The 66,853-nt window shown below is 35.1% G+C and overlaps 3 protein-coding genes across 4 annotated transcripts; all 3 read right to left on the bottom strand.

The window, feature by feature from the left end:
* Positions 1 to 6,181: 6,181 nt before the first annotated feature.
* On the bottom strand, positions 6,182 to 19,821 carry LOC129260573 (uncharacterized). Of its 2 annotated transcripts, XM_064096502.1 has the most exons (10): positions 19,286 to 19,821; positions 18,450 to 18,494; positions 17,414 to 17,527; positions 14,620 to 14,853; positions 13,590 to 13,925; positions 12,711 to 12,831; positions 11,830 to 12,181; positions 10,863 to 11,498; positions 9,850 to 10,099; positions 6,182 to 9,379 (listed from the first exon to the last, which is right to left on the bottom strand). In XM_064096502.1, the coding sequence occupies exons 1-10, from the start codon at positions 19,296 to 19,298 to the stop codon at positions 9,093 to 9,095; spliced, it is 2,388 nt and encodes a 795-aa protein (XP_063952572.1). In that variant the 5' UTR covers positions 19,299 to 19,821; the 3' UTR covers positions 6,182 to 9,092. The 2 variants fall into 2 exon arrangements, with proteins under 2 accessions (XP_063952572.1, XP_054754546.2); XM_054898571.2 differs by lacking the exon at positions 19,286 to 19,821 and having other exon boundaries at positions 18,450 to 18,684.
* A 517-nt stretch (positions 19,822 to 20,338) lies between these two features.
* Positions 20,339 to 44,756, bottom strand: LOC129257764 (uncharacterized). Its single transcript, XM_054896164.2, has 8 exons — positions 44,295 to 44,756; positions 36,612 to 36,851; positions 27,206 to 27,292; positions 25,243 to 25,533; positions 24,615 to 24,803; positions 23,424 to 23,510; positions 22,902 to 22,998; positions 20,339 to 22,536 (listed from the first exon to the last, which is right to left on the bottom strand). Exons 1-8 carry the CDS (start codon positions 44,386 to 44,388, stop codon positions 22,020 to 22,022), a joined length of 1,602 nt encoding a protein of 533 aa, XP_054752139.2. The 5' UTR covers positions 44,389 to 44,756; the 3' UTR covers positions 20,339 to 22,019.
* A 9,598-nt stretch (positions 44,757 to 54,354) lies between these two features.
* LOC135155551 (lysozyme-like) lies at positions 54,355 to 59,790 on the bottom strand. Its single transcript, XM_064105022.1, has 3 exons — positions 59,653 to 59,790; positions 58,768 to 58,944; positions 54,355 to 54,653 (listed from the first exon to the last, which is right to left on the bottom strand). Exons 1-3 carry the CDS (start codon positions 59,711 to 59,713, stop codon positions 54,454 to 54,456), a joined length of 438 nt encoding a protein of 145 aa, XP_063961092.1. The 5' UTR covers positions 59,714 to 59,790; the 3' UTR covers positions 54,355 to 54,453.
* Between the last annotated feature and the right edge of the window lie 7,063 nt (positions 59,791 to 66,853).

Here is a 66,853-nt window from a genome sequence, read left to right as displayed (position 1 = left end):
AGGGGATGCTAAATGTTATGTTGACCTTTATCCCATCAACGTACTTCACCTACCTAAGTCATATTACCCCCTCTTCTCCTGACTTTCATAAATACATTGTTGAGATCCACATGATAAAGACAAAATGCTGCACTAAAAATTGCAATTCACGATCACTCATGCATTAAATTTCAATGTAATAAATTCAATTTAATAACGCATTAAATTTTCACAAACAACAAACTGATCACAACTGATCTTTAATTCACCAAATAACCCTCAACTTTGCAAGTACCAAACAAAAAACTTGAAAGAAATTGGAAGGCTAATTCCGGCCCACCCTAATTTTCATACCCTTTGTTTCAGTGGGCAGTGCTCGCTCAAGCATGAATAGTTTTCCAACTTTTTGGTTTCACTTAAAAGTTGACTTTATTGGCTTTCCATATCTATAAGTTATTTCCCCCAAAGTGTTATATTTTTATTTGGCAGCCATTTCAAAAGTGTATAGTTTTTTTTGGGACGCACTGTAGAGGACTTTTTGTCTACTGAAATAGGAAGAACCAAATAAATAATTCTTGACGATATTTAAAATGTCTCCACTATAGGGACTCGAAACTTTATGGAACGGACTTATATGGGAATGGCGAAAGAAAACAACAGAGTGTCATGTAATAGAAATAAACAAGGGTATCTCTGTCTAGTTTCTAGAGAATAACTGGTAAATTGACTCATTTCAATGAAGGGACTCTAAACCACGCTGATCTTCCACATGTTCAAGAAGAAAAATTATACAACCATACCTGAACCGAGCGAGTAAGCTATCTTTCGACCTTATCTTGTCTTCCCGGAGATCGCCTACCTCCACATAGTCATATCCCTCATTCATTTCAAAACTGGAGAAGTTCAGTCTCAATCTGTGATCTTCATCTTTGGCAAATGCGTTGTAACAGATAGGCGTGTTTAAGGTGAATTGAAAGCTTTTACCTTTCGTGTCAAATGGGATATCGATTTCCTCTAACCTGCCTGAAGGAGATACATGTAAAAACTTTATTGTCATAACGAGTTATCACATTTTTTTTCATTTCTCGTGCGTAGTGTCGGTATGTAACATATATAAAATCGTCGTTTTTTGCTTTCCCAATGACCTAAAACATTATTTTCCATTGAAGTCTTTAGAGAGGATAAGCCGAAAAATTTTACAAATTATGACTAAAGCATGAAACTTTTCACAAATATTAGTATATGCCGTAAGATTTACTTCAAAGACGGGAGGTAAATTTACAAATGCCATATTCGGCCGTTAATGGCATTTATAAATTTACCTCCCATCTATAAAATAAACCTTACAGCATAAACTAATACTTGTGAAAGTTTCATGCTTTAGTCAAAATTTGCACAATTGTTGTGATTTTTAGAGCTTATACGCTCTACTATTACACAATTAAGCTTATTCAAACCATTAATGACGGAATTAAAGTCTAGTCCAATTTTCGAGACGCGCTTGTGTCACTTTTTCTACACACCGCCTGCCAATAGGCCTATCCGCGTTCATAAAAAGAAACATCTATATGGGTCCCGTTTGAGGCACCCAGGCGTCGTCGACGTCTTTTGGGAAAGGACTTGGACTCTTCAACGGCAATCACCAGCCTTTTTCTCATTATTTCTCACTCGTCACGCCATCAGAGTTCCAAATTTGGCAATGCGGATTAAGCCACTTTGGGGTTTAATTAAGTTTCTCAGAATGTAACAAATTCAACGGCTAGATTTCCAAATAGACATATCTATATTATCGTATCAGATGGTAAGGTTCAAGTGCATTCGTGAATCAAGTTTACATTTATTTTTTCGGATCCAATTAATTAACAAAAAGAAGCATTTCCATTATTGATTTTTGTGAACTTTGGGTTTGTCATCTAGTTTCCTAGATGTATCTGATCGCTGTCACTCTACAGTCTACAAACATGCGTTATTCACGTTTTGAATAATCCTACAAGTAATAATTGTAAGAACTATAGGCATTTTTTACGGTGAGCATTCTATCCTAATGGCCTGAACTCTTAGGGTAAAGTGAATCGGTAGTCCTGTGACGTTGATACCTCGAAATTGATCAGATAGTTTTCCTATGTACTCATTCCGAAGTAGATATGTCAAATATACATTTGTTATACTGATATAGATTCATTTTCGATTGTCTTATCGAAATGAATATGAAGTGGCTTTTTAATAATAAAAACCATTAACTTTTATGATTTTTCTTTGGTCTCGTCTGTTTACTAGAAGTCCGACATAGGCGCCACTATTCCTACGGAGGCGTCGACATCAGAATCTCAACAAAGGTTAAACCTTTTGAAATGTGATCATAACTATAAAAATGTAAGGACCAATAATGTTCCTTCATTATAATTATTATCATTTATATTTAAAAAGTATAATGCATTTATACATGTATGTATGTATGTATGAAACTATTTGAATACATACTTTAATATTGGGCCTAATAGTTTTCCGATTATTTCCGAGGATTTCAAATCTTCACTTAAAACTCATCTTTTCTCAAGGCTAGCATTTTTTAATGGATTCATTTTTTACCTTAGTCACACCACCTGTGTGCTTGAAACACCCGTATAAAGCGCCCTATAAATGTTAGCATTATTATCATTATTGTTGTTATCATTATCAGCTATTTCAAAATCCGTGTACAAAATGCTTCGAGTTCTGCCACATTATAAATGGTACATCAAACATGTTTACGTGCCTATAGTGAATCATGTAAACATCTTGATAACTTATCCAATCAACAACACAAATTTACTTTATTGTACAAGAAAGAATGAATAAAAGATAAACTTGTATTTACCATAACAGTCATCTGCAAAACTAAGAGGAATCAGTTCGGAGAAAATCACAACACCTAATAAAAAGATATGAGGTCGGCGTCGTCCCATAGTCACAGACTCTAAACTCTCTTCTTCTGATACAGTATTAGAAAAGCTGAGCATAATATAACTATAACGTCTGTCGGCTACGGCTTTTTTCATCGATCAGTCTAAACCTGCAAAATCTCTTATTCTTCTCCACCTGTTTGTAGCGACTTTGTGGAGAAGTAAGTTAAAATAAGAATTTCAACGCATATTCATCCTTTAATTGCATCGCAATTTACACATCTTTGAAAATGTAGGTCGGAATGTCATTCGATGATATCTAAACAGCTTATCCACGATGTATATAGGGTTGTACTGGCAGTTCTACCTAAATGATACTCCCTTGTATTAGCTGTAAATGTAATTTGAATATGGTTGTAAAGTGAAGTGGTCTCGTCAGCTCCGGTTATGCTAAAAACAAATGGTTTCGATATCTTCTTGAATGCACTACAAAGACTTACGAACAGTAATTTATCGTTATTTTTCTTGTCGTCGTCTTCAACTTTCAATTGATCGCCGATAGGATCATTAATCAGTCGTCATATTGTCGTTTGGAAGTGATCAGGTGAATTTCAGGAGTTTCTTTCCCAAATCAGGAGATTCTTTCCCAAATCACCAATGTAGTCTCGCACAAGAAACTCTGAGCGATAGACACTACTGTTGAAATGTCAGAGTAATCCGAAAGTGATCACTCGGTTTCTTATGATATAATCTTGAATGCATATAGTAGGATTACGTGCCAGACTATCTTAAGGGAAGGGGGAGGTATTAAAACCTAAGAATGGCCGCATTTTGTCTGAATTAAAATGATAGGGGCAGAAGTCACCCAATCCTCTATTCATTAATCTTATTCCTCCATTCTGCAATTTCTTGGGTTTTTTTAATTACTTCAATTCGAAAATAAAGACAGTGACCGCCAAATCGCCACCCCAACGGTGCCGGCCCTGCCAAGCGTTTCTAAATATAATTTGATATGATATTGCGTGGGAAGACTTGAATCATTGTGTTTATATTAGTCGGCTGTGAAACTAGCTCTAGTATCCAGGCTGTCAATCCTCATAAGAGTAGACAATAGATCAGTTTTGTTCAACGACATCTATCCACTTGAATATCAAAACTCCCTTGTCGATCGATGCATCATACGGTCATTCGATGCTTTATTAATGACATCCTTTTCGGAAACCGAAAGTTATTCTGTTTGATACGTATTAATGAATAAGAAAACCATATTATTCTTAAAGATAAGATTTGTTTTTTACTTTCATGATTGGTTAAATGAATTATTCTGTCTTTACAAATCGCTTACTATTGAAAAATAGAAAACAATAGAAAATTGGAAAAGCATCACCACCATTCTAACTACAATTAATCAATTGTATGATAACAATATAATACATTCTATGATGATATGATTATAATTAATATCATTATTTTTGTCATCATTATTTTCATCATAATTATTATCACCATCAATTTCTTCATTATTTTTATTATGAATGGTGTTGATTTTATTCAGTGCACACTCCGTCCAAAGACGCTAATGGCGCTATCCCAGCAACAGTTGTTTTTTATAATACAGAAACAAACTACAAATATAAACATATTCTGTAAATAAATCAGTTACACAAATTATACAAACATTGGTGAGTATATAATTTGGCAACAGTCGCTGGAAATCCTTGCTAAATCCTGAATGGACCCGGTACCCTCCTTTCTGTTCCGTTCACCCACAATTTGAGGGACAAGCGTTGGCAGCCGAATACTCACAGAAGGGCTATAGCAAATAAGGACACAGCACCCCCCCCCCCCCCAACAGGATACCAATAAGACCAGAGAAAGATAACAAAACAAGATTTAGATGTATATAGAATTCAAAGCATTTAAATCTTGGTATAGTTTTGAAGGTATAGATTAAAGGTGTCATGCGCTCTAATACTGCGAAGTGACTGGGGAAGTTGATTCCACGACTTGGCCGCATCATGCGAGAAAGGACCCCCCCCCCCCCCCGAATGTCCAGAACGGGAAATTTGCAGCAAATTGTCACTTCCGGATCTAAAAGTGTGAGTCTGATTGTAGTATCATGTTTTGAAACGGGAATGTTACCCTGAAAATAAATTGCTTTCAATAAAAGCAGAAAAACTTGGAGTTATGACATTTTAAATGTTTTGCGTTATACATGTTATATGTGAGCTGTTCATGATATTTCTCCTCGTTTTGATTTTCAACCCGCTTATTCTTGCTATTTTCTATTATAATTGTTGTTATAATTACTTATCATTTGTGTTTATGTTAATTTGGTATCATTATTAATCACACAATTTTTTTTTGGTAGTATCAGGTCATAAATAACACAAACATCGTTTCCAACCCCATTAAAATCACCATCATAATCGTCTATGTGGTATTCATCATTCTATAATTTTCGTCATCCTAATCATTGCTGTCATCATCATTGATTATCAATATCATCATCATTTTCATCATTATCACTTTTATCGTCATTATCCTCTCATAAATCATTATAATATTTACCATACGTCGTAAAACTTCTCTTCGAATAATGTCTCATAATCTCTCATTTCTTCTTGTCACAGTCATCGCCACACACACCCACACACCCATACACCCCACACACACACCCTCACCCACACACATCCATACCAAATGGTTTATTTCCAATTGGTATAATGCCAATTCGTCCAATTACCAACTCGTCTACTATCCTTTGGTCTAAAATAAATTCGTCCACCATCCACATATTCTAATTTTCATTTCATCCACTCATAATTTCGTCTAATAGCCATTTGGTCCATATACCATTTAGTCTAATTGGACGAAATGACTTGAAAGAAAATGAGTATTAGACAAACTGGTTAGGAGACGAAATGGTCATAAACGCACTGGTGATTAGACGAAGTGATTATCGGACCAAAATAGGTTGTTAGACGAAATGTGGATGGACGGAATGGCATTAGACTCAATGAAGGTAGACCATGTGATAGACGAATCAGAAGTTTACATACCAAATAGTAGATTTGTATAATACATGTATATGAATGTAAACACAAGCAATTATACAATCCATTCGTCACACAAACTGAAATACTGCAGGCTTCGTCAACTTTCCTTTCTAATCTTTTAGTTGTATAAATGAGTGCATAACTGATATTATATCAATTCTTGACAAATTAATAGAAAAGAAAACCCAAAGAGTGCACGCAAACTATAGCACCAAAATCTTATTGAGAAAAAACTAATAAAGCAAATGGAAGAGCTGCATTTAAATTTCAAAAGTTTGTATTTTTAATTCAAAGTTACAAAACAAAAATAATATTTTCAAAGTAAAGAGATTTCTCCAAGCAATATTTACACTTCATGGGAGCTCAATATTTATTTTAAGATTTATCAATACAAAAATGGAATATGATTTGATCTTCAGAATCATCACATATACACATAATTAGTACTTAAAATATAAACCCATAATAATAATATAATATCTGTAATTTCAATATACAAATGTATTCAATTCAATACCAGCTGTTGGAGACATTACAATAAAAACAAGGATGCATTATACTACAAAGTTTGTAATCTATTTTTTACAAAAAGAAGACCATCTATGGTAATGCAATTTGATCTATTATGTGCACTTTTCCTTTATAATACGCGTTACTAATAGGGATTTAAGAATGTAATCTTTCAAATTGTTGTGAGCTATGATTTACTATTTGCATCAAATGTAAAGTAGACATAGACTGATCAAAATAAGAATTAAAATCATTGATCAAACTTGGTTTAAAATTCTTGACAAGTTAAATTTCGGTAACTTGCGTTACAAAAATAAAAGGATATTTCATTTAATTTATTGGTTTTAGCAGCATAAAATTTGACATAAAGATAATGAACACATATTTTTGCATATTAATCATCATATATCATAAATACGTATACAATTTAAGATAGCAGTATGCAAGGGTTGTCACAAAAGCAGAGCTTGAAAGCGTGACAGCCCTGGAAAATAGGCAAAATAATTATATCTACTGTAAAGGAAAGGTCTCGGAATGGGTAGTGCAAAATGACATTGCAAGGTCCTACGAGACAACATCCAAAGTATCACGACATGGTAATTTCTTTAATGCAATGTTGACAAACCTTTTTATTCCTCGAATGTATATTAGTATATTTTTTGTCTACACCAAAGTGAAGGAACAGTGCACTGGTAAAACACACCAACATTAACGTCGCTTACATAGGTTACATGTTTGTCTGCCACTGTTCCATACTCGAAGGACACAATGTCCTTCAGTGTGGAACACAATGTGAAATCACATTTTCACATATTTCGCTCAGTACATTGTAAACACCATTGACGTAATGAGCCAAACAAAATTTGAAGGGGACAAATATGGCGTAGCGGGCAAAACTTGTTAAAAAAAAAGTTGCGAGCGAGCGAAAATTTCAACATTTTTATTACAAAAATCCAATTTTGTGATAGATTTTGACGTAACATTCAGAAAATAATATTATATTTTACCCTTCTCTCTTTCTTTTCTTTTCTATTTTTTTTCTCTTGCTCTTGAAAATTTTGGAGGGAAAGCGCCACAACCCCCCTCCTCATCTGTACGCCACTGGTAAACACTCGCACTGTCGAGGTATCCACAGAGTGAAATTACTTTCAGTGCTGTTTGTGTGAACCACATCTGCAAATAGTCCACAATGTGAACATACTGTATGGCAGATATCATCTTGTTTTGTATCTTTTTGTGATAATTTCAGTTTGAATTGTATTGTTTATACACATACTACACGTGTAACTTTATATACATACACATGTCAGAGTCTTTTTTTATTTGCGTGAACACGAATTAAGTCCCGTATGTTTCAATCAATGTTTTGTTCCGATCTCCCCAGCATGCACCGATAATTCAGGTTGAATTTGGTGTCCAAAACATAATCTGCATGAATGTGTTACAAAGCGAAAAAAATAAAAAGGATTATATAAATCTCTTCAAGTTGCCAAATTGCCATCCATTATCTTGAAATTACACAAGAGTAAAGAAATATTCTTCTCTGCTACTGAGGCATTACTGTTTTGTGATTGATGACATTCGAATGCTTAGTGTGATGAGTGTGATGATACAAGAAAACGTTTTTTTAAAACACAATCCATTGATTAATATACATTCGAAGCTGTATCTACATCAGACTGACCTACATATAGGTGCAGCTTACACAACAAGATTCTCCTTTAAATCGTGAAAAATAATACCTTATCAAGTTATCATATTCAATTTTCGTAGAGAAGTTTAATATTCGCTTTGTTTCGAACACAGCGAGTTCATCAAGATTAAGATAAGTAGTAACACATGCGGTTAAAACGTAATTGATAAATTAAAAATTAGAAAGAGAATTCTTTGAAACTGTACACGTATTCAGCACCATGTTATGTTTATCAAGAAGCTAATAACTCCCGTATTTTATATGTAATATTTATAGTAATTGCCCAGGCCGGCTTTACAATCCTTGTAACCAATAGGTCTAACAAAATGTTACATAGAAGTCTATGACAAATATGCCATGCCCATGGGAAATCATATTTCAGTATAAGTATAGCAGTCGCCTCTGGCTGTTTTTTATATGTAAAAAAAATGAAACACTTCCCATAATGTATCTACAAAAAGCTATAAGAAATTCTATAATAAATAAGATCAATGTTTTCCCTAGCTGTTGCTATTACAATTGAGATAAACAGTTGAGATTACGTGACGTTCAAACTATTAATGTTCTCACATAAAACAAATCACCGGCAATGACTTAAAAAGGTTAGACAAATGTAAGACTCTTCAGTTAAATAACTCAGAGAGGTAGTCTTGAAATAATTTTAATATATGAAATACGCAAGAAAAATATAAGAATTGAAATAATTTTTTCCAAATGTTAATTTTGAAGCCTGCATCCTGTATGGGGTGGTAATTATTTTTTGTGAAAAACTGATGAATCACCTACCAAGCAGGGCCTACAGAGCGAAAGGAAATGGTGTTGAAAATACAGGTACCTTAATTTATAGATCGTATTTTTAGTTTTACTTACTATAAATAAGTTTATCCTATTAGGAAATAGTACCATTCTTCCAAATAAATAAAATTAATGGTATTTCAATATAAATTTTGTTTCAATTCCTGATAAATCCTATTTACTATGAAGTCGAATCTGTGTGAGATTATATCCTTGATGATCAATTTGACTTCCTGCAGACTCCATCCCAGTGCCTGGATCAATGTCATCGATTTCACAGTAGCTCCTGTATGCAGATCCAGCACGGTCACTGCTGCTTCTGCCCTGATCGTCTGTAGGTGCATTTACCCTAACCTCGATCGAGTTTCTCAGACGCGGGTGCAACAGGTTGGATTTGGTTGGCGCCCTTGGGGTGTTGTTTGAAAAGATTGGACTGCGCATAGTTTGAGTTTTCGAAGCATCTATTACAAAAAAAAACGAAGAAAAGTAGAGATTAATCAACAGAACCACCAATTTCATTGAATGGAACTTTTTTTACCCAATTTTGCTCCAATCTCAAGTAAGAAATGAAAGTATTCCAATATGTAATGAAATAATACATTTAGATACAAGTGAACATTGCAACCTTTTCTTGGTGGTGGGATGGATAGCTCCAAATCTCATAAGAACGTCAGCGCTTATAAAATGAAATGAAACAAACTTTAATAACCAATCAAAAAATATTATTGCATAGCTGCATTTACAAGACGTTCCGGTGATGATTGGCTGAATATCACGACTATACTGAGATATTAATTGCTTCATTATAGTATACTGTATGCAGTTTTTTTTATTCCAGGATTTGTAATTCATCTGCTCTTATGATTTTCAATAAACATTAATATAAAGCACGTTTTAAGGACTGAATCGAATAGATGAATTACCCACTCACCACTTATGTTAGTAGAACTGGATGAAACTGCAAGGTCGTAAGCGGAAGTAGAGAGAGCTCGAACAACCTTCGAAGGTTTCAAGTACCCTGGGTTCGATATTACAGGCCTCTTAGTGGCAGCATAGCACTTCCGGTTCGTGGGTGGAAGATTGACATATTCGACCACATTTGGGCTTTGTCGATTTGCGTTTGTTTCGAAACTGTTGCACAAGACATCAAACTTGGCCAACGCTGTAGAATAGCGATCCTCCTTACGAACAAGGAAATAAAAAGCGAGGAAATCATTTACATTGATATAAAGCACAAAACTGACATCATTGACGCCCTATAAATAAATTGGGTATTATTCGTTCATAAATGTGATAGATATTTCTTGTTTAAGGAAATGGTAAGATTGCTGGTGTTGCTCAAGGTCACCTCATAACCAGTACCAACCGGTTTATGTAGTTTCACCTTTCTTTGGCACACAACACATATTTCAATCGAAAATATTGGCTCACTTCATCACACATTCATGTATACGTAATGTCACCAATGATATACTTTATTACTCTGAATGGGAAAAGGAAAATACAAATTAATAGAGAAAATACAATATAGTCATGTTTTACCTTGTGATGCCCTTACATCCATACATCAATCGGTCAACAACATAACATCCATTGGTGTGTCTAAGAAGTAGGGTCTTATCACGTCTAAACGTACTTAATAATCAAGTCCTGGTTAACACCTTTAGCACTGGTCATAACCCTGGGGTCATGACACTTGAATAAAATATCTCTAGAGGTTAATTCATAGTGGTATTATCATAATAATTAAGCTAAGCAATATGGAAAAACCGAACTGCTTTTCAGAATGGCACGCAACACCTACCCTGTCTCCCCCTTATATTGCAGTCACAGTCACATCAACCAATCAGTGCCACTATCATGGCTATGTTGGAATATCATACCATCGATTGATTCTGAGTTCGTTCTGTTGTGGTCCCAGATATTGCATGTGAATATATTTACCTGTTCAATTGGTGAGTAGCACCGACCTCTATCATTGCAATCTAATGGTAAAGAGTCGGTGGATGAACTTCTGGAGTGTTCCCTGTGGTTAACGGGCGGAGGATCCGTCCTTGGACTGTAGCTCTCTGGCTCCACTACTTGTTGAAACTCAGGAGGCATCTGTGGACATGGTGGATGGAAGCCAACCTCGAAGCCTAGGTCATTATCGGTGAGGTTAAACATGGAAACACTTGCTCTTCTGTTTAATGAAGCCTTCCGGCTGACGGGCTTGTCCCTTAGTTTAACCTGTGAAGCTGATGGATGCTGGAAAACAATTGGAGTAGGATCTACATAAGATCCTGGACTGCCAGGATCAAAGGATTGCCCCACGATGTAAGTATCACCATCCAAGAGAGATCGCTGTGATTTCCTAACCTGTGAAGGTTTATACTTCTTGTATACTCGTGGTGGGATGAAATCCTGGGAGTGTTGATGAGCGCCATCAGAGGGGCTGGCAACCTCAGAGCCATCCCTCAACCTCACTAATCCTCTGTCTACTCCATGTCTGCTTAATCCGGGTATGGTCCACCCCTTTGATTGATTGATATCGGACTGTGGACTCCTTTGAGGAGGGACCCTTGATATAGTATTCACTTTCTATTAAAGAAATAAAATAAAGGCCCGTTCTAGTTACAACACAACAAGAAAATGTTTCATCAGTCGGTCAAGTTGTCAGATTTGACAGCTATTCTCGATTTTGATTGGCTGAGAAGCAACGTTGCTATGTTATCTGTCGGTTAAACGGGATAATACGTCAGACAAGTCATTTCATGTAACGCTCTCCAGAAAGCTCTAAAGACACCATGAAGCCTATAGAAACCATAAAAGTTTTTTGTCAAACTTTTCCTTGCTTCTAAGGCACTCGGTATTGAGAAATTTAACAATCTTATTTACCGATTCCCTTGACAAAAAGAATCACAGGACTTACCCTCATCGTAATGTAGTCCGCATCATCGTCCGTACGTCCAAAACCGCTATCACTTTTTCCAGATCCGTCCAACTTGTCTTTGCTGCCGCTTCCCACCTGGTTCACAACGTACTTCGAACTGCGACTCGTTAATGATGGACGCCATCCTGACTTTCTGGTGGGACTCTTTTCTTGAATGGATGCGTCTGGCATGGTAGCGATCTGCGTCTTACAGCATTGATCCATAGTACACCTCAAGAGTTGATTGAAAAATACAGCGATGATCGCAACTGCAAGGAGGACACCACCTAGGTGCAAGATGGAATATTGATACCATGGCGGTGTTGTCGTTTGTGTAGTTCTGTTTTCATTTCTAGCATTTGGAGGAAAACAGTAAAGGAGAACAGAAACACACGGGTAATCAAAACAGCCATGGATTTTTACAAAGAACGAAAGAACTAATTGAAACACCAGGACATAATAATAATAATTTGCATGTATATAGCGCTTTATCAATCTACGACTGTTCAAAGCGCTTCACAATTATTATTACCCGGTCACTGGATTCATAGCATTTCAAGCAGCCTGTTAGGTGCAAACTTGCTAAACCAACCACAATGACGGTTTTTTCCTACTGGTACCCAATTAGCACCTGGGTGAGAGTAGCAAAGTGTGGATTGACTCCTTGCCAAAGGACGCTAGACCATGGTGGGATTCGAACACACGACCCTCTGATTACAACATGTACAAGGCGAGAGTCAGAACCGCTACACCACGGCGCTTCCACGTATCGAGGATTCGAGACATGTCCTAATCATAATAAAAAAAATCATACACACATGATTTGTTTTTAATTCAAACTATTGTTTGAGTTGCTAAAATCGTTTAGATTTCCTATTTACCGAGGTGTGGTTTCGTAGATCGCTGCTCGTCTTTCCCTGGTTTGTTTGCTAGCTGTATTTGATCTCTGGTTAGGTGGTGCTGGTGAAAGACTCCGGTCATGCTTGATACAGGGTGTGTCATCTGAAAATGTTATAAGCAAGCAAGGGAAAAGAGAAGCCTTATATCTTCCCGTTAATTGCAACAATTATCTAGCTAGTTCTATCTTTTGCCTCTCAGTACTTCTTGCAGCTTTCGTCCACAAGACAATATCTATCTCATCATTACCTTCCCATTCCTTTTAATCCACATTTTGAAAGACGCATTATTCACCTTCCTATCTGAGAAAGTCTTTACTGCTAGAAACGTATTCTGAACTATTGTTTTTCTTTCTGCTTTATAACCATGTTACCTCTGGACCTATTTATATTGGCTAATTATTGACCTGCTAAATGATCAGTCCTAATTTCAGGCAGGTTTTGGTCTCATTTTCTATTTTACTTAGTTAATCGGCTCACTTTATCAATGCATCGACCAATTTCCTCACCTTCTTACAACACATGATATACTTGCATCGATACACTAATCGGGGAATGTTTCAGACACCGAATGTGCCTAATTTCCTTCATTGTAAATATATTGCGGCAATTCCAGTATAAGTGTTTCCAGATCATTGTGATCTACATGCATGTGTATACTTCAATTTAAGTTTTAAATGTTATGAATAATCGAAACCTGCATATGGAAAGTTTAAGTAGAGCTTTGCGTAACCGCTCTTGTATGAATACATAAAATACCAAGTGGATAAAGATTCCCTATCTTATTTATTAACATTATAATATACTAAGAAATCAAGATGAGAGTATGACTTAAAGAGAACTAATAAGTCATTATTCACCAACCTGTCTCTCCCACAGAAGTGAACGAAACAACAAAGCCCTTCTTCCATGTCTGCTGTAAACCAGAGCTGAACCAGATAGATGCTATGTTTCCTGACACCGTTCTTTCTGCCCCACGACTTATGACGTCACAACCTTCGGTATTCAAAGCTATCTGCTTCTCGCTGATGCACATCGTGTCCTCTGGTGCGACGACATAATCTAATACTCTGTATGTCAACCTACAACCGATTGGCGCATATATGGTTTGGAAGGAGAAGGCAAGACGGGGGTAGTTGTTCGGGTAGGATGGTGATGTCAGGTTGTACGTCTCTTCAGGGCCGAGCTGTGTGACAATAGCTGTTGGTTCCAGGTTATGAAAATAAAAGGTTTAAACAGACAAAAGGTACATCTACTATAAGGTGATCTTACATTTTGTCATGCGATAATTGTTTTCTCGGGGGAAAAAACAGTGGACGACGGTTAGGGTTGTGATAAGCATTTTGGCTCAGTATGATGTAAGGAACAAGTGGGTTTAGACATTTGGCTAAATGTCTAACTTTTCCATCGAACAAATTGTTGCCGAGGAAAATAGCATAGATTTACTACCGCTACCCTTCATTGTGCTCATTGTGTTTTTTAAGGGTTTTCTTAATTTTGATATTTTTCATTTTGAAGAAAATTGATTAGGTTTCGAATGTATGTGCAATTATTACCATGTGTTATGTTCTGTTTATTGTTGCTACGATCACCTCGGAATTAATGTTCTACACGACCAACGAACTTAAAGCCAATATGTGGGATACGGAAAGAAAGGTGGTGATGACACGTCCAACCCTTAAAATAAGGGAATTATATGATTTTTAAATTAGGTAATCATCAGCAGAAGCTAATATTCAACGATGGAAAAACGACACAACTGCAATCGAAATAATTTAAGAATGAGTCGTACAAAAGTCACCGATTTCCACCACATGGCCAATATATAACATGTATAATGCGTAACAAACATCAAATGTCAGTTATAATCACAACCACATCAAGCCTATCCTACCTTTCTTGTCCACCAAAGTCGCGTTCAGAATAAACGAGCCATTATCGATCTGGAGGGATCCACGGGAAAATGTGATGAGAAGTTTTTCTCCAGGTGATATTAGGTTAGGAGGTGGGGGGCTGATCCTCCTGGATAGAGTGAGGAGGCGCTCGGAGATGTACATGTCTCCGAACAGATTACAAAAGGTAAGCTTTTCTCCTTTTTGCAGACGGACCAGAAGAAACTTCAAAAGAACTGTGGAATGAAACAAAAAATTGAGACTCGATAATAGATAAGAATGGCCAGTAATGATACTGACGTCGTGATCACAAGAAATACAAACTTAGATTTTGTATTTAGTATTAGATTTTGCACTTAAAGGGATGGTCCAGGTCGGATATATTTTTATTTCAATAAATAGAGTAAAATTCACAAAGCAAAATGCTGAAAATTTGATCAAATAACGAAGTTATTGAATTTTAAAAATTTTCATTATTCCGGTGAAACAGTTCTAGGCATGTCTTTATGAATATTCATTAGGTGTGCTGATGATGTCATATCCCCACTTGTTATTTTATATTTCATTATATGAAAATAGGTTCATTCAAATTTGTTCTATTCAGAACTAAAACAATTTGATTGAAAACTGATTAAAAGCATTAGTTATTTATTGCCGCAACTTATAATGAAGACACATCATCTATACAGGTATTTAAAAAATGAAACATTTTGTATTTCATGTAATAACATAAGAAGAGGAAAAGTGGGGATGTGACACCATCAGCATACCTAATGAATATTCATGACGATGCGCATATGACTGTTTTCACAAAATATTGTTAAATTTTAAATTCAATAACTTCATTATTTGTTATCCGATTTTGATGAAATTTTCAGCTTTTTGCTCTGTGAATTTTACTCTATTTATTTAGATATTAATATTTTCAGCCCGTACCATCCCTTTAATATTCCACTATGGTCGGGCTCCAATCGCTACGGATAGCCCCTCCCTCCCTTACTGGACGAATGTGCCCCGTCTATCACGTTTATGGCTAATATGAGCAATTTCGTACGTCGAACGCTCAAGTAAACTGAAAAGTTCACCTTAGAAGTTTCAAGTTTTAAAATAGAGCTGTGGCAATACCAATTCGGTAGCAAATCGATTTTGCTTTGCTGGTGATGTGACGCTGTACGTAGGCCTACCTTTTATATCAAAATATCACAAATGAGTTTTATAATCATTCAATTCTCAGCTAAGCTCCAAAGCCATTTGAGTTATGTATTTGTTTGTATTGATTGTCATCATACTTATTATTCAATATTTGTATTCTTGTTCATGACAAATTTGGAGTTTCATTTATTGACAATAGAACCCAAATATAAAAAATCGAAAGAATGGCAAACAAGGGCTGAATCTACAAAATTTGCAATGTTTTTAGTCCATTTTCCAATAATCTTATCATGCAACGCATATTTACATGGAAACGTGGAAGTGAAAGCGATGCGTAGAAAATGAATTATATAGATTACAGATATTCGTTTTAATAGGATTTCTCAGTAATTCTTCCTTTTGATTTTACTGACCTTATATTTCTTATTCGAATTACTGGGAAATCTCGTCTACCGAAACATGCCACAACCAAAGTCCCGACTTATTCTTATTGATACGTATTCAAATTATAATCCGAAGGAATTTCAGTCACTTTTTTCACAAGAAGTAACTTGGGAAAATAGGAAATTAATTTCATATTATTGGACTCAATAAACTAATGTATTTCTATCAAGGGAGACATTCATGCTTATGTGCTTTATCATGTTTGAACGATTATATGAAATGACAAAGACTATGCATACTGAACTCTCTAATTTCCCTTTTATTCCATGAATAGATATGCCATTAGCTTCACTTCTCGTCCAATTTCGTAATTATCTTACATGCGTTTTGGTCACTTGTGTATATGTTGGTGCAGGCGTGTGTGGGGTTGTGCTTGTGCGTGTGTTTCTGTCCGTGGGCTTGTGTCTAATCTGCTATGGAATTTCGAGATTCATAGGAATTCCATTCTGACCATGCTGACCTCTGATGGCAGCATTCGTATTAATTCATTTCAAACAGAAAACAGGGCATTATGTCATTCAATCGTAGCATGGATTATCCTCACAATGCTTAGTGTAGTATAATCATTATCTTGATAATATTCTTTGTCATTGTGTATGTGTGTGTGTGTTTTTTGACAACAAGTACACACACAGTAAGAAAGTATGCAGCACTTCCATTTATTTAAATGGTTATGGTGTACCAACGATTGCGCGTGTGTTATGTGCATGCTCTGGTGGATGCATAAGGAATTAAAATCCATATTTATTCATTTTAAAAAGAAAACATAAGGCGTTATTTTGGGGGGAGAATGTTGTTATTACCTTTAATATTATAATATAATCATTATTGTTATCATTAAGATTGTTACTATCATCGGCAATCATTACCAGCATTGTCCTTGAGTATCAAAAACGTTAATAAAACTAAAAATGGCAGATTACAAATACTGCACTCAAGCAATACCAATCAAATTTAAATATAACATTTACACAATAACCAAATGACAAATAAAGATAAAAATACCTACTAAATTAAGTAAATTGCAAATGTTCATTTATTCAATCCTTTATTTCATTTCCATTCAATCTTATATAAAGCATAAAAGTATGAGAATGCCTCTTTGGTATGTTATTCCTATGAAAAACATATCAGCATGGATATGATCAAGATCGCAGAAAGAACAACAGAGAGGGGTGAAGTAATAAGGTTGGTGATTACCTCTGTAGTTCGATGGTGCCTTAACAGTGATTGCTGATGAAGTTCTGTCGTTTGGAAAGTTAATAGGCGTTATTGTTACATCATCAGTAGATTCCTGGAGAACTATTTCATTTCCTGTGGATAAATAAACGTGATTATTTTGCATGAATTTCTAGAAGCATCTAAACAGTTCGTTCAGACATGATGAGCTTTGACGAGATAATGGATGGGTGCCTAAATGTGAGGTTAATATTTCAACATACTTTAAAATGATAACATGTTTTTTATTATGACTCCATGGAAGTGGGGTGTTCGAAATGTGGGCGTAAGTTCAACAATTAAAATCTTTTAAAAATTATCGAAAATATTAAAATGTAAACGAAGTGGTTTCCAAACATTGTACTTGTTATATTCTTTTAGTACAATATTTGCCAGCCTTAGCATTATTAGAAATACAAAAACAAAATTTGCTAAAAATAAATTATCAAAATGCAATTTGCTGTGACACCAAACGTTAGTCAAATACAATTGTAACGATAGTAAGGTAGATGAAACAGTATATACGTATGATAGAATAGTCAAGCAGCAAAGTATTCATAAATTACATGGATATATTTTTAATAATTGTAAATGTCACATTGTCGCCATCCCTACCTCTAAATGGATAAGATAGGAAATAAGTCTTATTTTGCATAAAGACTCAGTGCTTTCGATCGTAAACACGAGTCCAACAATCAATTGCTTAGAGTTGTGCCACGGGCCAACTTCTCCTTACATTATCATCGATTCCATTTATATCAATTCCTTTAATCATCACATCGGTCTACTTCAAGATTATCAGACTCAGCGAGAAATTAATTCAACTGTCTCGATAAAAACCCATTCAATTTTGTGTGTGTGGTGAGGGTGTGGGTCGACAGAGGGTAAATTTCTGTTACGAATAATGAATAGCAAGTTCTCAATCAAAAGAGCATGTGTCTCTGCGTCACTGAATTGCATTTTTAAAATTCAGTATTTCCTGCTTAAAACACAATACAATAAAATGATTCGACTTTACCTGACGACGTGTACAGTAGACAGCATCCGATCATACAGATGACACCTTGAACAGCAAGAAGGTTCTTGTTAATCATCCTGACAAACGTTTTATCAAAACGTTCATATCATAGCACTATTTTTTAATGAAATCTCTGAAAGAGCCGTTTGATGCATTAATCCTCCCTATCATGTCAACGAATTTCCAATGACTAAACTTCGAGAAGGCCTATCTACGTGCTAACTCATTTTTTTGTAACTCATTAGCTTCCTACTTTTATTAACTTTGTTTCGGTTTTCATTGCTGATCGAAAGTTTCTGAACATGTGAACGAGGGAGAGTGCAGAGATTAATTCGTGACAATGAATTGTTTGTAATATCTTCCTTGATTTAATGAATACCTGGATATTTTCAACAAAGGAAAATTAATCTCTAAGCTGTAAATAAAATTCAAGTTAATGTTTAAGACCATTATCACTGACACTTTACTTTACTTATCATTGACACTTTACTTTACTATAATGGCACTTTACTTTACTATCGATGGTTCTTCATGTGATCTCATTTTCCTAATGTATTAAGTTTGAAAGCAATGTATTAAATTTGAGCTTCCATCACATTCCATTTTAAACAGGCATTTTCGAAATATGTTATATCATAAATATTACAGTGTGTCATACAGATTTCTACTCAATCATGGTTTAAAAAAAACATGTACACCTATCTCTATCCACTTTGCAATATAATTTCACCGTTCCTACCTTCTAGAAATTCCATGTCTATTGATTATTATTTTATTTCATTTTGGAGGGGTTGTATTTCTAAATACTGTGTGAAGAGATCCACACTTACACTTACATTTTGTGAACATGTTTCCAATTAGTTTCCTCTGTAGTAACAGTCCTTAAAATTCAGTAAAATTTTATGTCACAATCCTAATTAATTTTGCAAGGACGTCCTTCGGCATCCCCACTTTATTCATTCTTCAAACACACGCACACCTGCCCACCCTCTCACGCACAGGAGCAAGATTGTTCGCGAACACTCACTGCATCACAAACAAACAGAACACATCACAAAACCTTCTTTCATACACATACACACACTCACCCTCGCGACCAGGCATGCACGCACCTACCATTTTATCAAGCTGTTCGTTAGATACGAATTAATGACTTTACGACTGGTGATCCTTTCTTCTGCAATTTGTATCCATTTGTAACTGAGCCTAAGATCATGTTCCAGTTGTGAGTAAAGACGTGCGTAACTTCACTAAAAGCTTTATGAAACACCCACCAGATCACATACACACCCACACCCACCCACACAGACTATATACAAACACCCTCATCTACAAATACATCCGCAGGCGGTCGCACATCCTTCTCGTTAACATGCTCCATACACACGCGCGCACACCCTCACTAACCCACACTGTAAAAACTGTGGTGTTAAAACTGTCACCAGTTGGTGTTAATAGTGGACCACACCCTGAGGTGTTAGAATTACACCCTAGAGATTGAATATAACACCAAAGAATATAAATTTAACAACCAAATGTGTTGTAATGACACTTATAGGTGTTAAACTAACACTGTCAATTTAACACCGGAATAAAATGGTGTGGTCCTCTATGTACACCGGTTAATACCACAGTTTTACTCTCTCCTTTCCTCTTCTCTTCTCTCATCTGCCCTTTCACTCTCAATCTCATCTCCTTTTTTCTCTTGGCCATCTATTGAGATATCATGATGTGATATTATTCATCTTCTTGCCTTTCTGAAGTCACTATTTTGATTTTATCAATTGGAGTATGTATATCTCGACTACTTTATAGGTCTTTCCACATAAACACAAACATGTGCGCATTATACAAACACATCCATACAGAAATATATATCATTTTATTAATTTTTCTTTGCTGCATTATATGATGCAATTTATAGCAAGATTTTCAAAATAAAATCTCATTTACATTCAAATTCAAATAACAAACGCATCAAATTAAAGATCTGCGGTTAACAATATTATTTATAAATTGGTATATTTACACTTAAACGTAATAATTTCATTCATGTTTATGCAATCATTTTACTTATATTTACATTACATAAAAAATTGGCAAAGTTCTTAAAAATAATCGTATTTTGCAATTTAAACATAATACCCGATCAGTCACTTTTAATGCAACTATTCCCTATTATAACTCTACATGTACATGAGTGTTTATTTTGTATGTATACTCAATATATCATATTTTCTGTGGTCTCAAATACCGCTCTCCCTGAAAGATGGAATACTAACTATTTATTTTTCATGTTAGGAAACCTATTATCAAATGCATTATATCTTACCTTGTTCATTTATTGAAACATAAGTAATGATAATCTGTTCAATACCTCAAAGTCATCATATGAAGGTATCATCTAATAACCTTTAAAAAGTTTTTTTTAATAGGAAACAAGTGTTCGTGTTTGATCGTTGGTAATGGAAACAATCACTTTCCAAAGTAATGACGAATGTCCTCCATGGCGATTTTGTATTCAGAGTTATATATTATTTTGCTAACGACTGGAATATGACATACCTGATTTTTGAAAGCTCAAAAGAGAAAGAGAGAGAAAAAAAGGCTGATATAGATGTTCATTATGTTTATTAACGAGCGAGCAAGTATATTTTATTCCATGCATACTTTTTATCGATTTTTGTTTAATATTATTGAAAATGATAATTATAGTTCTACTTTTATAAACGAAATTCATTCAGGAAATTTAAAGATATTCCATATTATACTGAAGTTAGTCCTAAACACATATGTAATTTTATAAATATTGATAACTATGATTTCATGTGCGTTAATAACAGACTTGATTTGATCAGGAAAGGAAGAATCGATATGCCCCTTTAATCGCCTTTCGTTTTGAGTAATTCTGTTTCAATGCCTTGATAAGCTCCTCTTTAGATTATATCATTTAAGAATGTTATAGATTTACAATACAGGTGAAAAATTAGAATATTGCACATTCCAATTCTTTCATCAATTATCAACTCTCAGCATAAAACACAGCATTTTCTATCATAAAAATCATTTCATGCAATGATTATTGCTCTTTGCAATAAAACACAGTCGGCCTAGTACAAATATAATAAGCCATTGGTCTTCAGAAGGACCGATACAGGCATACAAATGCTTGAATGGATGGTGATAATACTTACGTAGGTCTACTTCTTCTTTAAAATCGCTCTTATTGACTGTAGATCTTACAATCTCCTATTTTTTTAAAGTACAAAGTCGAAATAATACAATTTCAGCGAAATCTTTTAATCATTAAACATTTTCTTAACAGAATTTAGTTCGTACCAATTTTTTCCCGACCGATAACAAAGTCTTGTAATTATTTGTAACTTTCTACTCACGAGTACCATGAAGGAGTAGAACTGTAGAGTGTTTGGAAACAACAATTATTTCATGGCTAATTGTTTCAATGGAATACGTCAGGAAAACCAGTTTGCTTATTATAATAGCCCAACCTATTTTATTAAGAAACTTAAAATTTGTTATCCTTACTTTGAATGTTTATCGAAGAGCATCCTAAGGATCTTTGAGCAAAATATCTGAAGCATTGTCCCCGTTTCCTTTCACAAACAAAACATTTTTCATCAAACCACCTCGACTTCTCTTTGAGTTCTTTCTTTGATCTGTTTCGATGAAGTTGAATTTCGCCGGTTTGCTACTCGACGTTGGCCGTCCCTGTCCACGAGCCGATGGAAGCGGTTTATTCTTGTTTTTACCGCTTTGGTCCTGTTCGGTCTGGTAATAGCTCAGATCGGCTGTCGCGATAGGACCCACATCTAGTTTTGCATTGGCTTTATTTTCGTTTGATGTTGCTTCTTCCTCATCATACTCGTCCTTTTCTAACTCGTCTTCCTTGTCGACGTCGTCTTCTGTGTCGAATTCGAGTTCGAGCTCGTCTTTATCCTTTTCATCAATATCTTGTTCTCTATTCTTTTTCTTAACTTTCTTTGTTTTCTTTGATTTCTTCCTTTTCTTCTTCTTCAGTCGACCGACCTGTGCCTCTTCGTCATCCTCGTTGATTAGCGTCTTCGCACTGGAAAAAAACATAAAGTTATGATTTAGTTCTATCCATTTCAATAATACTGTCGAAATTCAGTTTTATAACAACCCTATACGAATAGCACTCGTAATCCATGGCATGAGTTGTCAAATTAGACTTTTTTGTGATGATTTTTTTTCAACATTATGATTTCAAGAAGGACAGAAATTGTTTCCAAGTTGACACCCTTCCAAAGATGAGAACAAACTTTCAATCTAAAAGTTGTGATTTTAAAGTGATTCAGAGCGCTTTTTTTTTCATTCACATTTAATGATATCAAAAGCTTAAAATATGTGAAGATATTTTGTTTCTTTGTCTTGACTTTTTGAGTGAATGTGATGAGTAAAGGTAAAACTTACGTTTTCTTTCTCGACTTGCAGCAGGCGACGGCAAAAGCGATGACAACGATCAGAAGCAAGAGACCAACACCTCCACCAACAACACCAACGTATAGGACTGAAAAGATAAGGGTTTACTCTTTAGAAGCACATTGTATCATCATTCATAACAAGCATTTGCCCCCCCCCCCCCCCGTCATGATAAGTTACAAAAATAACATCAGCTACTGAAAATACCCTTAAAAATCACATGATTAAATTATTTACAATGTGTGTATATACATATATATAGAGAGAGAGAGAGGGGGGAGAGGGAGAGATAGAGGAGGGGAGAGGGGAAGGGATATAGAGACTTTAACCGACAAAAACAAGGACAAGAAAAACTATTCTTTGATAACTTTTAAGAGAGTAATCATAACTTAGAATCTATTTCAAGTATTCAAATATTGAGTATATACGTATTTATGTTTACATAAAAGTCACAAAGTATCGTAGGTAATTAATTAAATGATGTTCAAATGATGGGTGTAAAAATGAACTTACCTTCTAATTTCTGTTCTCCATTGAGATCAGTGAGAATGCCGCCGCTTTCTGTTTCAAAAGTAGGTGGCTGTGTTGTGATAATAATTCCTATCGGTGAAAAGAAAAGAGAGTTATACTATTGAATAGGCAGCTCACATAATTATAGTCCATCTATACCTTCAATGATTAGTATCGAATAGCAGTGATAGATTTTGAGTACATAGATGGCTCTGACGTAGTGACAAACGAAATAATTTTGTATTTTAATTTTCTCTCATTGATTCGCCTTATCAATATTAATATAGGCACTTTGTGATACAAATTATCCAAAGTTCCAACTCAAAAAGTATTAGACTTCGAATGCCAGTTTTATATACTACTTTGATATCATTTTTTATCAACCTAGATAAGAGGGTAATTCATCAATAAGGCTTACACGAAGATGGTACTCACTGTATTTTGCATGTACTATCGAGACTGCACAAGATAAACAAGATCATGGGTTTATAATCCTGATTTATAGATAATCATAAAAACGCATACTTAATAATGATTGATCATAGCCATGATAACAATGTCCTATCTTAGTATTCTGCTGTACTCTAGTGCCCTGCACGCGGAAACAATGATTTCTTTTACTCTTTACAGACATCGGATTCTGGCTTGCCTATACTAATAGTATCCACTTTCTCCACTCCATTTGAGGCATTCCAGCGAGAGCTTTTAAGTTCAAATTCTATAAGCAAAATACATTTGCTTTTTCATCCTGTTACCCATTTAATAATGTATTTTTTCAAGCAAACGACCAGGGGACTTGCGGTTTTAGATCTCTTGTTGAGACCTGGTAATGAGTGATAGAGCCTTTCCAGAGGTCACTCACTAGCCCATCGACTTGGATAGAAAACCGGGTCCTCGATTCGACTATGGACCTACTAGTCATGCTAGTAGGTCCACATGACTCGACTAACTTCCCATGCTAAATAAGTACCTGCTCAACTTCTCAATAGAAATAATTATTATGCAATTACGGGCCCACTTAATACGACACACATGTCACTTATCTTCTACATGATAGAGTTGCTCTACTACAATTGAGCTACAGCGCCCTCTTATGAATCCCGGCCGACACCTCTTGAAATTGGACGATGTTGTTAATTCTTGTGTCCTATTTATTTTCACGATTAACTCTTTGCGCGGGGATGGTAGACTTACTGGTACAAATCGGTGAGGCATCGTTCCAGTCGTACCCAGGACCTGACTCGATACATGTAAGGTTCTCGCTACCCTGTATCTCGTAACCCTCATCACACTGGAAGTTCACCGTGGCACCAAACTGAAACCAGTCGCTGTCACGATATCCATTCATGATGTCCCCAGGATCGTTGCAGAATCCAACGTATGCTGTCAGAAGAGAGTACGAAAGAAAGTAATATTAGGAACATAATTGGAGTAGGTATATTCAGGTTCTCGATGCGGTTGATCTTACCTGTTGCCCAGCTACATATCAAAGACAAAAAGCCTATTAATCACTGGTTAAAGATAGGTTTGTAATATGTTTTTAATGGCTACGTGCATGGTAAGGCATAAGTTGATTATGAATCAAAATGGTAATCATTAATTTGCCCCGAAGACTTCTTAAAGTCATTGGTCTATGGCCGGGTAAGACCTGCAGTCAGTAAAGAAGAATAGGCAGGACCAAGAACATCAGAGAGATATAATCGCTGTGAATAGGGGACTAATTTACCATTTGTGTATCTTTGCTTAATATTTCTTATTAATTTACTACCATACATTTTCAAGGTGTTATGACAGAATTATATGGGGAAAAATGTCCACATACTGTCGTAGATGACAAAGGTCTTCATGATGCCACTGACCCCACCACAGACCTGCAGAGGGTTCGCTGGACAGTGCTGGAGGCAGTGATGAGGTTCAACAGAAAACAGTTCTGTCGTGGTGTTTGGCATGAAGTTCCAGCAGCTACAGTGGTCCACCGAGACACCACTGAATCGCATTGTCCTGTTCATACAGTATGCCATACAGGTATCAACTGTCATGTTCCTGTTTATCATGACGGCATCGCTTTGGATGGTACTTTCCACCGTCTTGAAACACCCTTGGAAACTCGGCGCTGGAAGGGAAGGAAAAAGATAAAAGACCACAATGACCCATTGTGAACAAACGTTTTATCGGGGGTCTATAGCCTCAGTTTTCATGAAAGTATTCGAAATTAATTTCCAGATGTTGTCCATCACGGAAATTTAAATCCGGTTTAATGACCAACAGACATTAAGTTACTTGTGCCTATTTTTACCACTTGCCTCATACATGTCATATCAGTTCACTTTTCACAATCCGAAAACGCCCGAAGTAGGCACAGGAACTTGTGTGGTTTCAAGTTATAATTTGCTGAGCTCTAAATATGTAGCTATATACTTGAATCTCAATTGCCTTTCGAGGAGTCTTAGTGAATTACACTCAACACCCTATGAAATTTTTAGGAGAAAGTTTCAGAGAGAATGCAAATTTTTAAATCACTTATTTGACTATGGACAGCCGCACGAAACAGATTTCAAACAGTTTGTGTCGGTAAACTACCTCCTTGGGGCACAATAAATTTCAAAGTTCTACTGATTTCTTAACCAGTCAAGCATGATAATATAAATTCGGTAAACAAGGGATAGAAAAACAGAATTGTACACTTTTGGCTAATCCATAGTCAATTCAAATAGTATTGTGCTTCCCATTGTAGGTGACTTCCCTTTCAGAGAAATCAGTTATGTTTTTTAATTATTTTGTTTCTTTTTGTTTTTCATAAAATTCTGCCGAAATCGATCCACTTTCTAGCTCAGTCGAATATGTAATCCTGGATCTTATACCAACTGAACAATTTGTAGAATGTTTTTTTTTTTTATTATTAATGTATTTAAAGGAAATTTAAAATAAATCCTTTAAATTGAAACTGTGATGGAGGTCAAGTATTTTAATAGAAAATGACAGCATGATCATGCACACAGTTCTTTTTATCAACAATACTTTTATCATAGCTATTACATAGTTACTTAAGCAACTGTTCACAATTAAGTGGTAACTATTTTAATGTCTTATATATATTACAATATTGATATAGACTGAGATAATGTGTATGAATTCATCACATGATAATCATTTAACTGCAATCTGCCTTAGAAAAGAGGTTATTCAAACTGGGTTGCTATTACCAATTAATCCCAACCAATGGTCTCCATTAACATCTTAACGGCATCCTCCCAGAATGATTATCTAAGAGGACGATTAATAAAGAAAATGTGTCCACGATATCATTATCATTAAAACGTTCTGCCAGATTTGACAAGATTTAGCGCAGACAATCCATTCAAAACGTACAAAGATCATTAATACTACAATGTTCCCAATTTTCTGCAAGGTAATCTCTATGGTTTCTTGACATTTACTATTTGCCTCACTTATTAATCTATTGAAAAAAAGCAAGATACATAGCGTAATCTCGCACTAAAGTTATCTCATCTTATTCAGTTATTTACTTTATTCCTGGGCCCCGTCTTACAAAGACCTACGATTGATACGATCAACCTCAATAAATTCATCATTAATAGTTTCCTCAGGAAATTAGCACAATATCTTTTTTAAACAAAAAAGCACATTTAATTTTCAAGAAATTTATGAATTTATGAATGGATATCATATCGAGAAAATATGTTGAACAAAGATGCTTTTTTTAGAAGATTACGTTGTATCGCTTTGTAAGATGGGGCACAGATAAATAATAATAATAATCTTACGTTGACAAATAGCTCCAGCTTCTCGACCTGTCCTGCAGGGTCTGACGTCTGCCGTGGTATTCCGACAATGCATCAGATTTGGAGCTTCTGTATAGGGTGAAGACAAAAATATAAAGATAGGTTTAATATATTTTATGAGTGTTCAATATCATGAAAAGGTTACATGGACATCTATTAACAAGCATAGGTGTTGTGGCTCATTCGATAAGTCTCCAGACTATGAACCGCAAGGTCCGGGTTAAAATCCTACCGCAGCACTCGGCCACTCGCGTCCTTTGGCAAGGCATTTATCTACATTTGCCACTCTCCACCCAGGTGTAGTAAATGGGTACCCGGTAGGAAGCAAATCTTTGAATGCTCGAGCGTCTGATCAGCGGGTAATAGTATGCAGCCCTTAAAAAAATTGCATCATAAAGCGCTACACAAATGCTGCATATTATTATTATCATTATTATTTCATTATTATTATTATCATTATTATTATTATCATCATCATTTTTAGTAGTATAGTAGTATAGTAGTAGTAGTAGTAGTAGTAGTAGTAGTAGTAGTAGTAGTAATAGTAGTAGTAGTATATCAGTATATATAGCCATTATCTTCCACCTGTGCATATTGACATCCAATTGATAGAGTACACAGAAATTGGGTCGATTTGTTATGTATTGATACTTCCTCTTTTTTCTTATCAGGAAGAAGTCTTAATCTCTGGACACCTTGTATTCATGTTTCTCTTCAGGCAGAAATGTGTTTAAATATATTAATATCCGATTTAATTTCCATTTAAAGAGGATGTCTGCTTTCAAAACCTCATTATAAACTCTTTTGATTTCATATACGCCCTGTTCATTAGACGCCCAAGCATCCATTGTCTTATGAAGAGTTAGGAAATGTTGACTGGTCAGGAATTTACAGTATTCAAAATGCCAAGGATGCATTTGACGCTTTTACGAATAAAATGAATCCATTAATGAATAGCTCTTTTCCTGTAGTGCGATTCAAACGCTCTAATTACAAAAAGGTTCAAAGGTCCCCATGGATCACACCTACCATTTTGCGCTCAATAAACAGAAAGAACAACCTTTACTTAAAAACTATTTCAAAACCTTGCGACAGAAATAGAAAAAAGTACACTGACTACAAAAATATTCTGACAGGTATACTAAGAAGATGTAAAAAGAATTATTTTCATAATCAATTTGACCTCTATAGAAACGATGTTAAAAATACATGGAAAGTTATAAAAAACGTTATACAAGGTAACTTCAAAATGTCTACGCCCGCGGAAATAAATGTTGATGGTGAATTGGTAGAGGATCCCCTTGCCTTGGCAAATGTTTTTAATGACTATTTTGCATCCGTAGGCCAAAATCTTGCCAGCACCACCTCTGCCTCTTCTAAACACTTCACATCATTTCTTAATGACCCTAATCCAAATTTGATATATTTCACACCAACAGACGTAAAAGAACTAGCTGATATAATTTCTGGACTGAAGAATACAATGAGTTCAGGATGTGACGATATAAGTAACATTCTCCTGAAAAGAAATCTAATACACATTATTAAACCTTTGACTTATATCTTTAATTTGTCTCATTCTACAGGAGTTGTACCTTCATCATTAAAGCAAGCCCGAGTAATCCCTGTTTTTTAAAAAGGCGACAACACCGTGTTGGGAAATTATCGCCCCATATCATTATTGACATGCATTTCGAAGGTTTTGGAAAAAGTAATTTTTGTACGCACGACAAAGTTTCTTAATATACATAAATTGTTTGATCCCCTGCAGTTTGGTTTTCGCGAAAAACATAGTACTACTCATGCCCTGTTGGCATTGATTAATAAGATTGCCAATGGAATTGACAAGTATGAGCATACTGTTGGGGTGTTCCTGGACTTCTCCAAGGCTTTCGACACAATCAATCATGATATCCTTTTATTCCAGCTTAATTATTATGGAATCAGAGGGATAGCCTTGGAGTGGTTCAGGAACTACCTCAGCAGAAGGCAGCAATATGTTTCCATAGCAAATGTAAATTCCGCTCCCAAATCTATCTCATGTGGAGTCCCTCAAGGCTCAATCTTGGGTCCGCTTCTTTTTTTGGTCTACATTAATGATTTTTATAAATCTTCAAGTACTTTATCATTCATTCTTTTTGCCGACGGCTCAAATATATTTTTTCCCATAAGGACCCCAAACATTTACTTGACACATTCAATAAAGAATTAAAACTAGTCTCGGAGTGGATCAAAGCCAACAAATTATCGCTTAATCTCACTAAAACAAATTACATGCTCTTCAGCAATATCATTCATGAACTCCCAGGTAACATTATTTTTTATAATATTAATATTCAAAGAGTATTAAATACGAAATTTCTAGGAGTAACTATCGACGACAGACTGTCATGGAAAGAACATATAGATAACACATGCAAAATAATTTCACGGAATATTGGAATTATAAATAAAGTTAAATTCTACTTCCCGACTCGTATATTATTAAACTTATACTCTACGCTGATACTCCCGCATTTGAACTTTTGTATTATTGCATGGGGGGTTTGTGCTGATTTTCATTTGAATAGACTTTTTCTACTCCAGAAAAAAGCTTTGCGCGTTATTTGCCATTCTCATTATCGGGCACATACGAATGTTCTTTTTAAAACTCATGGTATTCTTAAGATACATTATCTTTACCATTATAATCTTGGATCTTTTATGTACAACCTTAGTAGAGATGAACTACCAGACGTATCTTATTCTATGTTTACAAGAAATATCAATGTTCATCACTACCCTACAAGATCTGCTGGACTTTTCCATTTACCTAGAACGAGGACATTATTAACAAACAAACTGTCCATATCTTCTGGCATCAAACTTTGGAATTCACTTCCGCAAACTTTACGAAATAAGCCAACTATTCATAGCTTCAATAGAGCACTTAAAAAAATCTAACCAATAACTATAACACTCACATCATTCATCCTACTTAGGATATCTTGTGGATCTTCTGTTCTTCCTGACCCCCCCCCCCGCCTTTATTTCATTTCTTTTCCCGTCTCTTTTTATTCGCTCTACCTGTGCAGATTTGTTTTTTGTCTGTTTTCTTTTACTGGTCTTTTGTCCTTTGTTTTGTTGGTTTTTTTTTTTTCAATTTGTCTGTTCATATACTATTTCGTATGTCTTGTTTTTGTATAACTTTTTGTCATGCCTTGTTCTTGTACCGTTCTGTCCCGTCCTGTTTTTGTAACGTTTTGTTTTGTGTGTCCTTTTCACTTCTTCTTCATATCTTGTAATATAATCCAGCCTTGTTTATCTTTTACTTGTGAGAATATGTAAAAAAAAAAATTTAACAAGGATTTACATATAATTTCTACAAGAAAGATATGATGATTTGTGTATTATAGTGCGTCCCACAAAAAACGAAACCGAGATTTACCGATGATTTATCATAACTTAATTACAAATAAAATAGACAACTGACCTACCATTGTAAAGTTTAGAATCTCCTCAATTATCTGATATTACTTAGATTATTTCTCATTCACGCATGAGTGAGCAAAAACAATTTGAAGAGGGGATACCAAAAACTCATTTGGCGGGCTGTATCTGGGTTTAAAAAAGAAAACCACATTTTTAAAAAGTTCAATATTTGCTCTTTAATTTGATACCTCAATTACAGAAAATGGCCAAGAAATGACAAAGTTCTGGTTATTTGAAATAATACTTGAATTTCAATAATTTCATAAAATGAAGAGGTTCTACAGGCTAGCGTTCAAACTCACTTGACACTCCGTTTTGTTGACGATCAGCCATGCATTAAGTCTTTTGTTAACCATGTGATAGCTTCTGTGAGAAACCGGTGAAAACACGTTTATTTAATGAAATTATGGAAATACAAGCATTGTTTCGAGGGAACATAACTTTTTTACTTCTTGACCATTTTTTGTGATTAAGGTATCAAAGAAAAGAGAAGATATTGAACTTTTTAGGCATGTGATTTTCTTTTTGAAATTCAGATACCCCCCGCCAAATGAGTTTTTGGTATCCTTTCTTCAAATTGTTTTTGCTCAATCATGCGTGAATGAGGAATAATCTAGTAATACCAGATGAAAGAGGAGATTCTAAGCTTTACATTGGTAGGTCATTTGTCTATTTTATTTATGATTAAGTTATGATAAATTATCGCTAAATCTCGGTTTCGTTTTTTCTGGGACGTACTGTATATCTTCTGATATTAGGATTATCTATGTGACTTTCGTTTCTATCCACACTCTACATGTACAGTATATTATCTGATTTCACTTTTCTGTTTTTAGACACCCTTTACTTGTGGAGACGGATACCCAATGATAATCAACGTGTATGCACGATTATGATCTACAAGAATTTACACACCATCTGCTAATAGTGGGTTTTCGCCCAGCGTCGTACGACGCTATCTACGACGTAGAACGATCTCTTTGTTCGTGCGTCCGTCGCGCTCAACTCTCGCTTGTAAGCAGTTTCGCAAATCGCTGAACGCGGCCGGATCGACCGGCTGGCATGGTTGGCATGTAATGTTGACACGCCAACATGTGCATTGTATATGTTCCTACTATGTGCACACAACTGGCAGTGCCATGTGTCTTGCAGTCGCGTCGTCGACCGAGCCATGCAACGGCTTTTCAATCATATTTCAATAATCATACTCGTTTAAACTTCTACTGTAACATTTTGAAATTATACTTAGCTTGATTTTAGTATAATTGAAATGGTACTCACCGAAAAACTCGCATTCGAGTCCATGTTTTGAAGCTTTCAGCTATCAGTGTAGTCAGAGTAGAGTACAACATGTGCATGCACGCGATGGGCGAATGTGTTTACATCGATCGGCTCAGCTTGCTCGCTCTACAAGCGATCTGATTGGCTGTTGACGGCTGTTGACAAATCCTACGTTCTAATGCGGACGCCCGCTAATTTGCGGAAGAACCGTCCGTGATTTGAGCTCAAGAACGCTCGGGCCTCTGTTTCCATGAAAGTTGGCGATTTTTGCACACGTACGTTCTACGTCGTACGACGCTGGGCGAAAACCCACTATTATGCTTTAATGACGGATACGATCTGCACAATAAACCCGTTCTATATGGCATGTATGGATTCTTCTTCATTTTAAACCCCTGCTACAATGGAGAGTCATGTAATGTATCCTTCGTAATGTCAGCAAGGTTATGTACCTTGATATTGTATGCAACAGAGTTATTAGTACTGATGTAATTATCAATTCATACTGTTCTGTCTATCTAGGGCATATCATTTTGTTTTCCTCTTCTTTTCTAGACACCCTGTACCTATAGCACTGTTAATGACACTGTGGCATCGTTTCTGGTATCCACGTGTGCATCTATTAATATCCGTTCCCTCCATACTCCAGGAAGACGTCTGTTATTACCCTCTACCGCTATTCTATTTATTGCTCAACTATGACTGTACTGCATAATATTTCAAGCATGATATTGTCAGTACAATCCAGTGTACAAAGACAATGTAAAACAATGCAAGGGGAAGTCTAGCTTGATGACATCTTGACTTGGATGTAATCAGAGGAATTACAAAAACATTTTAAAGGTGACGTTGTTTTTCGAAAAACAAAATCTTCAAAAAATTGCAGAGCTATGGTTTTTGAAAGATTTAAATTTGTGACGCCATACCCCAGTCGAGCGGGTAAATGTCATGATATTTTACTATATATTATTTTGTCCATCAAAAGTTGAAAATATTTCTTATTGTACATTTAGTATTACATTATATTGTATATATTTTATATACGCTTTTATTAGAATATAGCCATTTGGAGTCGATCGTAATAAACTATTAACAGAACTTTGTGGGATTTATATTCAATAGGCCTAAAGTGATCGTAGTGTGTGACAATATTCCTAGGAGGTTATGCATACTACTTGAAGCTGAAAGAGAAGACTGACTTATAGATATGGATGTTTCTTACCAGAACATGTATTCCTTTCATTATGTTATTCCTTAGTATTTTTAACCCTGTTTGCATCAACTGTTAAAGTAGCGTAATGAACCAAAAATGTTAAAATGGTGAGACATGGCATGTGGGAAAAAAATTAAAAGTTGCGAGAGAGCAAAGCGATCAAACCAAAGGTTTGAGCTTTTATATTTAAAAAAATCTAATTTTGCAATAGATTTTGATATAACTATTAAAAAAACACATTACATTTCATCCTTCTCATTTCCTTTTATTTTTCTCCCTTTATGCTTTGTCGTTAAAATTTTGAGGGTCCGTGATGGCCCCAAGCCCATATCTGAGTTGTTTTTATCTCTAGAAAGCCTCTGCCAAGTTGTAATATAATGTGAAGAATGCTTCTATTTCAATTTGTAACAATTTTTTAAACATAGGGCCCCAAGTCTCTTCTGAGATTAAGAGGGAAATTAAATTTGCGTTCGAATTGATATCCCTCCCTCTCTCTCTCTCTCTTTATACATATTCCAACAGAGGTGTACAGGCTCTCATAATAACAGAGTACAGTATTTCAACTTCAAGTCAGTTATCATGCGAGCAAGAAATGAAAGCGATACAGCATTCAAGGAAATAAACTTGAGAATTTCCTACTTAAGCTTTCAAATCGGAAATTTGACAGCGTACTTGTGTCTAGATAAGTGCCCAGATCAAGAAGAGTAGTCGCTAGTTGTAGAATATATTTATTCATCAATGCCAATATGAGTCATAGCATAATGGACTTGTAGGCTTGTAAGGAGGTACTATAAGAGACGACATGATTTCAAATTGAATGAAAATTTAAAATTATCCTGGTCATCGTATTCGTCCTGTTGTTTGTGTGCTACTACCGGAGTCCTTTTCTTTCAGATTGCTTCGATTTCATAATAAAATCCTTTTAAAAAGTACTTTTCACAATTTTCTTAAAAGTGCGTTTTAAGTATGTATGATAGAGTATAACAATTCATTATCTATAAAAGATGGACAAAAAAGTGTTTTGTTTAAGAATCAATGTGATTTTATTATCTACATCTTATTTAATGTCTACCAACATGTCCTTGTTTTATTGACTGATTTGTAATCCTTTACTCTTAACTTGTGACAAATATATATTTTAAATCGTATAAAATATTGCTCTGTTTTAAGAGAAAACGTTAGAAGTATAATTTGATCGGTTGGTGCATGATGGCCTATAGGTATTCTCTGACTTTGTTGTTGATCAGTTACGTTTGTATAAAGTAACTTATCGAGAATTGCTCTCAGTACCTAGAGTTTGATGATATTTAATTTTACAGTTTACCTAATTCAAGCATATATTTCTAAATCGCAATAATGCAGTAAATGGAATATAAAGTGTATCAGGACATTCGCCATTATTTTACAGGACTGTATAGGTATTCCAGCTCAATTACACATTTCAATCATTTAATTTAATGTTACGACCATTTAATACCTGTATATTTCATCAGAATCGGAACTGAAACAATCAAGTTGTAACTTTTAGAAGACAAAAAAAAAAGGTTGTTTAACTTCACAAGACATACGACAACGGTTACTCATTTTTCTCTGTTAATATCATTATCATATCCCGATTGGTGTAGATTTCATGATAAAGAAGTTGTTGATTGAATCATAATGACTTTGAATAATGACTATACTTCATGTTCATACGAGAAAAACCTTGATATATTTCATTTCTATCATCATAACAAAGTACAAAAGAAATAGGAATTGTGTGATGTCGTCAGTTCCCATATTGTGTGAAAATAATTTTAAACTTTGAAATGCTATTATTTTCCTATTGTTCATCTGAATTTGATAACATTAACACGATTAAGCTTGTTTGTTTTTTCTCAACCATCTTAAAATGCTTTGTAAAAATTAGTGAACTTTAAAATTAAAATTAGTGAACTTTGAAATTAAAATGTATTATTTTGCATCCGAGTTCAGTAATGTTTTCAACATTAAATTATGTGCAATTCTCCTCCATCTATTAAACAATATTTTTATGAGGTGGACTTAAGTAGCATTTTGATTAAAACCGAAGGAGTTGCTGTAACCCTTCTTTTGGAATCTGTTTAAATTTTGACATAAGAAGATTGAAAATTTGGGGGAGGTGGGGGACACTCTATACTGCCAACAATGGGACCATTATTATGTTTAATTTCTCTGTACAGTTTCCTGACGATATTTGGTGAATTTATATCTGGATTTGTGGTTTTACATCGCTTTAAAACTTTTCAGAAGAGTTAGAGCACTTCATATCGGATTTTTTAAAAGTCTACTTGTGTCTTGTTAATTATACAGTTTAAACGAAAGTATAGTCATTGACTGATCAAGGGTGTCTGCTTACAGTATATAATATGACAGATGCTTGTCACGCCTGTTAAATTTGATATCAATTTTATCAATTCGATGACCGCTGGTAATTGAATATCCAGGTTCAATTTCTAACAAATTACAATATTAAAGTAATGAATGGATTTAACATTTTCTTATGTTCTATACAAAGTTCGACGCCGTCCAGTCGCAGCTACAGTGATACAATATTTCGCTACTGCGATAACAGTATTTTACGAAATGTGATATTGTTCGTAAAATAGTTTGCCAGATAGTATATTGTTGTTTTTGCGAGGCTTGTTGTTGTTAACTTGCGTAGTATTATGTGTCCTGGATACATTTGGGGAAAAGGGGGAAATGTTAACTGGTTACTCATTTATTCATTCATTTCATTTATTTCTACAATAACAGCAAAGTAAATACAGTTTGTACATCTCAACATCATTATGGAAGAAATACAAATTAAATTTCATTGAAATATATTGATGAAATACATTCGTGAAAGCAGTTAAATATGTGTTAATGAGCAAGAATAACGTAACAGCTGTCATGTGGAAGCAAAGCTTGTGAAACATGTTCCCTATAGCATACATAATGGTATTATTGTTCATGAAAATATAAAATATTGAAGTATTAGAGAGCAAAAACAACATTTAGTTTTGTTCCAGATAACTAAGTTTATGTGTTTATGATAACTGCAATGATTGTTGATGCTACCTAAAATGATCATTTCAACTCATGCATTAAGTGTTAATACTAGAGTGGTTCCATAATGCACCAGGGCCACCAAGAAGAGTACAATATGTACAAATGTAACTAGTTTGACATATGATCATTTTTTAATAAAATTATTTTTAAAAGAAAAAATGAGGCTTTACTGTAGCGAGATTTGTATAATAGGGGTTTTACAGACATGTTTCAATGGATATACGTTTGGGGTCGACTTTTAATGTCACCATCCGAAAGGAAAGGGGTTCAGCTCTTAAAGGGGCAATTTGTTTATCAAAGGATGAGCATTATTATTAGTAGAAAATGATTGAAGTGGCTGGATAAACAAACCTGGTTTACAGTCGACATTTGTCAGCATGATATTTAGGTAACTCTCTCCATATCTCTCCCGGGCATGCCTGACAGCCACTGCAGGGCCAGGGAACCCTGCTTCGTTACAGGCAACTATGGCATCCTCGTTGGTCCAGCCGTCCCCGCAAACAGAGGCCCATTTGCCCGGTTGGATGTTATTCTCGTAGGCAACTTCAAGCCTGCCCTCTCGTGGCGTGCGACCACCACCAAGCCGAAGTTCTGTGGAAACAATTTCATACTTGATATTTTCATTGCTGTTTCAGTGGGAACAAACAAGTACCGTAAGGACAATTTGAATAATAACAATTAAAACTGGCGATATGAGTAACAACATGAATACAAAATTAAGTGTCAGTATGACAGTAAATTCATGAACGTGGAAAAAAGAAGAAAGCGAATCAAATGTATTCACACGGCTTCTACTTTCAAAATGAATTTACATAAGATGCATGAAAATTATGGGAATTTCTACACATATCCTATAAGTATGTAATTATTCAAATGGGCTAAGATTATTCTATCTGTTTATGATTTGTAAGAGGTGGAAATTGTGTTTTTAATCGTTGCATCATTATTCAAGTCATGAAAAATACAAAAAACCCAGTTAGGACTTCCACCGTATAAAATTAACAATCATAAACATATGTTGTTATTTGTTCTCATACCAAATCCTATTATGTCACGCAAATATGAATATTAACGATAAAAAAAAACGTGTGTGAATATTAAAGACTAGTATAATCACTTCTCCATATTTTCTGGATTTCCACGAGTTTTTCAGTATGATTCAAAATACCGAAAAACAGGGAATTTAAATAAAGGCTTTATTAATAGAGTCTAAATTGATCAAACTGTACCTCTATGCTTGCTGGCTCCACTCGTCAGCAAAAAGAAGTAAGGGGTGCGCAACACATAAAGACTTACAATTATCGTAACTGTATGGTAAAAAAACCAAGCAGCCAATCAAAATCGAGGTTTTTAATCACGTATCTTATGGTTCAGGTCGACTCTATAACTTAATTTTGTGAGCGAGCATAGTCAGGACGCTAAGAAAAGCACATACAGGTGTAGATCTACTGTGATAAAACAAATTACATTTTAGTGTATATTTTTGGGTCCGTTCATGAACTCCTTGAAGTTCTTTATTTAATCCTCAAAAACTCGTAGTCAGGCGTTTCATCATCATTTGCCGTCAAATGAAAGATGTCAGATCTAACAACTTTCCTTGGCTTTGATTGGCTGAAAATAACAGGTGGTTGATTGTTACTATGGTAACGTGTTAGTGCTGACAACATTCACGTAAAGGTTACCGGGGAAACTCCTGAAAATCAGGAGAAGGGGAGAACTGGGTGTTCATTAATTTATCAATATGTCCCAAGAGTGCATGGCCTTCATTCGAGGTAATATGCCTTAACAATGTCACATGCTTGAATTATTCATAGATTCTTACAACAAAAATAAAAGCAAAACATTTTTCAAACTGTATCGGGCAAGACAGGTTTGCCTTTAATAAGACCACCATTAATTGAAATGTTACTGGAGAGCGCTTACGGACTTTGAAGCGTTAATCTTTGAGCTATAAACATTAAAAACGCTTGATGATCTGGGCCCCGTTGCATAAACGTTACTGGTAACTTTGCCATCTAATGGTAACTACCATGGTAACGCTGATAATTAACCAATCAAATTCAAGGATTCGATACAAGTTACCATAAATGTAACTTTTATGCAACGGGTTCCTGATCCGGTATCGCTCAAATTAAAAACATGCTTTTGATTTTAAACACCAACCATTATTATTGTTATTATTATTATTATCATCATTATATTATTATTATTATCATTATTATCATTATTATCACTATCATTATTACTATTATTATTATTACTAATATCATCATCATCATCATCTTTATAATTATCATTATTATCATCATTATAACAACAAATCTCATGTATGAGTATGTTATGGCGGTCAGCTTAATCGAGGGTATGAGAACATTATTATTCATGGTTTATTTCATATTGTATCTCGCAGCCATTTGCTGAATTGTACACAATTTACAATTTAAAGGGACACAAATATGGTCATGATAATGCGCACAACATCAAAATCCACAAAAATTTAACAAAGATAATCCAGAATCAAAACAATTAGAAACTAAAATCAATCCCTTAAAATATACCTTATTATTCCTAAAATGGATTTAGGAATAGTAAATTCACTAGATGTCAATTTTTTTTAAATATAGATACCAAGTATGCCATAAGCCCGAGGCTTGAACAATGCATGAAAAGAAAATAAACAGCAATTTTTAGAACGTTGGTGTTTAATAATAATAATGGTATTATGATGATTATCATCTATCAGTTAATTATCATTATTGTTTTTGTTATCATTATCATTATTATCGTTATTTTTGTTGTTATCATCATCATTGTCATCATCATCATCATCTTCATCATCACATAATTATCTCAGATAAAGCCACCTAGATGTCCGACAATCGAATTCCCATTTACCCCCCCCCCCCCCCTGTACACACACACACACACCTCTCCCACGCATGATCTTTCCGTTTCCTCTCATTACCACCCTGTGTTTCTCCAAGGTACCTCTCATCATTTTTCATATCCTGACTTTAATTCCTACCGAACGCGCTGCCCTCCCACGTGACAGTGAATCATCGCTTTGTATTTTTTTGTTCCACCACTTGAATTACTTACCTATAAGTTAAAGCTTGTTTTAAAAGAACCTAAAGATTTTTCAATTTCAAAATTTCAATTCATTATGAGATCAGGTAAATACCGTACAATGTTTTTAAAATTCTTTAGGGTATGGTTAACAAATGTCTCCAAAATAGTCGGTACTACTGTCCTGCGTAAAGTCTTTTTTTAATGAAACACTTCTCGACAAGCAAAGCATAGACGGTGATCCTGAGGTACTTTACCCCCCCCCCCCCCACACGCACACAAACACACATATTCGAATTTCTAATTTTGTATAGAAGCCTATGGGAGATAGTAACCCCCCCCCCCCCCTTAGAGGGGGAAAGACTCCCTTACGAAATTCTCTTTGCATATACACAAACCAAACGTATAGTAAATTATATCTTATCAGCATTCCACGAGCTTCAATTATGAAAAACGATTCCACTGGCGAGAGAGGGCGCCGAGTCTAATTTAGTGGGAAATTGATATATACACTCTTAAAATAGTTGGGCACAAAATGCCCAACTTTTAACCAACCCTGGGCAACATACTGTCCATACAACTATTGGTTAAAATCTGCCCAAATTGGGTAATAAAAACTAATAATTGGGAAATGAATTAGCTCAATTGGATAATTGCCTAGAATATATATATATATATTTACCAACATACATTAACCAACACAGCGGACAGTATGTTGCCCAACATTTTAAGTGTGTACCATTAAGGTCATGATTATTGTTTTTTTTCCTTCGAGTCCTCTACCGCATCCCGCCCCTTTCCCACCACCATATCCGATTTATGGGTCAATTGAAAGGTAAATTAAAAGATCAGCAAATTGCCTTATATATTTACATGTAAAATGTTGGTTGGGAAAAAGCCGAAAGAATATTTTTTTCGCAACATCGAAATTGTTAAGACTGGCATAAATTAATTCAGCTTATAATACAAAGTAGTAAACGCTGGATAGAGAGGCGGTGCAATACGAGTGATTGCGAATGTCACCCCCCCCCCCATCCCTACTTCGATTAAAAAGATGATCAAAAGAAAGGATAAGAATACATGTGCTGTATAAGATAATAAATTGCTTCTTCATTCCGCTGGAGATATTTTCTTTATATTTCTGAACACTTAAGGATATAATCTTGCATAATGAAATACGCCCCCCCCCAAAAAAAAAAAAAAATAGAGAGAGGGGGGGAGGGTTGAGATCGGGGTAGGATGAAGGTGAAAGACTGAGACATTTAGAAATTGAGGATGTCGGTTTGCAAAAAAAAATCATCATTGAAACTACTGAAATAAACACGATAAACAAAATTCGTTTCCTGTACAAACAATGAGGATCTTTATCGGAAGGATAAGTTTCGAATCTGGTTTATAAGCAGTTTAATTCTTAAGTCAATAATCTTAGCTAAAGATTTGCCTTATGATGTGACAATGACATATATTAATCATTAAACATGTTTAAATTAATGATGTTTATTCGCTAATAAACAATGTACCACCGTTGATAATTATTCTTGCATGTGTCATATCGAAAAAGTCAAGGACAGGAATCGGGGGTGGCGTAGGGGGAACTATCATCAACTTGGTTTCTCAAGCAGACTAAAGAATCGAGGAGAAAAGAAGAAAAAGGGAAAAAAAGAAGTCAAAAGAAAGGATCTGACTCATTCGTACCCAATACCGTACCCCTACTTTTTATTCAAAAGAAAAGTGAAAATCATATTTGACTTACACCCCCCCCCCTATGGAATACCTTCGCTGTTGGAAAGAATACAGTGTCTAGTATGAATCACATTTTCACATACGGAAACACCGGAACACACTGTGAACATTCACACTGGCATATACGTCGAGATGTCCACAATATGAAACAATACCCTCACACTGCTTGAATCGCATTTTCACGTAGTCCATCATTAGAACACATTTTAACATTTACACTGTCGATGAATTCACAGTGTGAAACTATCGTCACACTATGTGCTATGTGTGAATAACATCTTCACACTGTCCACACTGTGAACAATATGTGAACACAATGTAAACACATTTTGGAAACTCTGTTAATACACTGTGAATGGACTGTGCACATACTTTGAACACACTGTGAACAATCTGGGAACACTCTGTCAACACACTGTGAACACACTTTGAACACTGTGTGAAACTATATTCTTTCCAGCAGGGATGTGTGCCTCTCCTGGTCAAGGTAACTTGGCAATGTGGAAATCTAAGGGAGATTTTCTTCCTAACAATTGCTCACAATACATCTTGAAATGCCAAATCCATTCTTCGATTGTTTACTGATCAGGCATTGCATTAATTGAAGATAATTCGAAGCCAAGTCCACTCTGTATTGAGTAGACGCATATCCGTGAAGGGTTTCGTTTTTCTTTGCTATCCAGCTAAGTAAATTAAATAAATTTCAATAACGTGAGCATGATCGAAAAGTAATTGACTGAAAATAAGTTTTCTTGGCAAAAATCATGAAATATGACAGAAAGAATGTTCACCATGGACGTCATTCATTTGATATTTATTGTTTGCAAGTACGGAAGAAAACGATTTCAAATAGTTTCAGAGATTCAAACCAAGTCTTGTTTTTTAAGTTATCAAATGCAATTGGCATTTCACATCACGTAAATATCATTTATTGATAACAGTTACATGACTTATGATTAGGGTAGGGTCTAGCATACTTTCTTGTGGGACTCCACAGTTAAAGCGTATATACAGTGCGTATCAAAAAAAAGTTTACACTTAGAAAAAATCCTGTAAAATTATACATTTGTAATATCCTGAAGATTTTTCCACATTTTAACATTGGTACAGATCCATTTAATCAAATGACGATATAACTGTCGAAAAATATTTCCGCTTGAGTGAGCACCACTTACTTTTGAAAAGTTAGTGAAAAATGATTTGCGCAGAACTTTGAAATAGTTATGCAAATAAAAGTAGACCTTAATCATGAAGAACACGTGAAATTTAGCTAGTAAAATTGATTTGAAGATCTCTTTAACCTTTTTTAACTTGTTTCCTTTCCCAAAACACTTAGAAGAGTGCTTTGCGCCCCACCCCACTCCCCCACACACCGAGGCCATCGTGACGACATTTGCTTTACACTGAGCTGTGAATTACATGAAATAACTTAGGCTTGATTTTCATTGTGTTAATCATTTTCAAGCTTGGGAAAAGTGTGGAAAAACAAGTATTAAATGAAAAATGAAATGTAAACCCACTTTAAATGATAAAAACTTAGTGAAAAAATGCTGGAGATGTCTGATATAAACTTTTGTTCAGATTCAGTTATGTCCTCAGATCCAGCTGGCACAAAAATTGTAAAGGTTGTGCTTACTAAGTGTTGAAATTTCAATTTGGGTGGAAAATTGTTACAAAATGGTTGAATGTATCCGTTTTATTTCAATTGACTGAAAGTGCAAGGGAAATGTATGAGAAATGTTTCACAATGTAAGTTTGATTTCGCCCATTCCCCTTGACACAGCGTGAAAACGAGCGTTTCTGCGCAAACAGATTTCTGCGAGCTTTACAAAAATGGACAGTGCTCACTCAAGTGTAACATTCTGTCAAAACTTTTACTTTCATTTGATAGATGAGACCCAAACCCAAGATTATATGTCAAAAAATTACCCACATGTTGTATATTTTTTAATTCCCAGAGCTTTTTCAAAGTGTAATTTTTTTTTGATACGCACTGTAGAAGAATAGTCCGAAGCATTTAATTTACACTCTGCATGTCTAAATTTCTGCAAAGCTTTCTCCCCCCATACCATTGTTCTCGAGTTTATTTTGAATTAAATAGTCATGCAGTAGTATGCCGTATTACATAAGTGTCAAAAGTGTTATTGTTATAATTATCATCATCATAATAATATAGTAGTAGTAGTATAGTAGTAGTAGTAGTAGTAGTAGTAGTAGTAGTAGTAGTAGTAGTAGTAGAAAGAAGAAGAAGAAAATGATGGTGATGATGATCATCATGATCATGAAGAGGAAGAAGAAGGAGAAGAAGAAGAAAAGGAAGAAGAAGAAGAAGAAGTAGTAGCAGTAGTAGTAGTAGTAGTAGTAGTAGTAGAAGTAGTAGTAGTAGTAGTAGTGGTAGTAGCAGAAGTAGGATATAGTGACAGTATTGTAGTACTAGAAGTAGTAGTAGTAGTAGTAGTAGTAGTAGTAGTAGTAGTAGTAGTAGTAGTAGTAGTAGTAGTAGTACTAGTAGTAGTAGTAGTAGTAGTAGTAGTAGTAGAGTAGTAGTAGTAGTAGTAATATAGTAGTAAATCTAAAAGTATTAGCAGGTATAGTGGTTGCTTAGCTGGACCCAAATTAACTTTAAATTGTAAAGTAATAATCATTAAACAAAGATTGTGTTGTTATTGTTGTTGCTGTTGTTGTTGTTGTTTTTATTGTATAATGTTCATATATATATGTTTCATTGCATGTTACGAACTGGGAAGTGCCCTTCCCCCTTTAATTCAACTAACCTTTTCCTCTTTTCCCCTCTCAGTCCGCGCAAAGCTGATGATCCTTTGTCACGTGTATTATTAACACGTCACGTATGATAATATGAAATACAATATATTCCCGGACAGAGTTACAAAATATAGGTTGTAAGTATATGATATAATTTCATCTGACGGATAATCTTCGAAAGTAAGGATATTTGTCATCTATCATTTATCCGTCACCATAGAGCTATTGTATTGTATTTTCACCCGAATTGTGTATTAAGAATATCATTGTAATATCAAATCTCATGTACTGAAGAAGTCAATTAGAGAACGGTGAGCAAACAGAAATCGTTTTCTTTTGTTCATATGAACAACGTTCATACTAACTGTTGCAGGTTTACTTTATCGTTCAGGGAAAGTATGTAAATGTTTTTAATGACCCTACGAACAAACATAAAAATACATAAATATTGTCGATCCTTACCTCCGAAAGAACATTCAATTTGAAGTACAACAATAACGGCTGAGAATAAATTCCACCAAATTTTCCAACGCACAGAGGCAATTCGTAATTCCATTGTTGAGCAAAAGTTTGGGTACCCCTCCGTCCCCTCTATAACTCACGCCAGACTGAAAAATCCTGTACTATTATCAGTGCAGCGAATACAGTATATTCTGTAAGTGATATAATCCAAGTGATTATTTAACGCTGCTACGTTGCTTCCATCGGCCGTGGTAAGGGATTCGAGCCTTCTTCCTCCCCCTGCACGATAATAGCATAACGAATTAAAGGCAAGGGGTTGCCGTTGTCGGCAAAGAAGTTCTGCTTTCTAAAGTTTGTTAGTCACTCGGCTTCGACGAAAGAATGATACTAAAATATCCTGGCATGACACTCCTAAGCCCCCTTGACAAGACTCAGCGCTGACCTGTGTTCCTTTATGTGTCTGATTACTTTGTTTAATATGTTTAAGGCTTTTTGTTTTGGAAAAGTTGCATCCCTTCAAGTTATTATTTTTTTCGAAATGCTTTCCTATAATTCATCTCGCCGAAGTGTCGCCACTGTTGTCTTAAGTTGCAGACTGTTACACTGCTTATATTCAGACATTCACTTTCGTTGATTTCGTTATTTATCATTTGCATTATTAATCAGTTACAATAAAAACAATAATTGCAAATAGCTGTCGAGGACAATTTCCCTCCAATAGTCTATTAAATTCTAGTCATAAAGTATAAACATTTTCATTGTCGCTGTCCGATTTAACAGCATCTTTAACATTTTTAGTTTGCTAACCATCTCAAATTGCATCAACTTGATCAAAGATGGCCATCATGTTTCCCATTGTATATCAGATTTGGGACCAGACAATTACTTTGATAGTGGAATCAGTTTCAAGCACAGGAGATATGATGATCACGCTAAGCTGTAGCTCTCAGACCTGGTAATGATTAAAGTGATAAATGGAATAACTGGTTAAGGGAGATTCAGTGATGATGACAGATCCTATCTTAGACCATCTATTTCCAACGATCATCAATATCGCCCAGTGATGACGACGAAGACGCATGGTGACGGCAATAATGATAATGTAATGGTAATGATAATGATGTTGCAATGATAAATATGAGAAGATGATGGTGATGATAATGATGATGGTCGTCGTGGTTGTGATGGTGATGATTAAACTTTGTGGTGGTGACGATGATATCGATGATGACTTAAAATGTCATCTTATTAAAACTAAACCATAATGATAAACAAAAATAATCAGTCCTACATTATATTTATACTCAGAATCCCAATTACCACACATTTGTTGTTTCAACGGAATAATACATAATAGTTATCAAACTTTTATGATACCCAAAGCGCTTCATAAAGGATTTCCAATATTTTGACATAAAGTTAAGTCGTTTCTTATTTTCGTTGGCTGGAGACATGAGGAATGTGACGAGTCGACTGTCCTCAGAAAAGATCCAAGATCTCTGATAATGTAGCTATGGTGTTGGTGCCTATACTCTAAACATAAATTTTAATTACTATCTCACTATATTTGCTTTAATTTAAGTGAAGATTCAAGATTCCTACTACATGTATAACTATTTATTGCCAACTTAAAAAAAGACTGATGGACCTATGTTGCTAACAGTGCTGTAAGGAATACAAACTGTTTTCTCGTTGGGTCGTTGATGTCTAGTGGTTGGTGATCTGTAAGACCATGTCTCCTGTACCCGTTTCCTGCCCAAAGCCCCCTTCCTAACAACGGAGACCCATCCTGGTGAGGATGCGTCATAATGACCTCATCTCTCGGGGTTTTTTAATCCATGTCCCTTGTGTGTCATATGCAGGTCATTCCTGGAGAGTGAGCATTAACGTGTCTTGGGCAGTAAACACACAACCATTTTAAGTTTGGGTGACAGAATATGAATATTTTCTGTTTCAAGCTCTTGTTTTTATATGATTTTCATTTTTTTTTATAATTTCAAAACACTCCCTTGGGGAACTTTGTTCCTATTTCTTATTCAAAATTTTAAAGTAAAAGATCATTCGACATTTTCCGAAAGGTTTGGAAATGGATAGTCTTCTAGTCAAATTACTTGCACTGTCACTGATCTTCAATTGCAAAAACTTACAATGACCAACAGTTATCATTGGTGCATGCGTATATTGTCCAAAATACTGTTATGTAATCACAACTTGCATGGATATTTTGTCAAATCAATGAAAGAATATTTATCTTTAGCCACTCTAAACATATCTTTTATTTTGTATATAGCTCATGAATTATTGCTACCTTATTCTCTTTATTTATTATATTTAATTAGTGATGTTGATTATAATGAAAATAGTGATAATAATAATGATGATGATGATAATGATGATGATTATGATAAATGATGATAATGATATAATAATAATAATAATGATAATCATAATAATAATAATGATGATAATGATAATAATGAAATAAAATGTAAAAAGTGTGATGATAACGATAATAACAGCAATTAATGATAATAAACAATACTGATGACGATGATGATGATAATATGACTGCCTTGTACTCAAAATGGAAATGCTGTCAACCATTATTTTGTTCATTACAGTTTGTCAAAATTAATTGAAGTGAAAATACTCAAGTAGCAGGTTACGCTATCTACCATAAGAATTGATAGAGAGGGGGAGCGAGTGGGAGACAGACAAAGGTAGGAAAAGAAAAATAAAAGGAGGGAGGGTAGGGGCAGTGGCAATTAAGGGCAGGGGCGTGTGTGCTACAGCATTATATTTGCTAGACAAATTGTGGCACTTCGCCAGAGACATCCCCATACATTATACTCTGTGAAGAGGCCCAAAGAAGTTAGATAATCCCATAAGACAATTGAGTAACAGATGTTAGAAACAATCATCTTGGGAAGTTTTTAGAGGCCAAAATAAGGCATAACACACTGAAATAACCGCGTAGATCGAAATAAATTGGAATCAAAATCCTCTTCAGCAGTTTTCACAAACACGACAGAAGCAAAGTCTTGTGTAAGCCGAGTCGAGGTTACAGATCAAATCATTCCGTTACAACGCCATGACTAAAGTGTTATCTCATCTAGCTTTTGTTTAACTAATTGCAGCTGCCCATATAACATTTTCAATTGAATGATTATCATAATACTTAAATATACTATTATATTCCGTATAAAATCAACAAAAAATACAAAATGGTGGATAGCCCATATTCAGTTTTATCAATATGACAGTATTGTTCTTCCATGCATGGGGTCCATAGTGGGCAGCTGTCGAAGTTTCGGGACATTCTTATCTCACATGTAGCAGTTTGACTACTTTTCTCATTGCCCTTGAACGAATACTCTTGCTCACTGTTGATATCTCCTTTTATCATATAATTATCTGATAATATGGTACATCCTCATACACTCACTCCAATGGATAGGTCAAAATAACGAATCTGTAATAGTGTGTCCGAAGGATTGACATGACCAAAATTCACAAAAAATTGGGCAGATTCTAGCCACAAATTTTGTTATTTTTCAAATACTTTACTCAAATGTTGACCTTTTTTTTAAGTCCGGGCCTTTTGCACTTCCATTTCATAGAATCGAAATGAAATTTCCTTTATGAATATACAAGATGATACAAGCGAAAAGAATTACGCAGTATGCCTTAAAAAAGGGGGATCATGTACGTCTGGTAAGCACTTAGCGAGTAAATTTACCCATTATATGAATGTCCTCGAAAATTAAATGTCAAATTCGCCCAGCGTTGTATACAAGGGTCGTGTGGTCCAGTGGTTAGAGCATTGGACTCATAATCGCAAGGTTGTGAGTTCGAATCCCAACTCTGCCATTGGATCCACTTTGATAAAAAGGCCCAATAGTGATATCTGTCGTCTATTACGTCAGCCACTATGACTGATTAACCTAGACGTAAAATGTTTCCAAGGTAATTGGTTATATACCAGCTTGGCGTTTACCAGCAAAAATGCTGTCCTGCCGAGTTCCTACGGGAGTTACCACAAACAGAAACAGAAACAAACAGAAACAATTGACCAAACATCTATTCATCAGCAAACATGAATGTTCCCTCTTTGACCATTGATTATTAAATTATTACTCTTCTCCATTCTCAAAAGTTGAGAACCTGACAAGAAGGCAGAAGGTCCCATTTTTAAAAAAGTCTTTGGTATGACTCGGCCGGAGATCGAACCTAAGACCCCCGTTCATGAAGCGGGCTCTCTACCACTAAGCCATCATGCCCAGTTATATCAACTTTTTCTTTCTTTCTTTTACAAAACAATTTTCTTCTAAGTTTTCATTTTCCACAAATTTTCACTCAACATTAATATGTGTGATGCAAAATGACTATTATCGTCCATATTAGAATTAATCTATATTGCACATGGGAAACTACAGTAGTTCTGCCCGCAAATCAGCCGATAAACAAATCTCGTCACATTTGGGTCGATTGCCTGATTACAATACGATGTTGACCAACTTTATTCTAGTTCAAACTGGAGCAAATTCTGGTCAATGTGACCAGAGTTTTAATGATCATACGACCATCGGATCTTAATACAAAGGCACCCGTATTGTTCTCGTCGAATAAGACTCGTTTCTTCCTAGAGGATTATAGATATTACGATAAAGATGACAGTAAATTATAATTTGTCACCTAAAATTAAGTCACAAGAAGATTCGAGTCACATGATAGTGTAGGCATCCATTACGCAATTCTGCTACACATTTGATTAGAATCATTGTCATTTTAATTATAAATTTGAAATAATAAAAATTCAGATCTCCAAATATATAAATTCGTATATCATATTGGGCAAGAACTCGATAATGGGGGAAATACAACTGTTATGATTCATGATGAATAATTTTTGTATTTTTCATGTTTGTGTCATAGACCAAAAAATTCAGTGTGAGAGTCTAAAACAAGTTGCCAGGTAATAAATGGCATAGGTAAAAATGACAGAGGCAATATGGCAGAGGTAAGGCTTATGGAGGTTGGAATATGAAATTGTCACAAAGATGTCTATGGTTGGCTACATAGTTCCATTAAAAATAAACTGCTGCTTTATACGAGGTATTCAGCTAGAATTTTTTTGGTAATATTCACATTTGTTTTTGTACAGTTTGAATCGCATTTGTTTGGGCATGCATGCTTTCAGGACTTCGTGTATCTTTACAATATATATTTTATCATGCTTTTTTAACGCGTGGGATTTTCCTACTCATTTTTACAAAGTAACCTTAGAACTTTAACTCAATAAATTCGATCTCATTTCTCTCTGCTACTAGTTTGGTCTCACGCACTGTTTAAATCCCTTTTATAATTAGCCCTTGCTCATGAGCTTATCGGGTAGTCAGTCAAATTAGAGTTGATTTAAGGGTCGTTTAAGTTACCCTGGAATTGATAGGGGGTTGTGAGGGAAATCAATTTGTCATTGACCTTATAAACACGGCCTTACTGATAGATTTTATTACTACATTTGACATAATTTTAACGGTATGCTTTTTGAAACCGTGGTTCAATTTATCCAGTTAACTCTAAATGTATATAAAGGGTTGTCTACACCATGTACACTGTAAAAAAATTATTGGGTAAAATTTTAACCACCACGAGGGTAATTATGTGTCCAACCAATTTGGGGCAGTATTTTACCCAATGCAGGAAGCATATTGTCCAGTAAGTTTTAAAAAATAAGCAGCAATTTCTTTAGAATGGGCAAAATTTTCATCACACTGGATGAATAAAAATGCCCAATGTTGGTTGGACACATAATTACCCAATATTTTTTAGAGTGTATGTTTTTGTTAGTACTGTGGTGTCGAGCCATCATGGTATCGGTAAAGTGATATTTTCAACAACAAAAAATCAATTTCATGGCTCCACCTTTAAGGGGCTTTTAACCTGCTTAAACGTGTCACTGGTAAAATTAAAAAAAAAAGTTAACAAAATAACAAAAATATGTCATTTCAGCCAGTTAAGAGCAGTATGCTAGTGCTTGATCAGATAGTATGTACCGGTAAAGTCTTTTTTGGTGAAGAAGTTTTTTTTTTTTTGGGGGGGGGGATGGGCGAGTGTATAGTTTGCCATAAAGTGCGAATACGCTCCTGACATTGCAAGATCATGCATACAAGAGGAAAGACTAGACTAAAGAAGTCTCCGTTTGTAATGGCGATGTAGTTATTTACATCGTCATAACAAATCACTCATTGCTGTTCAGATATCTATTTTAGTAGCATGATCTGAAGAAGGAGTGGAGAGACGACATGCCAAGTCATCATGAGGTCGAACATCCTATTTGATTAGTTGAGTCGAGAATGAACAAAACATACCTGACAGTAAAATTGATTGCCGTATATATCAAATAAGAAAATCAAGAAATGTAAAAAGAAAACAAAAACAAAAACAAAACAAACAACGAAAAAACACGAAAACATGTTTAAGGGAATACCGAGGTTTCTGCCATCAAGGGAAGAAGGGGATGGGGTGGTTAGGTAAAAGAGTAAACATTCGTTTGGCGAAGTGTGAAAGGCTATAGCACATAATTATAGTGGGGAGAGTTTTTTAACAATCGTGCATAAAAATTCGATTTTTATGCATAATAAAAAGGAAATTTAGGGTTAGAAAAGGTTAGAATATGACACAGATGTTTAAAAAGCCTGAACACAGACAATAGACCCGCCTCAGGTCCACCAGTCATGCCAGTGGTACCTTCAGGGTATTTTGCTGGGGGTGGCAAGATTACCTAAAGGTTACTCTTTTTTTTAATCAAATTTATCAAACCTATCATCTAGGGGCCATGGGAGGCTGCAGTATTGTCTTTGCTGTCTTATGTCTGATGCTGCCAAACTTGCTGCAGCAGCCCGATGTTCCGCCTAACTTACGAACTAAGGTATACCAGGTGTAATACATATATATACATTTCTATCATTCAGCGTTGTCTATCACATCTCTTGTTTTTACATTTTATTAATCCGTTGCCCTTGGAACATAGCTTACGCTATAAGATGCTTACAGGGGCGATTGTCCACATTGCATGACGAATACTACACTGTAAACATAAAAAATATTTGAAATTACTCAGTAAAATTTAGGCGAAAAATAGTGCCTTAATTTTTTTTTAAGTATTTATAAGTTTTAAGCAGTTTTAAAAAAAATTACTTATTTTCTTTTCATCCATTTTACTGAAAAAAAAACGTTACAACAACTTAATTTAATTAAGTAAAACAATCACTGAAATATAAAAAAATTAAATGGGGGAGTGGACTTTCGTGATTCGAAAGTCCGCTTCCCCATCGTCCCACTTTTAGTAGCATCATTTTAATCTTAGACATCTTTTATCCAAATATTATACTTTATGCATTGTCACTTATAGCAAATAGCACTCGAAACGAAGCAACTCACCCTTTACTCCTTCGTGTGATAACATTGACTTATATGCTATTGTTATTTTTCTTTATTTTCATTTTTTTTAAATTTCATTTATAATTGTTTTCTTATTAATTTGAAAAAAAAATCGTAGGGGGTAATCGTCGCCATGTCGCACTACCCTTGAGGTTCACAATCAAGAGGTAAAACATGACCAAGACTCGGTCGTTTCATTGTAAAGTGCGTGACTTTCAAAGGGTTTGGTGATATGTTCCCATGGTGTCAATATGACGTCTATACTTTACAAATAGACCATGGAGATGAACTTCATCAATATACGCAGTATGTGACGTACAAGTCTCCGATCGTGAACGGGGGAGTCATACTAGCGGGGATCTGTAATAATGTTAAAGGGATGGTCCCAATATGATGATCTCAATAAATGGAGTAAAATTCACAGAGCAAAATGCTGAAAATTTCATCAAAATCGGATAACAAATAACAAAGTTATTGAATTTTAAAGTTTATCAATATTTTGTGAAAACAGTTATATGCACATCGTCGTGAATATTCATTAGGTGGGCTGATGATGTCACATCCCCATTTCCTTTTTGTTATGCTATTACATGAAATCATAAATGTTTCATTTTTTCATGCATGTGTAATTCATGTGTCTCCATTATGATGAAATAAGTTGCGGCAATAAATAACTAATCCACTTAATCAGTTGTCAATCCAATTGTTTTAGTTCTTGGTAGAAAATTTTTATATAAACCTAATTTCATATAATAAAATACAAAAGAACTAGTGGGGATATGACATCATCAGCCCACCTAATGAATATTCATAAAGACATGCAAAGAACTGTTTCACCGGAATAATGCAAATCTTTAATATTCAATAACTTCGTCATTTGTGATCCGAATTTGATCAAATTTTCATAATTTTGCTCTGTGAATTTCACTCTATTTAGTGAGATATAAATATTTCCGGCCTGGACCATCCCTTTAAGTCATCCGTATTCAGTTTCTTGTGAATAGAAGAACTTCGCTATCACCAAGTTACTAGAAATGAAATATTCAACAACAACAACAAAATCAGTTTTGAGTGAATGAAGTCATCGGTTCCTTCATTAGCATACAGGCCAGGATATGCATATGTAGAGCACTTATCATATTGTCAGTATTATTTTGTTATCCTTGTCTGATCTTTTCATACAAAGTGGAATTCGTCTAATAATAGAATGGGAGGCAGGAAGGGTTAGAAGGCCAGTGTTTGTAGAATTTTTGGTCATGTTCTGCATGGATCTCGGCAGCAGTTTCATTTAATAATCTCATAATATCATATTTTTACCTGGACCACAGTTGAATGGAATTGGACTAGAACAGAACTATCCATGCAAGACTATATTTGCTTTTAATGTGTTGGAAAAAAAGCGTAGTCTTTAATATGATTATCTTAAGGGACCATATTACTTACAAAAAAAGGAAAATAGAATAAATAATATTTTCTCTCTTTGATGATGCATCGAATCTATTTTTTGCAAAATAGGGGACAGTGTTGTCTCCTAACCAGTATGTCCTGCACCCATTCTGTACCTCGGGTTTTTTTTCCTGTTTTGACAAATTCACTGCTATCAGATGTAGAGGAATACGTCCACACATACATTTTGAATAGATCATACCATAAGTGGTTTTAATGATGCGCCAAAATTTCATCACCGTAAGTGTGAAAGTGTAAAACCTCTCCTCCTATCCAATCTCGATATCCTCTTTCGATATTACGCTTACGATAAGACAATTTATGTAAACGGGGTTTTCGTTTGCGGGTCTGAAATTGGTAACATTGTGTGAAAGAAAAAGCAAACCATCTTTCTCTTTACAGTTTAATAAACTTTTGGTTTCGGCCCCCGCCCCTCGCTTCATACAGCCATGGTTACTGCCGCGTCAATCCCATTGATAACACAGTTTGAGAAATGCAATTGAATTGGGCGTTTCGTCATGGCCCCTCACGTATCACCTTTGAACGAATATTATGTCACTATTGGTGCAACAAGAATGATCATCCTCCCTTCATATTCCACCACATGCCCAAACAAACTGTGTAAGGAGTTAATCCTTTTCTTTCTCTCTTAATCTTATTACAGGAATTTATAAATCACGTGACCACTTGAAATAAAATGCTGAAATGACGGTTAGCAGAAGGACATGACAAATAAGTGAAAAGAAAAATGAATAAAAAAAGAAGCTCAACAGGTTTGAATGTGTTGCCGCCAGACTCGACTCAGATGGCGTTCTTTTATTGTAAGTCGATACCTCATCAAGCTATCATGCCTGTAAATGATTTATATGATTAAATTTTATATCACAATCGTTTCAAATAGTAAAATGACATATCTTAATACATATGAGCAGGTGCATCCCTCCCAATGGATTTTTTTTCAATAAGTCCAGAAGAATAATGATATTAATGACTAATACATGTACTTTTAAAAGGTGAATACTGAAATATTTAGTCGGAATGTATTCTCTCTTTGACCTGGTGTTAATATTATTGTATATTATATTCAATTGGTGAGTTACTTATGTCATACACCTTTGATCTCCACCCACAGTAATCTGATCACATTTTTTAGTCTACAATCTGCTCATATAACCGTTTGAATAATCTACATTTTTTATGTCTACTTTTTATTAGATTTCAAACTGTTAAACCATTCTTATTCCAAGCAAGGTTCAATATTAACACTGCTCTAATTTAAGCAGTTTTTCACTTTTTTCCAATAGGGTTTGGTGCTGGAGCTAGTGTGACCATTCGGACCACCATTATGAATCCGTGCAAAGTGCTCACATGTTGGCGTCTCACCAAGTCGTTTTTTGGTGGCGTAGCGTTTCATATAGAACTGTACGGCTTCCTCGCTGCAACTCCAGTCAGCTGTACACGCCTTCCATGCTGTTTGTAAAATGAAATAATGAATTCAAGTTTTTATCTTTTTGAAAGTAAATTTAGCATATATACAGTACACTGGCATATACCTACACCCCTAAGAGGTAGCGGTTTATTTTTACATTAGGGGGAGAGGGCGAAACTAATAACAAAAAAGAGAAGGGGAAAAGGGAAAGGGGGAGAGAAGGAACATAATTTTTCAAAAAGAGAAAAAATTTGAATGTGAACAATAGGCTTGACTTATCACGTTTCAAAGTTAATATGCACAAATTATTCTGCTCGCAATTCGAGTTTCATTATCTATTTCAGCGAGTTACGCAATAAGGCATCCTTTTCATGATTATAAAAAGTGATGAATATCAACAATGGTCAGCTCGCACTACGATTTCGCATTATTTGATTAGATTATTTATCCCATACTTGAATTCCAACGAACGATCATAAAACTATAAACTCTTCATGTAAATAGGCCTATATAAACTATTCGCAGAGCTTTGCATTGACATTAATTATTTAGATAGGCCTACTCATCCTGTTTATGATTACAAAAGGTGCATGTGATAATATTGAAAATGTTGGATGGTTTTCATGGGCATACACAAAATCATTTTTAATATTTTGTCTCTTTGAAACAACCTCAAACAGCTTCAACAAATATCTGTGCCTCTAAAACCCTACATCTAAATAATAATAACAAATCTGTGCATAAATTTGCATAATTAATTAACCAGAATAGAATAACCAATTTTGCTGCATGGGTCATGTTATGTTTGCAAGATTTTGCATTTCCATGTATGTGAAAGCGAATATATATTTAAAAGAATATTGCAGATATACGATTCTATGCGGTCAATTGACAGCCATTTTGTATGCCAAAGGATCACCAGTCGTTCTTAAAGTCGCTCTTAACTTACGAACAGCTTTATGAAACACCCCCAGGGGGCCGTTTCATGAAGCTGTTCGTAAGATAAGAGCGACTTTAAGAACGACTGGTGATCCTTTCCTGTGGTAAATGATGTTCACTGTTATATATTCATTGGTGATTTACCAGTCGTTCTTAAAGTCGCTCTTAACTTACGAACAGCTTTATGAAACACCCACCAGGTCTCATCAGATTCAGAACATCTGAATTGTGTGAAACAAACCCGTTCCCCACTTATACCCCAAAATGCCTCTAGGATTAACATTTTACCAATATATCTATCTTGTCAACTATAAAGAGGACATATTTGGCTACTATAAATATCATGCAACCGTGAAGGGCGAGCTGAATTATGGGGGGGGGGGGGGGTTAAATCTAGCAACATTGACTTTTCGTAACAATTTCTTCATGCACATAATGAATTATTAACCAATGATATTTTTGTGGGCGGGGCAAAATATTCATTTCGTCTATTGAAAATAGGCATGCACGTTAAAAATCAGTTTTAATATTTTGTCTCTTTGAAACTTTTTCAATTCAATTCAATTCAAATAAAACATTTATTTTCTTCCATTTCGTTACATTTTTCACAAACATAAATTCATATACATAAATCAATTTGTTATAAAAAAAAAATATATATATATATATTAATATGTACATATTGTGTTTAAGGAAGAAGGCGTATACCCTAAAAGCTTAGGCTTGTGGCGGGATACGCCTTTAGACAAAAATACAATACAATAAACAATACAAAGGAAAGGGCAGAGAAAAGAAAAGGAAAGGGAACAAGAGAGGGAGACGTGAGCGGGGAGGTGGGCATGAATTACTAAATAAAATAGAATGCTCAACAAAATATCAGTGGGGGCAAAGTATAAATGCCGCAACAACAATTTGTCCATGGTTTATGTTATCATGTTTGAAGTCAAAAGGAGACGTAAGATGGGAAATATTTATATAACAACCTCGTCAGACGTCAAAAAATATTTGCGCCTCTAAAACCCTACATCTAAATAATAATATGAATAATTGTACGGCCTTTAAAATATAATACCACAGTCAGTGCTTGTATATTTTATTGTTCTTTGAGTTTCTTATGTATACATGTATTTCTTTGTATTTTCTACCATTGTTTTAACGGCTCCTTACCAATTGCATCATTTATTAAGCAAGACAACCATCTATTTCATGATTATAACAAGTAAAGAGAATGTCCCGTTTTAGATCTTAGCCTCAAAGATGCTCCCACTTCAGATTTGCAATAATTCTGTATTGGATATACTTCTTTCTTTTTTTTTTCTTTTTTATAAACGTACATAAAATCATATTTTGTTAGATCAAAATGTCAGACTGATGCGAGCGCAAATGCGAGCGCAAAACGTAAGCATCAGTTGTTATGGATACCCACTCTGATCATCGGCGAAAAAGGTTTTTTTTTTAGGTCAGAATATATCAAACATTTTCAGTTCGCGTTTTTGGTTCTCATTATTTGGTTGGTGAGATATGCACTGCAAACTGTCCTAAACAGGTCCCTTTTCTTATTTTCAGGTCGGTATGCTACAAATTTCAGTTCGCGCTTGGTGATTAATTGCTTACTTAACCACGCATCTTCATCCCCATTACAAAAATAAATGCTCTGAGCATTCACTTTTTAGGTTTGCATACATAAAATATGCAATATTTTGAGATTTCCCTCGCACCATTCTTTTAAGCGATATAATTTAAAAAGATGTTGCAGATTTATAAACATTTGGAAGTTCATAATCAAGTGTTCCAAACGCTATGTATTACTTCAAAAAATTTAGAGGATACCATTTACACATTCCCTCAGGCTGTCATACTTTATTACGTTTAAATCTCTCTAAAATTTGAAAATATCGCTCTTGAAAGTAAGATATTTTCATTCATTTCAATCCCGTAGAAAATGAAACGAATGGAAAGATTAATGCATATCCCCTTCCTAATTCTGCCCCCCCCCCCCCCCATCGTGAAGTGAAATCGCATGCACTCATCTACATAATTATGTATAATTCCAATCGGGGCATAATGGGTGTTTTTGTTTATGACATGTTTATGAAAAACATTCTCCATCATTTTTAATATTATTTTTGCACAGTCACTACGCTCCCTCGCTCAATATTAGAAACATTTAGGGGCAGAGGGCGGGGGATTAGCTGCTTAGTCAGATCATTATATAGTCTCCCATGTACACATAACATATGCTGCACGCGATAGACCATTTTCATTGTATTGAAGAAACCATTGTCGAAAATTTCTCAAGCCCCAGACAGAAGCCCCACCAAATTTTTGGCCTAGAACCGCTCCTTACTTTACTACGCAAATGCTGATCATTATCAAAACATTTTGAACGAATAAATGCTATTTCAAGAATTTTGATCGTCATTAACAGACGGTTCTGTTCAATGAACATGTTATACGGCGAGTCGAAAACAGCCGTTTATTCATTTTAATACAAACCACCGACATGTAGCTGGTACAAAAAATTAAAAACGGATGTTTTTGACTCGCCGTACGGCAGTAGAGCAAATGTGACTGATGTATTACTGACATCATTCTTTTTCAAAGGATATTATACAATGTAATTCAATACACAATTTCAAAGGAAAACTTAAAAAATATCTTCTGAATTCATATTAGATTATCGTTTTTTCCCAAAGTAATGTAATTCAGAACTTAATATGTAAATGTGTTTATTAATTTCTCTTTGTATATATGTTTAATCGTTTTATGATTTCTGTATACAGTGTATACTGAATCATTTATTTTTATTATTATTTAATTTAATTTTTATTCTTTTAATTTTTTTATTCATTATATATATATATATATATATTGTTTATTTCTTTATTTTATCTTATTTTTAATTCATAAAATTTACTTATAAAAGGGGGCCTTCACCCTACAAGCTCTGCTTTTTAGTTGGTCTCCTTCCCTTTCGATTTCATGGTATTATTGTATTATAAAAAAATGATTTAAATGTTATATTTTGTAAATATGTATATTGAACTATCATTGTAAATGTAAAAAGATTGAAAGAGAAAATAAATGAATTGAATTGAATTGAATTGAATTGAATCATGTTATGACAATAAGCAAAACATTAATTTTACATCCGATTTCGATGAATTTTCGGAGTTACGCTTGCTCGATTTTCTCCTTTTAATTCAATGAACTCACATCTTCCGAGGCGTCCACCATCATCTTTTTTTTTTTGCTCTTGAGCATCGATCCAGTATGCTTCCTTGATTTGATAAGGACCACAGGATAAAGAGCCTACATCATCTCGACAGACCGGGTTTGGCATCTTACAACCAGATTCAACTTTACAGATGCAGGCCAAACAATCGTCTGGTACTATAGGAGGTGAAGAAGAATGAATCGAGTTATTTTATAAACGACTCCCTATAAGTGAAAGCGAAGTGATCGAGATTATCGATTATCGATTATCTTCTTCTTCTCCTTCTTCTTCTTCTTCTTCTTCTTCCGTCCTTCCAACAATCTGCTTCAAATTTAATAACAATTTCGAATGCAAATATATGGGAAGGGAAAAAAATTAATCGAGTTACTTTACAGAACGACTCCCTGCAATGCTAAAGCGAAGCAATTGAGAATAATCTTATTATTTCCCTTTCTTCTTTTTCTTTCTTTTCTTCTTCCTCGAGGAGGGTCGAGGAAGGTGCACTATACCATACCGTGAAACATGGGCGGAAATCTGTCCCCAAAGGTAGGGGGACAAGGGGTGGGAAAATTTGACAAGCAAAAAAAAGGTTTTCACCCAAAGTGTAAGGTCAGAATACGTGCATTATATCGATTGTGAATGATATAATTCTCTCCATCATAAAAGACCTCGAATAGTAGGGGGACATTTAGTATTGTTTCTGTCCCCCTGTCCCCCCATGGGATTTCCGCCCATGCCGTGACTAGACATTAGCTCCGGTGGCATTTACACGCTTATCCGTCCGACCATTAATCTGCTTCAAATTTGATAAAAGTTCGAATGCAAACAATTTATTTTTCCCCAAAAAAGTTTTTTTCAAGGAATTTTAAAGTATGAAAACTTACCGGGATCACCACCCGACACCAACAGGAAATAAAGATGGAACAGAAGACAAAGCAGCAACATCTTTGTTCGTGAGCAACTAAAATAATGCCGATTTTGTTTGCATTATATATACTGTCATCGAGCCATGATGACGTGTATCTCCTTCAGTCCGAGGTTGGCCTATGGTTGGGATGGGGATGTAACCCCCTCCCCCCATTGTTCATATTGTCGTATGTACAATGGTCTTGAATTTGAATCCTTCAATCCTTTAACGACCCTTTCTGCATGTGACAATGCTCAGCACCCCCAGTAACAATAGAATAATCCTCCGTGGATAGGTCCATGACTGAAATTACTGTGCTTAAACCAACCCATACTATTTTATTTTCGAGGAAAACAAGACCGCGCCGTTGCCATCATCCTCGACGCTATTGTGCGATGGATATTCATATAAAAAGACTGCCATCGATGAATATTCACCCTAATATTCATCCCTAGACAGGCGCGTATCAAAGGGGGGGGGGGCGAGCCTGCCCCAGCCCCCTATTTTGGGGTAACTCCCCCCTCAAAAAGTGATGTTTTTAACTTGAGAGAAACGCTGAAAACAGAAAGAAAAGTAAGGAGGTATTTAATTAATTTTTTATATTGCAATGAATCAATTGAAATGATGATTGCTGATTGATCCATTGTTACACTTGTTTCCCTCAAATTAATTGTTGCCAGTTTCAGTTCATATGTTTCTTTATTTATATTCTTAACTGACCTGGATTGAGGTGAAGGGTTGTGGGAAGGAAGGCCTGTGGGCCATGGTAATTCAGTTTACCTTTTCCAAACCCAGGCAGCCCCTTCATCTCTATTCCAGGTCCTTTGTACTATGTCACCTATGTCCTATTGTTTGTGTGATTTGTATTGTACTATAATTTATGTATTTTTAATTGCCGAATAAAATAATAATAATAATAATGAATAAGATAATTAATTGCTTCCTCCTAATAATGAAATTGTCCCTTTTTTCAGGATGGAATACCGACAAGTTTCATCTCGCGCTTAGGAAGAGGAATACACTCCTAGGAAGATAGTCATCATTTTCATATGTATATATATATATATATTATACTTCAGCTCCTGCTTGCGCATCATTGATTTTCATAATAAATGAAATGTGTTTAGAATGCCCAGATTCTAGGTCTAAATCTCCAAAACACGCGCGCACATGTTAATTGCGATATGCAGCTTGTTCTTTATTCAAAACGTGCTTAAATTATCCAGTTTCATATCAATCAAAGTATCAAAAATGTTCTCGCGCTTCGCATTATTAATGTAGGAAGATACAAAATTATTCATCCTATTCATGATTTACAAAACATTTGTCCCGCTTTAGGTCTAAATCTCATTTTTCCCGCTCGCGCTTCGCGCTCAGCTTAATTGTTAAGTTATATACCTATCCTGTTTATGATTACAAAAAGTGCTTTTAGAATGTCAAATTTTTAGGTCAGAATGTCAAACATTTTCAGCTCGCGCTTCGCGCTCGTATTATTTGATTGTTGAAATATGTATCTTTTTCATGGGTAACTGCAAACAGTCCGTAACATCTAGGTCCCTTATTTTTTATCAGGCCAGAAGGTTTATTAAAACTTTTTGCTTGCGATTCGTGGTAATTATATAGTTACATACACATCTTGTTCATGATCACAAACATTGCTCAGAGACTTCAATTTTTAGGACAAAATACATGAAATCTAAAAAAAAATGATTTAGCTCGTGCTTCGCGCTCGCACTATTTAATTAGGGCTTATATGAGGTTATTATTTATTTGTGTTTTGCAAGAATAAAGATAAGAAGTGACAGTTAGGACTACCCATTCAAAGAAACAAAAAATCAACTTTGAGTGGCCGATCGTGGAAATTTTTTTCGGCCCCCTTTTTGTCGAAAGCTGGATCCGTCCCTGCTAGAGCCCTTAAAGAAACAAGTAGATGATTAGATGAAAGAACAATCAAATGTATCATCATTACTAACATTAACTGAGCGCATCTTTTCCACATCATCATCTGCCAGGAAGGGGCCTATCCCTAGATTCGCTCCGGAGACAATTGCTCCGATGGAAAATCTACACGTTAAGCAAAACGTAAAAACTTACCTCTAAAACTAAATAATCCCTCACCCTAATTTTACATAATTCTATAAACCAAAAACTCTATTACATTCCTAACCATCAACCCTTTCCCCTCTGGGATATCAAGACCGGAACCAATGTCGCAGGAGAAAAGGGTGTATAGGCCCTGGAAGGGGTGGGGGAGGGTAAATTATAGTAATATTGTCGCTTATCCTGGTAAGTTTTCATATTTTAAGCTTTTTTTTAAATACTTTTTTATAATCGTGAAGATAGCAAAATAAAAAAGAGCAATGTGTGACGTAAGAAATGGGATTTTTTTTTCTCTTTCTCTCTTCGACCGACAATGTTGTTTAATCACTCTTTCTTCTGGACTTTGAAAATTGTGTCCAGAGAAAACTTGAGACGTAATTAGTATTTGTAGAAATGTTGACGAATAAATAATGCAGAATGTGATAGGAAATATGTTGTTTGCATTCAAATTTTTATCAAAATTGAAGGAGATTACTGGAAAGACGGATAAGGGTGTATAGGCCCGGGGAGGGGTGGGACCCCGGGTGGGGGTAAATATTGTCTCTTCAAATATGCCCCTATTTTATGCAAAGACAAATATGACTCGTCCTCCACCCCCCCCCCCTGCGAATTATTCTTTTCCTACGAATTTTCTGTTCATTGCACATGCGCACTATGATCATTTTATAAATAACATGAATAGTCATTATCATATCTATGATGATCGGAGAGACATGTATGCAAGATGCTGATTTTCTTCGTGCTAATTCGTCTCTCGAAAAGATAAGTTAGAAATTTGCGGAAAATTTAGGAATGATAATTTGAATGATATTTTAATCAGGCGTCAACGATGTCTTTTGAAACAAAATTGAATAAGTTCTTGTCACCGAGCCCTTCACAGTCTCACCGATATTGTAATTAATTTTTTCTTTAGTCCAATTAATGCTTTCATTCGAGTGTATATGTCCTGCTGCTTGTCCTGCTGTTGTTCAGCTCGATGTATCACATTTGCGTGAATCATTCGGATTCACTCCAATCAACAAACTTCAGGTATAATTATGACTTTGTAGTTGGAAATTACAATATCTCGATATCTCTCTTCCTCTTTTTTATTCTTTATTCTTTTTTTCTCTTACTCATGCCTCCTCCCTTGTGTCGATGTGTTTATGTTTATTGCTTTTGGAAACCGTTAGAAACAGACGGACAGAGAAAGAAATGAAAATCTAGGATAAAGTGGAATAACATGTTCCTGTTTATGTTTTTATACATGGCGTTATCTTTTTTGAACATTTACGGGTCCCTCCCCGCAACCATTAAACACGTAGGTTGTGCTCCGAATTTTCACCACCTTTAGATTATCGATCACTTCATATTTTTTACGTTTTCTTTATTCGGGTCTATAATGAAAAAAAATAATTGAAAAACATACAAAAGAAATGAGAATTGAATTTTTTTTTATTTTCAGGTCAATTTTTCAAGAAAAAAATCAGCACGCGTTTCGCGCTTGCAATTTTGACTTAGTCTTGTAGAAATAAAGCTCACATATAATTCGGTCTTGAGGCATACGGGACAAAATTTATCTTTAAAAATCTGCGATTGAGCAAACCGAGCATACACAATCTAATTATATAATGGCTTTAGACACAATATAAAATATGATACAATGATAATAACGTAATAGCTGCATTGGTATGTTTCTAAGCGATTTACAATTATTATTATACCCCGATCATCGGATCATGACATGCCCGCACACAATGTATGCACTTTCTACCTATCCTGTTTATGATTACAAAAAGTGCTTATAGAATGTCAAATTTTTAGGTCAGAATGTCAAACATTTTCAGCTCGCGCTTCGCGCTCGTATTATTTGATTGTTGAAATATGTATCTTTTTCATTGGTAACTGCAAACAGTCCGTAACATCTAGGTCCCTTATTTTTTATCAGGCCAGAAGGTTTATTAAAACTTTTTGCTTGCGATTCGTGGTAATTATATAGTTACATACACATCTTGTTCATGATCACAGACATTGCTCAGAGACTTCAATTTTTAGGACAAAATACATGAAATCTAAAAAAAAAATGATTTAGCTCGTGCTTCGCGCTCGCACTATTTAATTAGGGCTTATATGAGGTTATTATTTATTTGTGTTTTGTAAGAATAAAGATAAGAAGTGACTGTTAGGATTACCCATTCAAAGAAACGAAAAATCAACTTTGAGTGGCCGATCGTGGAAAATTTGTTCGGCCCCCTTTTTGTCGAAAGCTGGATCCGCCCCTGCTAGAGCCCTTAAAGAAACAAGCAGATGATTAGATGAAAGAACAATCAAATGTATCATCATTACTAACATTAACTGAGCGCATCTTTTCCACACCATCATCTGCCAGGAAGGGGCCTATCCCTAGATTCGCTCCGGAGACAATTGCTCCGATGGAAAATCTACACGTTAAGCCAAACGTAAAACCTAACCTCTAAAACTAAATAATCCCTCACCCTAATTTTTACATAATTCTATAAACCAAAAACTCTATTACGTTCCTAACCCTCAACCCTTTCCCCTCTGGGATATCAAGACCGGAACCAATGTCGCAGGAGAAAAGGGTGTATAGGCCCGGGAAGGGATGGGGGAGGGTAAATTATAGTAATATTGTCGCTTATCCTGGTAAGTTTTCATATTTTAAGCTTTTTTTTAAATACTTTTTTATAATCGTGAAGATAGCAAAATAAAAAAGAGCAATGTGTGACGTAAGAAATGGGATTTTTTTCTCTTTCTCTCTTCGACCGACAATGTTGTTTAATCACTCTTTCTTCTGGACTTTGAAAATTGTGTCCAGAGAAAACTTGAGACGTAATTAGTATTTGTAGAAATGTTGACGAATAAATAATGCAGAATGTGATAGGAAATATGTTGTTTGCATTCAAATTTTTATCAAAATTGAAGGAGATTACTGGAAAGACGGATAAGGGTGTATAGGCCCGGGGAGGGGTGGGACCCCGGGTGGGGGTAAATATTGTCTCTTCAAATATGCCCCTATTTTATGCAAAGACAAATATGACTCGTCCTCCACCCCCCCCCTGCGAATTATTCTTTTCCTACGAATTTTCTGTTCATTGCACATGCGCACTATGATCATTTTATAAATAACATGAATAGTCATTATCATATCTATGATGATCGGAGAGACATGTATGCAAGATGCTGATTTTCTTCGTGCTAATTCGTCTCTCGAAAAGATAAGTTAGAAATTTGCGGAAAATTTAGGAATGATAATTTGAATGATATTTTAATCAGGCGTCAACGATGTCTTTTGAAACAAAATTGAATAAGTTCTTGTCACCGAGCCCTTCACAGTCTCACCGATATTGTAATTATTTTTTTCTTTAGTCCAATTAATGCTTTCATTCTAGTGTATATGTCCTGCTGCTTGTCCTGCTGTTGTTCAGCTCGATGTATCACATTTGCGTGAATCATTCGGATTCACTCCAATCAACAAACTTCAGGTATAATTATGACTTTGTAGTTGGAAATTACAATATCTCGATATCTCTCTTCCTCTTTTTTATTCTTTATTCTTTTTTTCTCTTACTCATGCCTCCTCCCTTGTGTCGATGTGTTTATGTTTATTGCTTTTGGAAACCGTTAGAAACAGACGGACAGAGAAAGAAATGAAAATCTAGGATAAAGTGGAATAACATGTTCCTGTTTATGTTTTTATACATGGCGTTATCTTTTTTGAACATTTACGGGTCCCTCCCCGCAACCATTAAACACGTAGGTTGTGCTCCGAATTTTCACCACCTTTAGATTATCGATCACTTCATATTTTTTACGTTTTCTTTATTCGGGTCTATAATGAAAAAAAATAATTGAAAAACATACAAAAGAAATGAGAATTGAATTTTTTTTTATTTTCAGGTCAATTTTTCAAGAAAAAAATCAGCACGCGTTTCGCGCTTGCAATTTTGACTTAGTCTTGTAGAAATAAAGCTCACATATAATTCGGTCTTGAGGCATACGGGACAAAATTTATCTTTAAAAATCTGCGATTGAGCAAACCGAGCATACACAATCTAATTATATAATGGCTTTAGACACAATATAAAATATGATACAATGATAATAACGTAATAGCTGCATTGGTATGTTTCTAAGCGATTTACAATTATTATTATACCCCGATCATCGGATCATGACATGCCCGCACACAATGTATGCACTTTCTACCTATCTTGTTTATGATTACAAAAAGTGCTTATAGAATGTCAAATTTTTAGGTCAGAATGTCAAACATTTTCAGCTCGCGCTTCGCGCTCGTATTATTTGATTGTTGAAATATGTATCTTTTTCATTGGTAACTGCAAACAGTCCGTAACATCTAGGTCCCTTATTTTTTATCAGGCCAGAAGGTTTATTAAAACTTTTTGTTTGCGATTCGTGGTAATTATATAGTTACATACACATCTTGTTCATGATCACAGACATTGCTCAGAGACTTCAATTTTTAGGACAAAATACATGAAATCTAAAAAAAAATGATTTAGCTCGTGCTTCGCGCTCGCACTATTTAATTAGGGCTTATATGAGGTTATTATTTATTTGTGTTTTGTAAGAATAAAGATAAGAAGTGACTGTTAGGATTACCCATTCAAAGAAACGAAAAATCAACTTTGAGTGGCCGATCGTGGAAAATTTGTTCGGCCCCCTTTTTGTCGAAAGCTGGATCCGCCCCTGCTAGAGCCCTTAAAGAAACAAGCAGATGATTAGATGAAAGAACAATCAAATGTATCATCATTACTAACATTAACTGAGCGCATCTTTTCCACACCATCATCTGCCAGGAAGGGGCCTATCCCTAGATTCGCTCCGGAGACAATTGCTCCGATGGAAAATCTACACGTTAAGCCAAACGTAAAACCTAACCTCTAAAACTAAATAATCCCTCACCCTAATTTTTACATAATTCTATAAACCAAAAACTCTATTACGTTCCTAACCCTCAACCCTTTCCCCTCTGGGATATCAAGACCGGAACCAATGTCGCAGGAGAAAAGGGTGTATAGGCCCGGGAAGGGGTGGAAGAGGGTAAATAATAGTAA

This window comes from Lytechinus pictus, chromosome 1 (genome assembly GCF_037042905.1).
Source record: "Lytechinus pictus isolate F3 Inbred chromosome 1, Lp3.0, whole genome shotgun sequence".
Taxonomy (NCBI): domain Eukaryota; kingdom Metazoa; phylum Echinodermata; class Echinoidea; order Temnopleuroida; family Toxopneustidae; genus Lytechinus; species Lytechinus pictus.
The sequence above is the reverse complement of the archived record's forward strand: the minus strand, read 5'-3'. Positions and strand labels throughout refer to the sequence as shown.

Excerpts from the sequence above, each read along its gene's own strand:
- LOC129260573 (XM_054898571.2), bottom strand. The coding sequence starts at position 18,525 with ATGATTAACAAGAACCTTCTTGCTGTTCAAGGTGTCATCTGTATGATC. Across the intron at positions 17,528-18,449 it reads TCTACTGTACACGTCGTCAG|GAAATGAAATAGTTCTCCAG; the intron begins GTAAAGTCGAAT and ends ATTTATCCACAG. Across the intron at positions 10,100-10,862 it reads GCTACTCACCAATTGAACAG|GAGGATCGCTATTCTACAGC; the intron begins GTAAATATATTC and ends CTTGTTCGTAAG.
- LOC129257764 (XM_054896164.2), bottom strand. The coding sequence starts at position 44,388 with ATGGAATTACGAATTGCCTCTGTGCGTTGGAAAATTTGGTGGAATTTA. Across the intron at positions 23,511-24,614 it reads TGCCTCACCGATTTGTACCA|GAATTATTATCACAACACAG; the intron begins GTAAGTCTACCA and ends TTTCACCGATAG. Across the intron at positions 22,999-23,423 it reads TGGAGAACAGAAATTAGAAG|TCCTATACGTTGGTGTTGTT; the intron begins GTAAGTTCATTT and ends TTATCTTTTCAG.
- LOC135155551 (XM_064105022.1), bottom strand. The coding sequence starts at position 59,713 with ATGTTGCTGCTTTGTCTTCTGTTCCATCTTTATTTCCTGTTGGTGTCG. Across the intron at positions 58,945-59,652 it reads GGTGTCGGGTGGTGATCCCG|TACCAGACGATTGTTTGGCC; the intron begins GTAAGTTTTCAT and ends CACCTCCTATAG. Across the intron at positions 54,654-58,767 it reads TGGTGGACGCCTCGGAAGAT|CATGGAAGGCGTGTACAGCT; the intron begins GTGAGTTCATTG and ends TTTTACAAACAG.